Genomic DNA, 72,089 nt, shown 5'->3' on the forward strand with positions numbered 1-72,089 from the left:
GTGCCTGATTGAAGCGTCCCCGTCCCGAAGCTTTGAGGGTGCGTCCGATTGTTGATCCTTTCACGCTTCCTGAATCGCGTTTATACTTCATGCCAAGTGTATTGCGACATCGCACTGTATTCACTAGTATCGAATAAACTCTTCTAAGCAGCCAACTAATGTTTCTCTACTTCACCGATGTGGATAACGAGACACTAACTGTAAGGTATTGAAAAAAGCATGAAAATTGCACTTAACGTTAGCTACGGTTGAAAAGTTATGTCGGTACTAAAGTAGAATGGCATGCATATTGAATGCCAACCTTGAGAGAGAAAATGTTTATTCTGGCAAGAATACCCCCAGTTTAGTAGGTGCTAAAAGATTAGAGATATGATATTCGATTTGAAAATTTACTTCAAATGTTAAGCAATTTTCATATTTATTTAAATACGGCGTTGTTCTTACGTTGCTCCTTTAAGCAATTTATGAATTGCACTTTTGCAGAAAATTCGTCTCAGCCTTCAAAATACTCCCATGTAATATGATAGTTATTATAAGAACCAATTTGTTTCTTCTATTAATACGCCTATCCAATCACAAGCAGCAATAAAAGCTTATGATTTGTACTTTGAAAAGAGCATTTGTCTTCAGCTCAATCTTCTTCTCGTGAAAATTATGTATCTCTGAAAAGGTAAACCTATTTGTTTTCAGTAATGCAACCTTCCCAATCACAAAGCAGCAACAAAAAACCGAAGCAGAATCTAGAAAAAAATTTCTAGCTTTTCATTGCTGTTACCAGACCCCAATGTCAGCTGCTCGATAAGTTGTCACCGCTAAACGCGATGACATACGCCATCATGCGAACTCAATTTCGCAGCATCCCCTCCGAAGAGCGCTTTCTTGCGCTGCTGCCGACGCCAAGCTGATTGTAATTTGCGTACTTTCGTAAGAAGAAGTATAAAGAACGAAGAAGAAGGAAGGAGTCGCTATTATGGGCAAGTTCGAAAGCTAATTCCAGGCATCGAAACTGAACGAAAGGCGGAGCAAAATGCCGATGCCAAGCGATCATAATTCTGTACCATTTGAAGAAGTAAAAGAAGAAGAAGAATCATTCCAGTTCGAGACAGCAAAATAACGTACGGATCGCGTGTTCTTTTTGCTCGCATTTTTTCGAAGCGTTTTTCTCGTTCGTTCGCTGTTTACGTTTTTCGCTTGTCGCGTTGGCGTTATTTTCTCCCTGACCCGTCATATGGAGACTCCGGTGGCTGATTCGGTCGCTGCGAAAAGTGTCATAAGCGCACTGCTCGCTGGAGGCGCGGTTAACCCCTCCAAGCAGCTTTGCAGAGCAACGTTCTCTCCGTTGCCACTTGATGCGATGCCGGCAATCCGCCGGAAAAAGAGAAAGAAGCAGCAATCGCAGGTGCAACCGGAGCGGAAGCTGAGAAGTGCCCGCCCGTGTTTGTCGTGAAGGGCGATCCACCCGGATTTGCGCCCAAAGATTCGCCAGCTGATCGCTAAAGGGCTGAAATGTACTTTTCGGCTCTGCAGCGAGGGCGTGAAAGTGATGCCGGCAAACAAGGACCATCGAGTCAAATCCGTCGGAGTTCCTCGAGGTCCACAAGCATGGAGTACTACAATTTCATGACCACCCCGGCACGAAGCCGCTAAAGGCTTTCGCTGCGAGGACTCCACGACATGAAGGAAGAGGAGCCAAAAGCTGAGCTCGAAAGTTGCGGATTGAAACCTGTGGCTGCAGACAAGATCGCTCGTCACGACAAGACGAGGAGATATCGCGATCAGCGCTTTACCTGGTCCACCTGGAGCACGGCTCCACCACGTGGAAGGACCTTGAAGCTGGTCGATGTTATAAATTACACCGTCGTTGACTGGGAGCGATATCGGCCAGTGAACCGCGACGTCACGCAGTGCACCAACTGCTTTAATTTCGGACATGGCACCAGGAGCTGTCGCATGAAGCTGCGCTGCAACAAATGTGGCGAGCTCCATCCGACCGATGAGTGCGACAAAATGGAGGTTGTTGATCCAAAATGCGCCAACTGTGGCGACAAGCATCGGGCTACAACCAAGGACTGTCCAAAGCGGGCGGCGTTTTGGAAATCAGGAAGAAGGCCTCCACCAGGTCCCTGCCGAAAAAGAACCGAGTTCCTGCTCTCAACGAGGTGAACTTTCCGCCATCCTGGCTCCCCGGCGAGCGATACCAATTCTTCCACCTTTGCAGTCATTAACAAACGGCTGGCGGCTGCTGCAGCATTAGTTCAGCTCCAACACCATCCACCAGCGATTGGCCCCGCTTCCTCCCTGGATTCCGTCGTCAGGATAATGAGCCCCTTCCGGCTGAGGGCGACCCACCGTTCTACACATCGGAGCAGCTAGTTCCGATTTTCCCCCAACTGGCAACGCGACTACGCGGTTGCAAAACTCGCTTCGACCAGATCTTCACATGTGGGCATGTTCGTCATTGAAAATGGCTGCTAGGCTGGGTCTGGTCAATTGGAACGCTTGGTCACCAAAGGGCAAAATCATCGAGCTCAGCGATTTCCTTCAGGAGAAGGGGATTGACACGGCTTTCATCACTGAAACCCATCTGAACCCCGAGGTAAGGGCAACAATTCCGGGTTGTAGGCTGGTGAGGTTCGATCGAAAAAGCTCCAGAGGGGGAGGAGTGGCAATCGCCTTGCGGAGCAACATCGCCTGCCGTCTGCTGCCGAACTTCAAGCTTAAACTCATCGAAGCTGCTGGAGTGGAAGTCACCACTTCTGTCGGAGTCGTCACTCATCGTGGCTTACTGTCCCACACAAGCCAAAGTCGACGATGGCTCGTCAGCTGAGCTACGAAGGGACATAGTCAAGCTCACTCGGCGGCAGGCAGTTCATCATCGCCGGAGACCTGAACGCAAAGCACCAACCGTGGGGAAACACCGTCTCCAACCGGAACGGAGCCGTCTGGTCGAACGACCAACTAGAGGGCCACTACACTATCCTGAGCCCTGACAGCCCGACCCGGTTGACACGGTCCGGGGCCCATGCTACACTCGACGTCTACATCACGAACATGTACGATCACGTTTCCCAGCCGGTCGTCTTCCAAGAACTGAGCTCGGACCACTATCCGGTGGTGGCTGAGGTTGGATCTTCAGTAAATCGACACGAGATAACAAGGCGAAACTACCATCGAGTGAACTGGCAGCGGTTCCAGCAGTGCGTCGACAACTTCGTCGATTACGAGGTGCGTCCGGAGACGCCAGAAAGTATCGACCGCCAGCTGTGCGCCATCGAAGAGGCAATCTCGGTGGCCCGGGAGCAGCATGTCCCGAAGGCTCGACAGGTAAGCAACTCCTTAAACATCGATACATCATTAAAGATTTGATTCGATTGCGGAATGTCACTCGCAGGCAGTTCCAGCGTACAGGACTGTCTGAGCTTAAGGCACGCTGCAATCAAATCACAAAAATTATCAAGGCCAGAATGGTGGACCTCAAAAATAACGACTTCTCGAATAAGATCCGCACTCTCCCAGATTATGCTAAGCCTTTCTGGAAAATGACCAAAATTATAAAATCCAAGCCTCGGTCCATTCCACCTTTGATCCCACTAGACAATAATGGCTTTAAGGATCGCTTGATAACTCCTGCAGAGAAGGTCGCTGAAATAGGTCGTCACTTCGTCAGCTCACACAATCTTGGGCAGAACATCGTCAGTCCACACGAAGCAGCCGTCAACGAGCATGCTAACAACATCCATTTGATTCCCAACGACTTCTCCGGAGGAGTTGGAGATCTCAGCTGGCGAATTGACGGCCTATATCAAATCGTCGAAGAACATGAAGGCCCCAGGCTTCGACAGCATCCTGAATCTCGAGCTCAAACACATGAGTGCTCCGTTCTTTGAGCACCTCTCACTGATCTTTTAATCAGTGTCTCCGGCTCAGCTACTTCCATCGTCCTGGAAGTCAGCGAAAGTCATCCCATCCGGAAGCCTGGGAAGGATCCTTCCTCTCCCAAAAGTTATCGACCCATCAGCCTTCCTCTCAGGGTTATCCAAACTATTCGAAAAAGCGATTCATCAACGGTTACTTGAGTCTGCTGAAAATCTCAACATCTTGCTCGAGGAACAGTTTGGTTTCCGACGCAGTCGATCAACCGTTCACCAACTGACCTGAGTTACCAACGTCCTCAGACGGAACAAATTTGTCTCGAAAACATCCGCCATGGCTGTACTCGATGTCGAGAAGGCATTTGACAATGTATGGCATGATGGCCTGGTGTACAAACTACTACGCTACAATCTTCCCAGCTACCTGGTGAAAATCATCAACAAGTACCTGTCGGCAAGGACATTTCGGGTCTCAATCAGCGGAGCGAGTTCCAATGCGCGCACAACATCGTCGCAGGCGTCCCCAGGGCAGTATCCTCGCCCCTGCTTTTCAATCTGTTCACCTCCGACATGCCAGAACCTCCAGAAGGCGGCATTCTGTCTCTGTTCGCAGATGATACATCCATCGTCTACAACGGTAGAGTGATCAGAGCGCTAGTGGCAAAACTCCAACGAGGCCTGGATGCCCTGACAGAGTACCTCACCAACTGGAAGATCTGTATCAACGCGGCGAAGACCCAGGTCATCATTTCCCCCACTCCAAATCCCCTAAACTTGTTCCACCTGGGGACCGTAAATTCATCCTCGTAGGCACGCCTGTGGAATGGGCCAATGAGGCAGACTACCTTTGGCTTGACCCTCGACAGCAAAGCTTATTTTCAGGCAACAGGTTGACAAAACAGTGACAAAGTGTAACGTTTTGTTGAAACTACTGTACCCTTTGGATCAACCGCCGGTCATCATTGTCGCTGAAAAATAAGCTTGCTGTCTACAAGCAAATCATCCTCCCTGTGATCGAATACGGCATGCCGGTCTGGGACAGCTACGCTAAAACCCACCACCTCAAACTTCAACGGGTCCAAAACAAATTCCTGAGGATGATCCTCAACACCCTCCCAGGACAAGAACATCCGAGGTCCACCGTCTGGCCGCAATAAAACTCTTACATGAACGCTTTGGTGAGTGTAAAGAAAGTTTAGGGTCCGTTGCTTGCATTCGGATCAGGCTCCAATTAGGGCGCTAGTTCCAATTTAGGTTATCAAATTTTTATTGTAAATATTAGTGTACATAGTAGTTAGGTTATCAAATTTTACAAACAAATCAATGCCTCCTAAAGGCTAAATTGCCAAACTAGAAAACTTTTTAAATTCGTCAACTAGAGTATAACTTTGAAAACATAGAACTAAAGCTGAAGGGCCAACTAGCCAAACACTTACCATGTTACATTTTTTAAAAAATACCTGGAAATAAACATGAATTTATTGAAAAAAAAAATTGTAAAAGAAGAAGAAGAAGAAGGAGAAGAAGAGGCCCTTGTTATGTACGAATGCATTGGCATCGAACGAAAGAAAGGCGGAGCAAGCAAGCCGATGCCAATGATACGGCGCTCAAAGGGCGGGGCCTCGAAGTCCATGCAAACGTATTCTGACCAGCCGAAGTCTGATTTTCTCGGAAAATCGGCAGGACAATTACATCGCAGCGTTGACCAGAAATCACCGGCGGTGAAAAGGCTGAGGAGAAACATCATCAAGGGCGTCTCATCAGTAGTAATAAACTACTACTACTTCGGAAACCAGCTGGAAGATCTGTATCAACGCGGCGACGACCCAGGTCATCATTTTCCCCACCCAAATCCCCTAAACTTGTTCCGCCTGGGGACTGTAAAATCACCATCAATGGCACGATTGTGGAATGGGCCAATGAGGCTGACTACCTTGGTTTGACCTCGACAGCAAGCTTATTTTCAGGCAGCAGGTTGACAAAACGGTGACAAAGTGTAACGTCTTGTTGAAACTACTGTACCCTTTGATCAACCGCCGGTCGTCATTGTCCCTGAAAAATAAGCTTGCTGTCTACAAGCAAATCATCCTCCCTGTGATCGAATACGGCATGCCGGTCTGGGAGAGCTGCGCTAAAACCCACCACCTCAAACTTCAACGGGTCCAAAACAAATTCCTGAGGATGATCCTCAACACCCTCCCAGGACAAGAACATCCGAGGTCCACCGTCTGGCCGGAATAAAAACCTTACATGAACGCTTTGTGAGTGTAAAGAAAGTTTAGGGTCCGTTGCTTGCACTGACCAAGAAGCGCTTAGGGCGCTAGTTCCAATCTAGGTTATCAAATTTTTATTGTAAATATTAGTGTACATAGTAGTTAGGTTATCAAATTTTAAAAACACACTAGCGCCTCCCTAAAGGCTGTCATGATACATTATATTTAATTAAGTAAAATAATAATAATAACAATACTAATAATAATTAAAATTGAAGTTGGGGGGCCAAGCTGGCCGATCACTGTACACGTTAAAAATAATTGTTGAACAAAAAATGCTTTAAATAAAGAGAATTTAAAAAAAAAAAAGAAATCACCGGCGGTGAAAAGGCTGAGGAGAAACATCATCAAGGGCGTCTCATCAGTAGTAATAAACTACTACTACTTCTCGGAAATTCGGCAGGACAATTACATCGCAGCGCCGACCAGAAATCACCGGCGATGAAAAGGCTGAGAAGAAGGGCGTCTCATCGAAGGCGTCGAGTATTATAAATAGCCTCATAAACTACATCTTCGTGCGTGTCGAGCTGGCGAAGCCCGCCGTTTCGGAGGGTTCCAAAGTCGTCACCAAGTAAGTCAGCTCCTAATGAATGAACGAGGAAGTAGTTTCGATTTTAAAACGGCCCTTTTCAGGGCCACAGTCTCACTCAAAGAGGAGAGGAATTTTCGTACCGTGCACGCCGGAAATCAAAATTTTGTAATGAATTTCCACTACTGATGCCACTGTCAGCCAATTTAGGATTTGCCGCTGGAACACGATAGAAGTCATCCATCCTAATACATTGTTTTGGAACGTCTCCATGCAAGGAGCGCGTCGGATGCTACAGCCAAAGAACTTTGCCCGTCACCAAGCGATTATGATTTGCATTTTGCAGATTTTTGTCTCGGTTCAACCTTCTCTCGTGTAAAAATATGATTTTGTTTCCAATGACGCGCCTTTCCAATAATAAACAGCAAGTACACCAAATCAGAATCTTGGGAAAATCTCATTTGACGCAACTCAATGATGTGAGACGTCATCATTGTTTAATTCCCGCACTTTTAATAGATAGCAGATTCCAACTTTCTACCGTCGCCAAGCGGTTATGCTGTGCACTTTGAAGAAAATATTTTGGCTCTACCTCTCAATAGTACATTTGACAAGAATCGATTTTGATCCACAATGCGCCTTTCTAATCAATCATAGCAAACAAACGATAGTCCGTATCTTGCGTAAAAAATTCACTTTTCTGCTAAATAGTCACTATTAAGAAAACATTTTCAGTGACGCCACTGGTATGTGGGGGATCGTAATCGCTGCCATTTTTGCAATCAACTCTATCTTCTCATAAAATTTTGGTCCTGAGAAGAACCGATTTTCTTTCCAAAATGCGCCACTAACAGTAACTAAACGATAGTCCGAAGATTGTTGCTTTTAGCGATGGCCTCTCGATGTTCCATTTTCTGCTGAGACTGCTCCTACGGGCGTCATCGTTGTGCCCGCTCTCCGAGAAAATTTAGTTGAACTGAGGATTGGAGTCGAGCCCGTAGGTTGCACGGTTTTGATATCCGTGCTTGCGATGCACATCGCGATTGGTTGGTTTACCGATTTTCAGTGCCTAGTAAAATTCAATTTTTCAATAGTTCAGCACTTTGAATGCATTTTTTCGATAGTTGAGCAAAATCTTAAAGAGTTCGTCGATCGATTAACACCAAAATCTTTAAAATCGGTTGAAAGACGGCTGAGTTATTAGCCCATACTTCCTGACCACTTTTCGTGACGGTCTCAAATTTGAAACTGCAGAATGACCCCCCAATGTTCCGGAAAGACGTAATCCAACGTCAAAAATGCTTACGTAATATGTGTACGACCCCTTACTATAAATTAGGTTAAGTTTAGTTTAAGTAGAAAACATTGTAATTCCTACATGGTTTTATTCAACCAGAGGAAATATCCTAACTGCCAGAGGCAATTGAAATGTATTAATAATAACTAATAGCGTAACATAGCAAATAAGGATGATAGTGATAAGAAAACACGGAACACCTAGTCTAAGAGATGAATGCATGTATTAGATAATTAGCAAATAAAATTAGTTAAAAAAAAATTAATATGATTAATGTAGAGTGTTCCATGAATATATTAAAAAACGGTTTTTATACTAATTTGAGTCACCTTAATGTTTGTCAAATCAATATTTCTTCCGATTTCCTCCTAATAAAATAGAGTGCATTTGGTAGTTGGATGTCTATATTTCCATATGGTTGGTGTGTGATCTGCCACTATTTGCCTCAATTAAAGATATGGACATAGCAAAATTGCATTATATAATATAAAAAAGTCGAATAACTTCTCTAATATACCTCCGAAATATCCACATTTTTTAGAAAACCGTGTGATTTGATGTACTTGTTTACTTTGTAGAACATGTCCATGCCGAAAAACAATAAGAAAAAAAGTTTTCTTCAAAAAACAGGTTTTAGATACGATTTTTTGAAATTTCATCATAACTCGCTACCGTTGAAAGATAGAGAGTAGGTATATTCTACGAAGTTGTTTGTATTTTCAAGCTCTATCACTTTTGTAGTGGCTCAAATTTTTTGAAAGAAAATGAAAAAAAAAATTTTGGATCACCCTAACAGGCGAATTTTTAGGTCACCCTAATCTTCCAAAAGATAGCTTATTTTTTGATAAAATTTTCTTCCGAAGACACCACCTATGTAAAATCAACCGTTTGCACGCAAATAAAAAAACGCACGTTTTTGGATTGCTGCGCCCACTGTGCGTCGGTTTGAAGTTTAGCGGTCCGATAACTGTAAAACTGTTGCAACTATCGAATTGCAGTTAAAAAGCATTGCAGCTAAAAAGCATTGCAGTTAAATGACTTGCAGTTATCAAACGTCTGCTGTAGTTTTTGTTTTTACCATGGTATTAGCACCGACGAAGTATTAGGTAGTCTATAAACTCCATATAGAAATGAACTGCAGATCAACCCACGAACGGAAGGCTATTGGAATATGTTTGCATTTCAAGTAGTTCAAGTTGTTGTCATTAGCTCTGGGCAGTTATTGAAGAATAAACAGGATGTGAAGTTGAAGTTGTCTATTCTTTGGAAATGCAAAATGTGAATAAATTGGAACGTCGAGAACGTGAGGGAGAAAACGGGCTAATATCGCAAAGATCATGTACCATATTAAAATTAGATTAGGGACACTCTTCACGGAATCCAAGTTTCAAAGTGCTCGCGTTTTCGGGGGCACACCAATCGATACGGAGGCGGAGCACAACTGTCATTTTTGTTGATTTAGCTTTGCTGCTTCGCAGTGAAGCGAACTTCCCTTCTTCGATGTATTGTTCAACCTCAAATGTTAATAATCACCGTTCCACGATGTGTTAAGCGTTCTAAGCCGACGGCGCGGCACTGGTCTTTCGGTTTTTCTAGTTCAAACACTCAACTACGGTTAGAATAAAACTTTATTATTTATGTATCACTTGTTTGTACAATTATAAACTTCTTTTACATTTCAGCACTTATTTATTACAATTAACACTTTCATATAATTATAAACTCGAATATTTTCTTTTTTACAAACTTTTACACTATTTCCCGTATGACAATGTCTTTCCCAGAGATACTAACACTTTTTGTTTATCGATACTTATTCTGAGACTCTAACACCGATTTTCGATTTTACCGCGACGGACTATTTAACTGTTCACTTTTATATTTTTCAAGAAGTTAATTAATTTAAACTTAGATCTCGATTCGTGCACTAGTCACGAGTGTCGAGGTGTCTAAGGGACAACCCTAATTCAATTGGAGTGTTCGGTAGGCCGGCTAGGGAAACCTAGAAAGCGCCGAATTCCAATACAAGTGCTGCTGAATATTTGGGACTGACCCTGAGCTTGGAAAAGCGCACGGTATTTATAGTCAATCCTAGTTCTGAATTTCATAATGATTTCATGAATTGCGGTTTTAATTTCAACTTCGTAAATATCCTCAATTTTTAGCTTCCATTCATTACTCAACTTTGCATTATTTATGGATGCTCCCTAAAATTCTCTTGCATGAAATGCTTAATCAGATTATTTGAAAAATCCATTAATTCCGAAACAACTTCCTTTTTATTCAAATTTTTACAATAGCGGGAGAGACGGCTTTGGCAGGTTTTGTTCTATTATTGGCAGGGGGGGTTTTTGTCGACCAAATTTTATGAAATTTGGCCACAATATTCTTTGATATGCAAAGAATGTTCAGGCCAAATTTGAGCATAGTCAATCATAAAAAAACCCCTGCCAATAATAGAACAAAACCTGCCAAAGCCGTCATGCCCCCTAGTTATTTAATTTCTTGTCATAAATTAGCTAATTCAGCCTTAAGGCTCAAGACTCCGTAACTCTGTTTTGAAAATTAATGACGTTATTGCTTGTTAGTATTGGTGAGGCAACTTGTAGAAAAAGTGATGAAAATTTGAGGTGGGTGGAAATGGGGTGGTAAAAGCTTGTCAGCTGCTACATATTGTTGCCAGATGCAACAAAATGTTTATTTTTGAGCATTTATGAAATATGTATTATATGGAAACTTATTTTAAATTTCTTCGTACACCACTGGGCTTTCAACATACAGTGTTGGGGAAAGTACAGTAAAACACTTTGATTCTCCGAATATTTACATTTTATCCGGTAGAATTTCGTGCACTGAGCAGTCGAGCACACTGATACAGTTTCCCAAATAAATGTAAGACGAAATTAAGTCTTTTTTATTCTTCATCCGCAGATTGTTTGTTTGCTGCTGCGTGAGTCTCGTGCCATCCATCCTCACTTTCTTGTGCGCAGTGCAAATAGAACAGAATCGAGTTGAATTAGGCTGTGACACACAGCCTTGAAAAAGTGCTAGCCACAGATACTGATTTATTAGTTCTAATCTGTAAAACGAGTAAGGAATAATGAAATGAATATTTGCCACCAAAACCGGCTATACGTTGAGAAATTATTCTACGAAAACATTGATTGTGGGGGGAGAAAATAGTAAAAGTATGTGCTGTCGTCTGCTTGGTCGTGACTGCTGCAGCCGCAGCGGCTGCCGTAGTTTTTTTTTTGACTGCATGGTAGGATGCATGGTACGGTAAAATTAAATGTCAACCATTCTCCACCCATCCAACAGAAGCCTGCATAATCTTTTCTTTTTTCTGGTTGATTTGATTAATTCGCAAACAAACCGCAATAATTATTTGATCAAATAAATCTGGCAACGATGAAATGATGATTCTTTTCTTGTATATGCATAAAGTTGTTTGCGTGTCGTCTAGCATATTCGATGTATTGTTTTGATATTTCTAAGTTGCTTTGCTGAGATTTTGAGCGCACTATTTCACCTAATGCGGTAGTGAGTTTGGGTGTTCCGAATTTTGCAACATTCACAATACGGCCGTCAAATTTTCTCTAACTTCAAATTTTTAAAGCAGTTTTCGTTGGTTTTTCGACATGAAGTGAAGAAATTGGTGTTCAACATCAAAGCCAAAAGTGAAAGTTAGGTAGTGAATTATGTTTAGTTGTGATAAAATCAAGAAAGCGGCGAGAAAAGAACAAATAAAAACTGAGTGCATGTGTATGTGTGTGTCTCGATCGTTCGGAGTTAGTGTGTGTATAATTAGTATACGAAAATTTGTCTAGAAAAAGCAGTTTTAAGCACTTTTCAGTCAATTAATTGATAATTAATTAGCTAGGTGAGTGAAAAATTCATATGAAAATACCATGAATATACGTTGACAGAGGTAAGTTGGTGAATAGCAGTGAAATATTGAATTTTGGCTAAAATTGCATTAGTATTAGTGCGAATGAGAACAAAATCATCTTCATCATCAAATTGATTACGGTTTATAGAGCCTTAATATTGGACTTTCATACTTTACGAAACTTTGCCCCCTTTTTTGGATGTCCCCTTTGAAACTGTTCCGTCCGGGGGAACGAGCAAGGTGGACTGTAACACTTCGTTATAATGGAGGCTGAGCTAGAAGGTAAGGATCCTTCGCTGGACACTCTGCCTTAGCCGTGGCACTTTACAGCTATCTAAATTTCACCAAAGCTTGGGACTGTGGTACTGGGAATTCAATTAAGCACACATGGATTTTACTTAACTATTATTTATTACCACTAACGAAATGAAAACGCGATAGCAGGAGCACTTCACTGACCATTCATGTCTGAACGTGTTCTGTTCAATGATGCCTTTTCTTCTCTTCTCCGCTGCTCGTCAATGGGAAGAGCGGCAAAATTTGCCACAAGGAAAGTAACAGAATGAGGGGAAGGAAAACGAAACCGATTGAGCAAAATGAAATAGAATGTTGGTGAACCGCATGACTGCTTCCGTGTACGGAACATACACCGCCACGTTGAAATGTCTATTTCAAAATCATATTGCATCGTAGTAGGCCTTGTTGTCTTCAATCGGGAGAATTGACAGTTTATTAATTGGACGGCGAAAAGTAGACTTGTCGGAGAAAACATCAACTGCTCGTACCAGACCATCGGCTCCAGGAAACACCTTGGTTACGACACCTAGCTTCCATTTAGAGGATGCAAATTCCGGTTGTGCATCAGGACAACCATTCCAGGGATAACGTTTGCTTTAAGTTTCTGATTCTTTTTTCGAGGTTGTAAGCTGGTTGTAAGCTGCTCAGGTAGTCACGAGACCAGGCCTTCCAAAAGTGGTTTCGCAAGCTCTGTAGGTGCTGCCACTTATCCAAACGGCTTGATTGAAGATTTTCGTACGAGGGCTCTGGAATTGCGGTGAGTGGACGACCGATGACGTAATGAGCAGGGGTAATTACTTCAAAGTTATCCGGTGCTGATGTCGTAAAAAGCGGACGGGAGTTCAGGATCGCCTCAATTTCCGCTAGAATAGTTACATATTGCTCGAAGTTCAAAAGCGTAATTCCAACTATTCGCTTCAGGTGACTCTTCATACACTTCACAGCAGCTTCCCATATACCTCCAAACTCAGGAGCATCTGCCGGAATAAAATGCCATTCGATTCCTTTGGACAGGCAGAACGATGCAATCTGGTGGGTTTCTTGTTCTTGCTTAAACATCTGATACAGGTGGTTTAACTCTTGGTAGGCACCACGAAAATTGGTGCCGTTATCTGAATGAAGCTGGTGTACAATTCCACGACGACTTATGAACCGCTGAAGCGCTGCGATGAATGCCTTGGCCGACATATCAGAGACTAGCTCAAGATGCACGGCTCGAGTAACCATGCACACAAATACCGCTACATATCCCTTCACAGCGACGACTCTACGAACACCCTGCTTGATTAAAAATGGGCTTGACTCGAAAACACTTCACACAAGATCTGGTCACACTACGAACAGTTGAAGCAGCATTGATTAACCAGAAATTCCGGCGAATCACATGAATTAGACCAGTTGGCCCAATGTGGAGATGTTCTTCATGTAAGGCGCGAATCAACATTCGAACCATCGGGCTTTTACATGGAAGTATGATTTGATGTTTTACACTGTACGGTAGTTGGGAATGCTCCAAGCGGCCTCCCACTCTGAGCACACCGTTTACTATGATCGGACCAAGTGAGCCTATCTTTCGACAATGTTCACCTGCCTCGAATCGCCTGATATCTTCACCAAGCTCTTGGTGCTGGATCACCTTCACTATTACCTCCAAGGCCAAACTAAGCTCTGGCACTGTAAGGATTGGTTTGTTCACACGTTCCTCTGAATTCCTTTTCTTACAGTTGTTGACGAAACGAAGCACCAACGCAATAACACGCTGCAGCTTTCTGAACGAGCTGAATCTCGAAAATACTTCTAACTCTTCTTCTTCGATTGCAGATACCACCGCCGGAGTAACACGGAGTTCGGGAATGTCATCTTCAACAATTTCTTCTAGCAACTTGCTTTCAAATTGCACAACACGTAAAAACTCTGGTCCGTGCCACCACATCTCATTTTGTACTAATTCACTAGGCATTAACCCACGCGACACAATATCGGCCGGATTGAATTCGGATCGCACATACATACAACCACTCGAAATCAATTGTCCTTTCTCGAATTGCCGCGACACGATTACGAACAAACACTTGAAGATGCTCAGGAGATTTTCGCAACCAAGCCAGAACAATTTGACTATCTGACCAGAGCACAACACGATGAAACTGCATATCGATTGACTGCAGAGCCTTGTTCACCAACCGAGACAGCAGGAGTGCTGCGCACAGTTCCAGACGCGGAATGGTCATCACCTTTAAAGGAGCCACCTTTGACTTGCTGCAGAGCAGCTGTAGTTCTGCCGATTCTGCTAGCACGCTACGAATGAAAATGCACGCTCCATAAGCAACCATAGAGGCGTCGGCAAATCCATGCAGTTCGTAGCACACTGCTCCTTCAGTTAGCACACGTCTCGGTATACGCACCTGGTTGGTCACCGCAAGCGAACATTTCAGCTGCATCCATTGTTGGCTAATTTAATCTTCGACGGGATCGTCCCAGCCCACCTTACTGCGCCACAGCTGCTGCATAAGCAGCTTAGCACGAACGATGACGGGTGACAAAAACCCAAGAGGGTCATACAATTTGGCTATTTCGGACAAAATCATTCGTTTCGTGTTGGATCTGCTTTCTGCATCGAGGTTTGGTGATGTGATAGAGAACAGGAAATCATCACATCGTGGGTCCCACAATATACCTAGTACCTTGATGACGGTGTTGATTCCTTGCTCTTCCAGGATCTTGGGACTCTCACGTTCACTGGTTGGGATACACTCAAGTAACTGCTTGGAATTTGAGCACCACTTATGGATCGGGAAATTAGCACTAGCAAGTAAATCCTTCACCTGCTTCTGGCGTTCAACTGCTGCTTCTAATGTGTTATCACCTGACAAAACGTCATCCACGTAAACATCGTTCTTCACAGTGGACGCTCCTAGGGGATACTTAGACTGGCCATCTTCAGATAGTTGGACTAGGCAACGAGTCGCAAGAAATGGAGCGCTCGCTGTGCCATATGTCACAGTATTCAAATTATATACTTTTAACGGCTGCTCGGGGCTTTCTCTCCAAAAAATTCGTTGCAGTGGCTGATGTATCGCAGCAACCACACGCTTAAAATCAATAACACAGAGATGTGTTTGCATCACACAATACGGACCTAATGCGGAACATCCCCTAGATGAGCGATAGTTACACAGCCACAAAAATAGCTCGTGTGGTTTTATTGAAGCTTGGATTTCAATATTTGCAACAGTATTTGGTTTCTCATGAAACAAGGAATCTGTACAAACGTTTACATGTTGAAAAGGACCGTTATCACGACCGTACGAGGCATTTTTGTGCCTGTGTAATACTAATGACACACTGATGGTATTCGTACCATGGTACAAGTTGTACCACAGGTGTGTCGCCTTGTACCATGCTGGTACAACGTGGAAAACCATGGTACAATATGTACTAGGGTATATAACCGTGGTATACCACGGTCCTTGTACCACCAGTGTGTCTTTAGTATAACTGTCGCTCATCTAGGGGATGTTCCGCATTAGGTCCGTTTTGTGTGATGCAAACACATCTCTGTGTTATTGATTTTAAGCGTGCATGATTTGGCGGTACATTTTGCTTATGTCAGCCGTGAAAGCATATGGACTTAACCACGAGCGTCTTCTTTTTTCACGATTCTTCTTCTTTTCGCTCGAAAAAATGACATCCGCTGCGGGCCGATGAACATTTGAGTGAATTCGGAGCTTTTAGTTCACCGGATGTTCACGTTGATGTTCATTTTTTGTAAACTTTGCCCTCAGATGAGGTTTTCTTCTTACTGAAAATCGACGCATGACGTCATCGTGGTTTAGTCCATTTGTGTTTCCGAAATCGCAGTACAATATCAAGAATGTCATTTTGGACCGTGTCACCTACCTTAAGGACGTCGTTCAGAGACAGGCTGCGCTCCGAAGGCTTGGCTGATGCATCGAATACCACTCGACACTTTGTGGAGGAGCTATCGGGACGGATAACAGCATGGTGTGGCAGGTAGCACTTTTGAAAGTTGGGTGGATCCATTCCTTCATCAATTTGCTTGCAGTGACCAAGACGTTCATATTCCCTGATGAACTGCACGTACTGCTCCCGGAGCTCCGGGTTACGACACAAACGATGTTCGAGGAGGTAGAATCTTTCCAAGCGATCGATCTGCAGTCACTCAACTGGGAGGCGTTTTCCTTTAACGGAAGTTGAACAACAAATCGTCCATCATCGTTGCGTTCATGCGTATAGCGGAAATGATTTTCACACTCGATCGCTTCGGATGATATAGGTTCTTGATCAGCGACCTCTTCCACGTCCCAGAAACGTTGAAGAGCGTCGTACACGTTTTCTACTGTAACTGTATGGGAATATGATGGACCTTGCTGGGACATTTCTGCTGCAGCACCAGTGAATACCCAACCGAGATGAGTATCACGCAGCTCCGGTAAATTTTCGGCAAGCTGGTACTGGCTTGACTTGATGATTTTGAAGAATAACTCATTGCCAATCAGCATATCGATATCCTGCGGCACGTTAAAATAAGGATCCGCTAGTTGGAACCCGGGCGGAATGTACCAGTCGGTTACATCGATTTTGGAACTCGGAATTTGACCAGTTACCACTGGAGTGACGATGCATTCTACCTTGATACGGTAGTCACTATACCGTGATCGAAGGTTGACAACGGTTTTCTCCATACTGGTTGTCGTCCGGTTGTTGACGCCGGAAATCTTAACGCTGCCATTCTCTTAGTGATGAGGTTCACCTGTGACCCACAATCTAACAGGATCCGACAACAATGAGGCTTACCTTGGTGATCAAAAACATGCACCACTGCTGTCAATAATAGGACGGTTTTTCTGGTTGGAGTAGCTTGGATGGAATATGACGAGGTCGCGGTTTGAGAACTGCTTGATGTAGTTTCACTGGACGCACTGGTATGATTCTCATTCGGAATTGGCTTCGATGTTGATTCTGGTGAACCGGAGGATTCGGACGGCTTGTTTTCGACTTGGGTTGGATTAAGCCTAGCATCATCGTGAAGCTGAGTATGATGACGTTTGCGACACTTCAAACACTTTCTGTCTGATGGACAATCCTTCAGTCGATGACCTTTTCTCAGGCAATTGAAGCACATGCCCAAGGACCGTACTCTTTCGATGCGCTGGATGACACTCAAACTTTTCAGCTGTTCGCACTGGAAGTTCTTGTGGGCCTCACCGCAGAAATCACACTCTTCACTGGAACCATCACTGTTGCTAGTAAAAGCAGCTAGGCTTTTTGGAATGAATTTCGGATTGGATCTTGACTGCTCACTGGGCTTCATATTGAAGGACGGCACACGGGAGAATGCAATTTGATTTGCTGTTTCACAGTTCTCCAAAATGTTGCACTGTTGCTTGAGGAACATCAACATAGTTTCATACTGCGGAAGCGATCCTCGCACGATGGTTGCTTCCCATTGCCTCCTGGTCACTGGATCCAATGCTGACGCAAGCAAATAAACGACAATTAACTCCGACATACCCAGAAGGTCTTGCTTCAGGTAGCGGAGGCTGTCGACATGTCTTGAACAGTCATCAATCAATTGACGAAGATCACTGAAAGATTCTTTCGTCATTTTCTTGAGAGAAAGTAGTCCTTGGATGTGGGTATTAATGATTATGCGAGGATTTTAAAAACGCTCTGGATGGAGTCAGTATCGTTGGACTTAGCCATCACGTCGAGGAACATCGTTTTGAATTTTGGCCAATTCTCGTACCGGCCGTCGAATGTTGGTATCGGTGCCTTCAGCGGCTGCTGCTGAACGATGATTTGGGGGGTTGCAGGCGTGTATGCTGTATCCATCAGCATCTCCTCGAGGTACGCCGACACTTCGTGGTATTCCCGTTCGAAGTCAGCATATACCTGGTCGTGTTCTTCCATTTTATCATCTGGCAGCAGTTCGGCAAGCTTGTTGTGGAAATTGTTAAATTCTTCGTAGGCAGCATCAACATTTTTGGCGTACACTTTCAGTTTTGATATGTACACGAGGACGTCAGCATCAATCAGAATCTGTTCTATGCATTTTATTTTTTCTTTGGCCTTGGTACGCTGGCGACTCAGGACAGCAATCTTCCGGCTCAGCTCATCCGTCGCATCTGCTGAACACTTCTTTTTGTCTTCACCGTTTTCATTTTCTTCACTCTCTATGCCACCGTGCAGCTTTCCCGAGCGGGTTGCTTTCGGGCTGTGCACAAGCGACATTTTGAAACACTTTCACTTCCAGTAACACCGAATTTACTTCTTCCTATCTTACTTGAGTCTTTTAAGTTCACCAGTAACGCAGTCCACGCACATAGAGTCACTACCGGTTCCTGTTATCCGGCTCGAAGGACCAATGTTCCGTCCGGGGGAACGAGCAAGGTGGACTGTAACACTTCGTTATAATGGAGGCTGAGCTAGAAGGTGAGGATCCTTCGCTGGACACTCTGCCTTAGCCGTGGCACTTTACTGCTATCTATAAATTTCACCAAAGCTTGGGACTGTGGTACTGGGAATTCAATTAAGCACACATGGATTTTACTTAACTATTATTTATTTAAACTAACGAAATGAAAACGCGATAGCAGGAGCACTTCACTGACCATTCATGTCTGAACGTGTTCTGTTCAATGATGCCTTTTCTTCTCTTCTCCGCTGCTCTCCGGAAGAGCGGCAAAATTTGCCACAAGGAAAGTAACAGAATGAGGGGAAGGAAAACGAAACCGATTGAGCAAAATGAAATAGAATGTTCGCGAACCGCATGACTGCTTCCGTGTACGGAACAGAAACTCTCTTGGAAAAATTCTGTTCTCTTTCCACTCTCTAAAACTCTTATTTCGAGCACACATTCAAGTGGCTACTTCAATTTACTAATGTATTAATTCATATATCTTTTGTATAAAATGAGTATCTCTAAGTCCTGCCCCTTTCTTTACACCTAAACTTGACCATTGCTGCCTCACAGAGTAATGTTCAACAAGTCCCAAATGTTTCATTATGCATGATACTTCTAAACCAACGGAGTTGTGAAAACCTTCACTTAAAAATCTGTATTCGAACCCAGCATGGGTTCTTTGTAAAACAGCGCACCATACCACCGAGCTATTAACAGCTACCGCTTGTATTACTCTTTGATTTTAAGTATACTCTCAAAAATCAATCAATCAATTGTTTTCTTCTTTCTTTCAACTGGGCTTTGAATTAAATTCCTTTCCCTAAAGAATCATTACCCCTTCGGGTCGGCTCTTCCTTTTCCGAAACACTCAGACCCCAATATCAATATTTCCTTTCAAGTTTATATTGGTAAGAACAAAATCATGTTCTCTCTGTTTTTCATACTTGGCAACAAACCCCTTTATATCAATACACCTGCATACGTGTATGTAGATTCAATGAAGACTCTTATTGTCTCTATCATTTTGGCTAAGTCAGAGGTTCCCAAACTATGGGTCGCGACCCCCAGGGGGGTCGTGGGCTGTTCAGTGGTGGGTCGCGAAAGACAAATCTTAATTCACAATTGTCTTACTATTTTGTCCCACAAATCTATTTCATATTTTGAGTTAGGATCTAAGTAATGATTTGATGATTAAAAAACAACAAACCTGTCAAGGTCAACGGCCTTTTTTTGTTATACGATATATGGGCAAGTAGAAGGAAGTCCTATATAATCTAAATCTAAACCCCGAACCTAATCCAAAACCAATCCTAATCCAATTCGAATCTAATCTAAATCAAATCCAAATCTTTTTTAAATCCAATCCAAATCTAATTCAAATCTAATTCCAATCATAATCGAAACGAAACCCAATTCAAATCCAATCTTAATAAATTTCAAATCCAACCCAAATTCAATTCAAATCCCATCCAAATCCAAACCACATCCAATCCAAAAAAATTGACGAAATTTGTGACAAATACAATGATGGAATATCAAGCAATTTATTATGATCTGTGCAATCTAACGCGAACTCATTTTTATCTAATTTCACAAAATCAATGCATTTGGTACCTGGTGGGTCGCAAGCAATATGGGATTCTGCTAGGTGGGTCGCATATCTAAAAGTTTGGGAACCTCTGGGCTAAGTTATTATTCCGCGCTCCTCACCCAAACAAATTTTTTCCTTAGTGTCCTATACATATGCGCCAATGCATCATCATCAATGACGATTGCGGCTATGTACCGCTATTGGCGCTTTGATGTTGCATGAAGAAGAAGAAGCAGAAAGATGATAATCGAAAAATTCTCCACGGGAAACCATACGAAGAAGTTTGTAAAACTCTTCTCAAAAATTCTAAAAGCAATTTAATTAAAAACGATAAGCAGTACGGGGTTGGACTTTTCTTATACTGTGTTTTAAGTGTAATATTAGAAAATAAAATTTCGAATAGAAATTTTGTGTTTATTATACAGTAGAAGGAAAGTCCAACCCCGTACTGCTTACTATTTTTAATTAAATTGCTTTTAGAATTTTTGAGAATAGTTTTGAAAACTTCTCCGTATGGTTTACCGTGGAGATTTTTTCGATTATCATCTTTCTGCTTCTTCTTCTTCATGCAACATCAAAGGGCCAATATCGTACACTGTCCAATATGTGAGCATGTTTGAACATGTCAATCCACCGCGCTCCAGTTAAGTAAATCTGACTAAGCTTTTTTTTGACGGTTTCGCCAAACCATGATAAGGGTATGCGATATTTCACATAACTTTTAAATTGATGAAAAGTAAATTAACCCAAAAATTCCTACATGCAACATTTTTAATTTATGTTGATTGCTTAAATTACTTTGCGTTGAGTAATTGAATATATTCGGCCTTGTTTTTACAGTATCTCCCTACCATCAGTATTTAAAATTGTTTTAGGAAGGTGTCGGCACATAAGGCTGTGCATATCCTTCCATCCCATCGAGTTGAACATATATAGTAGATTATGCTCAATTGTTTGCGCCGGAAAATCCGAGTAAATATATCGACCATTTCAATTTAACGGTCAAAAGTAACATGAATTATACTGTCAATAGTGATTTTATGCCACATTGACCCTTAAGGTCTGAGGGAAGGGTTTTCCGTTAAAAAAGCACGTGGCAGCACTCTCTGAGAGAGGAAATTGCCCAATTCAGCCCGCCAGAATGACGCTGTCAGTGTCGCCAAAATTTTTTCATCATTATGCAGTTTACAATTGCTTGAGAATTTGCCGTAAACGGAGAACAAAAGGAATTGGCAACAATGGGGAAGAAATTTATCACTCATGCAGTGGTTCGGCGAGAGAACAGCAGCAGCGCCGACCAATCACGCAATGAGGAAATCTAAATAAACAAACTCCAGCTGGTTTTGGAAAATGAAAACATGAGCCGTTTCTAGAACAACATTAGAAAATATCGTGGGAGGATTTCTGTACAAGGTTTCCACACAAGCTTTGAAAAGTATTTGGGTGATAACAGTGCTGCTAGTGTAAGTAAGACAAATAGGACAAATAAGATAAATAAGACAAATAAGACAAATAAGACAAAAAAGACAAATAAGACAAATAAGACAAATCAGACAAATCAGACAAATAAGACAAATAAGACAAATAAGACAAATAAGACAAATAAAACAAATAAGACCAATAAGACAAATAAGACAAATAAGACAAATAAGACAAATAAAACAAATAAGACAAATAATACAAATAATACAAATAAGACAAATAAGACAAATAAGACAAATAAGACAAATAAGACAAATAAGACAAATAAGACAAATAAGACAAAATAGACAAAAAAGACAAATAAGACAAATAAAACAAATAAGACAAATAATACAAATAAGACAAATAAGACAAATAAGACAAATAAGACAAATAAGACAAATAAGACAAATAAGACAAATAAGACAAATAAGACAAATAAGACAAAAAAGATAAATAAGACAAATAAGACAATAAGACAAATAGACAAATAAGACAAATAAGACAAATTAAACAAATAAGAAAAATAAGACAAACAAGACAAATAAGACAATTAAGACAAATAAGGCAAATAAGACAAATAAGACAAATAAGACAAATAAGACAAATAAAACAAATAAGACAAATAATACAAATAAGACAAATAAGACAAATAAGATAAATAAGACAAATAAGACAAATAAGACAAATAAGACAAATAAGACAAATAAGACAAAAAGACAAATAAGAGAAATAAGACAAATAAGACAAATAAGACAAATAAGACAAATAAGACAAATAAGACAAATAAGACAAATAAGACAAATAAGACAAATAAGACAAATAAGACAAATAAGACAAATAAGACAAATAAGACAAATAAGACAAATAAGACAAATAAGACAAATAAGACAAATAAGACAAATAAGACAAATAAGACAAATAAGACAAATAAGACAAATAAGACAAATAAGACAAATAAGACAAATAAGACAAATAAGACAAATAAGACAAATAAGACAAATAAGACAAATAAGACAAATAAGACAAATAAGACAAATAAGACAAATAAGACAAATAAGACAAATAAGACAAATAAGACAAATAAGACAAATAAGACAATAAAGACAAATAAGACAATAAAGACAACAAATAAGACAAATAAGACAAATAAGACAAATAAGACAAATAAGACAAATAAGACAAATAAGACAAATAAGACAAATAAGACAAATAAGACAAATAAGACAAATAAGACAAATAAGACAAATAAGACAAATAAGACAAATAAGACAAATAAGACAAATAAGACAAATAAGACAAATAAGACAAATAAGACAAATAAGACAAATAAGACAAATAAGACAAATAAGTCAAATAAGACAAATAGGACAAATAAGACAAATAAGACAAATAAGACAAATAAGACAAAAAAGATAAATAAGACAAATAAGACAATAAGACAAATAGACAAATAAGACAAATAAGACAAATTAAACAAATAAGAAAAATAAGACAAACAAGACAAATAAGACAAATAAGACAAATAAGACAAATAAGACAAATAAGACAAATAAGACAAATAATACAAATAAGATAAATAAGACAAATAAGACAAATAAGACAAATAAGACAAATAAGACAAATAAGACAAATAAGACGAATAAGACAAATAAGACTGTAGCGGCTGGAGGCACTGCCTCAGATACAATGGAGCCGTATCAGCCCGGCCAAACGGAGACGTCATCCATGCTGTCATAAAACCTATCGGCAAAGGAGGGAATTAGATACAGCGGATTGTCAAAAGCAACTTCGTGGTGTGCCAAGCGGATGATTTGCAAAATTCCTAAATATTACTTATTCTAAATATTTCAATTCTAAATTGTTACTCTAAACATCTTAATTCTAAAAGTGAATTTATTCTACCTATATAAATACTTAAATTTGGAACTGTAAGTTACATGCAACTTAACATAAATACATAAAGCTAGAGAATAACACTCAACTACATTGCAGGACACAGTTCATAGTGGAACTAAAACTTAGATCTCTGAAGTGTCTTAGAACATTCTTGAGTAAAAGGTACTTATTATATGCCAACATTAGCGACCATATATTACAGATCAATCTATTTTATAGTAGTTAGTGCAGTCTTAGGTGATCTGGTTGAGCAGATTGGAATCAGAGTAGATAGGACACCGAACGTGTAAGTGTTACGAAACAATGAAATTTAACCTAACTAATTGCAAAATATACTTATAGTTTAAAGCGTTCCCTCATACAACCAATCGTGTTTGAGTTGCTGAAAACCCGGTGACCGATCCCAAGTTCTGCTCCCCGATAACACAGCTTTAAAACGTTCGTTATGAATGCGTCGAACAGGTCTAGAACGCCAGAGCCTACCGAACAGGGAGACTGCGTACATTGCTCGCGCCCCAACCCAATACATATGACAATTTTGTACAATGCGACCAATGCAATAGCTGGTGGCATATGCGCTGCGCGGGTGTAACCGCTTCGATAGCCGAGCGACCATGGACTTGTCAAACTTTCTTGCCTTTGAGCGTGGTTACATCGACCAGTACGTCTCGAATCGCTTTACAATTGCAGCAGCTAGAGGAAGAGCGCGCTATCCAACAACGCGAATGGGCAGCCGAGCGGAAATCTTTACAAATGGAAAGAAATGCATTGCAGGAGAAGTACCATCTATTGGAGCAACAGTTAGAGGAAAATAGAGGAAACAAAAGCAATCGTAGCCGAGTGAGTCATCGATCCAATCAGCAACGTGTAATCCAGTGGGTGGAAGACCACATCTCGGAAGGAGCTGTGGGGGGAACATTGCATGGTGCTGAGGAGCTAATGAACAAGCATGGAATTGAAGAGCAGAACGGTGGCACCCAGCTGACAGTTAATTCTGCCTTCATCGCCAACGAGACGACAGTGGTGCCTCATGTTGCAAAGGAAGACAACACGAAGCAACTACCCTTGCTCCCAAGTACCACAGATTATCGGCTGCCAATCGATGTGAATCCACGGCGCATGTTAGGTGCAATTCCTAAGGCTAATCCGAAGAATCAAGTCTCGCCATACATTGGTTTGAGACTAGGAACAGGTAACCCTATGTCCTTAGAACCCCCCGTACAGTCACAAGGTAAGCCACAAAACAACTTTAATTTAAGTAGAAAACCTTCCATCAAGCCAACTGGCAATTATGAAGACGCGCTTGCAAAGCTAGGATCCATTAGTCTAACCCCAAACTCAAACTGCCCAACAAAACGATTTGGCACTGAGCCACTCGTACATGCCCAGAAATCACACGTAGCCTCTTTCCCTACGGTATTCGAGAAAAATAAGAAGGAATGTGTCAATTTTATTGAAACAGATGCTACTAATCCGCCCCTCGCGCCGTGCCTGCACCAGTACACGGATAAAAATTAAAAAGCTAAAAAGATTAAATTCTAATCTAAAACCATATTCGGTCCATCCACTCATTGCTTTGTATAATTCTACGATAAGCCTATGAATGAATACCATAAATTTAATCATTGGAAGGATTATTCCTCTTTTATCTAATAATGATTAAAGTTAATTAATTTAGTCAGTAGATTTTTATCCCAAAAAAAAAAAACATCTGACTTTTCAAAATAAATAGAACGGAATGTTGTTTCAGCAGTGGCTTTTGCCGTCACGCCGGTGAAAATGATTTTCGCCGGGTTCTGCATGGGAATAAAACCGAGATTAAAACCTTGATGAAAACGTAAAAAAGTGAGCTCCTTTAAGTATGGTGGGTTTGAACGAGGGTGATGGTGGTTCGATTTTTCTCAGCCTTATCGCGGGATCATATGGGTGAAACATTGTAATTGTTGGATTGCCAGGGAGAACAACACATATTTTTCCAAGCCGTTTGCCAATGCCGAAAAGATATCATGCAGTCAAGTAAGACAGCAAAACCCGCACAAGAATATGCCGTCTTTTTCGGCTTGAAAAAAAAAACACGTGTCGTTCCCCTTGGGGATTGCTTTGTCGTTTCGGTGTAACTCCAGAACAAGTGCGAGAAATTAGTTTCTGACACGATTTTTCGTAGTCTTATCGCTGACTGCGCAAAGCCGAACTCGGAGCGGACGGAACTGACGTAATCCGATCAATATGGGCTGGAACCACCTGAAAAAAAAAATCTGTAGAAATTTTGCACCGATTCGACCTACCTTGATGAGCGACAAATATATAATGAATATTTTTCTCAAGTCTCAAGAGTAGCAATGCGAGCTTGTTAATCATTTAAAAGTTTATATTTCAGAAAATCATACCAATGCTTAAATAGCAACCCAGGCTAAATTTATTAATAATCCTTGCAACAATTAAAATTTGAAAAAGCATAAAATGGAATAAATATTAAGCTAATAAGCTTTTTTCATTTTATCCGTGTAGTACCTAGTTACCTTCCATCCCCCTTCGCAACTAGCTGCACGGCAAATCATGCCTCGCGATCTACCCCCCTTCTCTGGTGATCCGATAGATTGGCCTATGTTTGTTAGTGCTTTCACGAATACAACCGCCGCGTGTGGATACTCCAATATAGAAAACCTCGCTAGATTACAAAGGTGCCTGAAGGGTGCCGCATATGAAGCAGTTCGCAGTCGACTCTTTCTGCCAGCTGCAGTTCCACAAGTGATAAATACTCTTCAGCTACTGTATGGGAGACCGGAGTTGTTGATAAACGTACTCTTGAAGAAGGTAAGAGCAACACCAGCATCTAAAACGGAAAAACTAGAAACACTCATCGAGTTCGGGATGGCCGTACAGAGCTTATGTGACCACCTGGAAGCAGCGAATCAAGAGCCACATCTTACGAACCCTCATCTGCTTATGGAGTTAGTGGAAAAATTACCAACACATGTGAAAATGGAATGGGCAAGCTACATGCAACAATATCCGTTGGTAAACCTAAAAACTTTTGGTGATTTCATGAACGGGATTGTAATCTCCGCCAGCAAGGTTACCTTATACACTGGTGGAATCAGCAAAGGAAAACCAAACCCGGTATCCGTTAGACCAAGGTCAAGGATGTCAATCAACACGCACAGCAGTCGGTCGGAGTTTACAGAAAACGAAGAAAAATTATGTTGTGTTTGTGGTGGCCGAGGGCATCGTGTTCGAGATTGCGATAGTTTTAAAACGCTCTCGGTGGATGAGCGCTGGAGAACAGCACAAACTTATGAACTGTGTCGCAGTTGCTTACATGCGCATGGCAGAAGAAGCTGTCGGTATTCTGTGCAATGCGGAATCAATGGATGTAAATTTCGACATCATCCGTTGCTCCACTCAAACCGGACCAACCAATCTCCACAAAGATCAATTTCTACACATGATCCGGAAACTGCAGGGAATCATACTCATGGATCATCGAAACAACCACTGCTGTTCAGAATCATTCCGGTGACGCTATACGGGCCTCGAAAGTCTGTGGAGACATTCGCCTTCCTAGACGATGGGTCGCACCTTACACTAATGGATGAGGGACTCGTCAACGAGCTGGGAGTTAGAGGTAGCAACATTCCCCTGTGCTTAACTTGGACAGGAAACGTAACACGAATGGAGGCGAATTCGATGCAGTTGCAGTTAATGATATCCGGTGTCAACGATGGAAAAAGATTAAAGCTTGACGACGTCCGTACGGTCGAAAAGCTCGCTTTGCCTGGACAAACTTTGCAAATAAAAGACCTTACCAGAAAGTGTCACCATCTCCGAAATCTGCCAATCCGAGAGTACGAGAACGCCGTCCCTCGACTACTAATTGGAGTCAACAACTTACACCTTACTGTACCATTAAAGGTGAAAGAGGGGAACATCAACGAACCCATAGCTGTGAAAACGCGCCTTGGTTGGAGTGTATATGGAGGCGGGAACAATCCAGCAGCGACAATCCAACAGTCGTTCAACTTTCACGCATGCGACTGCAACTGTGATCGTGATCTACATGACATGGTGAAGGATTACTTTTCACTGGAGGATATCCCAGTGAAGTTAACCAGTGAATTACTTTCGCCAGAAGACAGGAGAGCTCAACAAATTCTGCAGAAAACTACCGAGAAGATTGGAGACAAGTACGAAACAGGTTTACTGTGGAAGTACGACAACATAGAACTACCGGACAGTTATTTAATGGCTAGACGTAGACTAGAATGTTTAGAACGCCGTATGGAGAGAAACCCCAAATTGAGAGAGAACCTGGAACATCAAATAGAAGAGTATCAACGAAAGTGTTATGCCCATCGAGCCAGCGAGAAAGAGTTGTCGGAATCCGATATGAAGCGTGTCTGGTACCTACCACTGGGGGCAGTGGTGAATCCTAAGAAACCCGATAAGGTACGCCTTGTATGGGATGCCGCTGCCATAGTAGATGGTACATCACTGAATTCGTTGCTGTTAAAAGGACCAGACCAGCTAACATCGCTAACAGCAGTCTTAGCACGATTCCGACAGTTTGATATAGCCGTTTCGGCAGACATCATGGAGATGTTTCATCAAATAAGAATCTCCCAACAAGATCGACAATCACAACGCTTTTTATGGCGATCAGATCCCTCTCGAGAACCAGATGTTTTTGTTATGGACGTCGCAACGTTCGGATCAACGTGTTCGCCGGCGTCGGCGCAGTATATCAAGAACGTAAATGCGGCCAAATTTTCAGAGAAATATCCCGAGGCTGTAACAGAGATCATCGAGAACCACTACGTGGACGATTATTTGTCCAGCTTTGAATCCGAAGCAGAGGCAGTAAGAATTTCCGAGCAAGTGAAGTTGATTCACGACGATGGTGGGCTTTTGCTGCGCCATTGGAAGTCGAATAGTAAATACGTAACCCAATGTCTGGGAAATACTATAGAGTCAAGTGCCGAACATCATCTGTTTGTGGACAAGACGAAAGCATACGAGCGGGTTCTTGGTATGCTGTGGCTTACTGATGAAGATACGCTTAGTTTCTGTACCCAACTGACTGATGAAATTCGCAAGACAATTGAAAGTAACTCACATCCCACGAAAAGGCAAGTTTTGCGTTGCCTAATGAGCTTTTTCGACCCATTCGGACTGTTAAGTTTTCTCCTCGTGCACGATAAAATCTTATTGCAAGACATATGGTGTGCCGGTACCAGGTGGGATCAGGAAATCAGGGAAGAACATAGTGAACAGTGGTTGAAGTGGACGGTTCCATTGCGTCAAGTTTCTGATGTGAGAATCCCTCGGTGTTACTTCCCGAACGTCACTCGTCAGGATTATCGTGATTTACAGTTGCATATCTTCGTCGACGCAAGCGAAGTGGCATACGCTGCCGCAGCGTATTTTCGAATTATCGATACATACGGAGAAGTTCATTGTTCGCTGGTCGCAGCGAAAACTAAAGTCGCTCCTCTAAAGCCATTATCAATACCTCGCCTGGAGCTGCAAGCCGCTGTACTCGGATGTCGATTGCTACGTTTTGTTCTAGAGTCGCATAATGTTAACGTTAAGGAACGATATTTATGGTCAGATTCTTCTACCGTTTTGGCATGGCTGAAGGCAGACCCTCGCAAATATAAACAATATGTGGCTTGTAGGATTGGCGAAATTCTAGCAGTGACGGAACTAAATGAGTGGAGGTGGGTGCCTTCGAAGACAAACCCAGCGGATTTAGCAACGAAGTGGGGAAATGGCCCATCTCTTAACGCAGAAGGAATCTGGTTTACAGGGCCGCTATTTCTACAAAATCCAAAAATGAGTGGCCACAGCCTAGGATGTTACAGAAAACTACGAATGAAGAGATACGCATGTGCAACATTCATTGTGAGAATATTGTAGTTTCATCCTTGATTGACTGGAATAGATTCTCGAAATGGGAACGGATGCACAGGGCCATGGCATTTGTACTAAGGTACATTAATAATTTGAAGCAGCTATGCCATGGTGGTAATAAGTCGAGCGGACACCTGACACATGCTGAACTTATACAGGCCGAAATAATGTTGATCAAGTTGACTCAGAGGGAAGAATGTCCAACTGAGATAACACTCCTTTCCCTCAACCGCGATCGTAAAATAGCAGAGCAGATAACTTTGAGTAAACGAAGCGCTCTATATGGTTTGTCACCATTCATCGATGATGTCGGGCTTCTCCGAATGGATGGGCGGATCGGAGCGGCAAAAAATGTGCGTACGGATACGAAATTCCCAGTTATCCTACCAAGAGATCATCTTACCACTAATTGTGGATGCATACCATAGGAAATTCCAACACGCTAACGCAGAAACTGTTGTGAATGAGATAAGACAACGATATTATGTTCCTCGACTAAGGGCGCTAGTTCGGAAGGTCAGTTTTGGTTGTCCAACATGTAAGCTACAGAAAGCCACTCCTTACGTTCCTCGTATGGCTCCTCTTCCTCCGGCTCGTTTAGCATCGTTCGATAGGCCATTCACATATGTAGGACTGGACTTTTTCGGGCCTTTGATCGTAAAAATTGGACGCACTAAGACTAAAAGGACGCACTAACACTAAAAGGTGGATCGCGCTGTTCACATGCCTTACGATTCGCGCAGTTCATTGTGAGGTAGTACACGACCTTACAACTGAAGCATGCATCAAGTCCATTCGTCGCTTCGTGTGCCGTCGCGGTGCGCCAGCGGAAATTCATTCAGATAACGGCACGAACTTTCTAGGAACCGAAAGAGTTTTGATGAAGCAGATCAAGCAAGGCATCGCTGCCACAGTGACCAGCACTACTACAAAATGGGTTTTCATACCTCCATCGTCACCACATATGGGCGGCGCATGGGAACGCATGGTGCGCTCTGTAAAACAAGCAATGTTGGGGGCGTATAACGCTGATCGAAAATTGGATGACGAATCCTTACTAACGTTTGTTATCGAAGCCGAGAGTATCGTCAACATTCGACCGCTCACCTACTTGCCTCTAGATTCGGAAGAGGGTGAAGCGCTCACTCCAAACCACTTTCTGTTGGGCAGTTCAAGTGGAATCCGACAGCCCGCTATGGAGCGCACCGATGACCCCGCTTCCATCAGGGGTTCTCTCGACATGATTCATCATCAGCTGAATTGTTTTTGGAACAGATGGATAAAAGAGATCCTGCCAACGTTGACGAAGAGGACCAAATGGTTTGATGAAAGAAAACCTATATCTCCTGGAGACGTAGTGCTTATAGTGAATGAAGGAAAGTGAAATGATTAGAGCAGGGGACGAGTGCTCGAAGTAATACCAGGAAGTGATGGCAGGATAAGGCAGGCCATTATAAAAACAGCGAGGGGTCTATTGCGCAGATCAGTAGCAAAGTTGGCAGTCTTGAACATTGAGCAAGCTGGTAAAACTGGAACAAGTGGCCAGTGTTACGCGGGGGAGGATGTAGCGGCTGGAGGCACTGCCTCAGATACAATGGAGCCGTATCAGCCCGGCCAAACGGAGACGTCATCCATGCTGTCATAAAACCTATCGGCAAAGGAGGGAATTAGATACAGCGGATTGTAAAAAGCAACTTCGTGGTGTGCCAAGCGGATGATTTGCAAAATTCCTAAATATTACTTATTCTAAATATTTCAATTCTAAATTGTTACTCTAAACATCTTAATTCTAAAAGTGAATTTATTCTACCTATATAAATACTTAAATTTGGAACTGTAAGTTACATGCAACTTAACATAAATACATAAAGCTAGAGAATAACACTCAACTACATTGCAGGACACAGTTTATCTTCTTCTTCTTATTGGCATTACATCCCCACACTGTCGTCCATTCCACGTCGAGCATCCGTGCGAGACGGTTGTAAGTCCGCGTACGGTCTGCTTCTCATTCGGTTTTTTTTCCTGAAGTACAGGTAGTGGTTTTTTCCGAAAGTGTTTTGAAGCATAGTGCTTGAGTGGAAGTGGTGCTTAGCTGTAGCAGTTAAGTAGCCATTTCGTTGGTTTTGCAACTACGCAAAACTTTGCAGTTTATTCGGCGTCCATCGCAGGCGCAGGCATCATCGTCCCACGCCGACAGTCATCATCCATCGTGCGTCTCCACCAACACAGACGCTGCCGTCCTGTCACCATCCATCCACCCAGTTGCAGTGTTGGGTGCGGCGAGAACACCAACAATAGCGTGGTTCGCTTCGACCGCACCACCGGCGAGTGTCCATCGAGCTAGTGTGTGCTGCCAGAACTGTTAGCCGGCAACACAGCAGTGTGAACGCAAGTATTTAATTGAGCTCCCTCTCATTGTTCCCCTCTCTTCTCCATCTTATTGGAATAGTTTTTTCTTTCTTTTTGACTCGCCTTCCCCTCTGTCCCAAATCATTATTTTGTTTGTGTGTGTGTGTGTGTTTTTTCTGCCCTTGTGATAATTGTTTAGTTTTAAAAGAGATTGTGCCTCGCTGCAGCGGCGCATTTCGTGTCCGCAATGCGCGAAGGCGAAGTTGGCGGGGGTACTTCGTATTCCATGTCAGATGTTTCGTTGCATTCGGGTGTTCCAAACCAAAACGAAATGGACACCAGCAACGCTAAAATTTCCTCTACGAGCCCCCGTCCCAAGGTCTACCCTCACGACTCTAGTGGGCCGTATGTTGTTTTCTTTCGACCCAAAGGCAAACGTTTGAATATCAGCCAGATTAGCAAAGATCTGGAAAAGCGATTTTCGTCTGTCACGACCATTGACATGGTTGGGTCCAGTAAACTCCGTGTCACGGTCAGTGATCGCAAACAGGCCAACGAGATTGTCACCTGTGAGCTTTTTACTCTCGAATATAGGGTGTATTTACCGTCAGCAGTGTGTGAGATCGCGGGGGTGGTGACGGAGGGAAGTATGACTTTTGTGGTTTCACATCGGGATGATCGAGAGTTTCCACCGCTTCCGGGAACATCTAAAATCCCAGATGCCCCATTTTTTGCGATTTACCAGCCAGAAAGAGAGCATACAGAGCGAGCAGAAGAACTCCCGAGCGCTCCAATGTTCACACTTTCTGGCATCGTGGAGCTCATCCTCAACTTCTTTGATGCTTCCGACCCCGTGAAGAACATGGTCAAAACTGTTCTTCCTATTCTGACTCCTCTCCTGAAGCAGCTGGCTTCGAAAATGCCCCCCCTCGAGTCATTTGTATCCTTCGATGGCTAACTTAGTCAATAAGGGTAACATGATTTCGATTCTACAGTGGAACTGTCGAAGTATTCTTCCAAAATTAGATATTTTTAAATTTTTAGTTAACAAATTACAATGCGATGCTTTTGCTTTATGTGAAACATGGCTAACGCCAGATGTGAACCTTCATTTTCCTGATTTCAACGTAATCCGCCGCGATCGAGCAAATCGATATGGAGGGGTGCTTTTAGGGATCAAAAAACAGCACTCCTTCTATAGAGTCGATCTTGCGCCGATGTCTGGCACCGAAGCTGTTGCATGTCAGGTGACTATTCGAGGAAAAGACCTCAGTATCGCCTCGATATATCTTCCTCCAAACACCGCGATATCTCGAAGAGATCTCTCGCACATCTGCTCGGTTATGCCCGAGCCACGGTTGCTCCTGGGAGATTTTAACTCCCACGGAACAGGCTGGGGGGAACTGTACGACGACAACCGTTCATCAATGATATACGACCTCTGCGACGACTTCAATATGTCAATTTTGAATACAGGAGAAGTTACACGAGTGGCTCCTCCAGCAAGAGATAGCCGTCTAGATCTTTCCATTTGTTCGAGCTCATTATCGTTGGACTGTACTTGGAAGGTGGTCCAAGATCCCCATGGTAGTGATCATTTGCCGATCGAAGTTTCGATTTCCAATGGACATAAGCAATCTGCTTCCATCGATCTTTTATATGACCTCACGAAGCACATCGATTGGGGCAATATGCGGACGCCATCAGCGATGGCATACAGTCGATAGAAGCACTTCCCCCGCGGGAAGAGTACAAGTTTCTATCGCAGTTGATTCTTGAAAGCGCTCTTCAGGCACAGCGTCGGCCGGTGCCAGGAGCTTCGGTTCGTAGGAAACCCTACAGTCCGTGGTGGGACATCGAGTGTACGCAACTTTATCGCGAGAAATCCGCCGCGTTCAAAGAATTTCGGAAACACGGGGCGATCGTTCTTCACAAACGATACACCGCGCTCGAAATCCAGTTCAAGAAACTGGTCAAAGTGAAGAAGCGCAGATATTGGCGAACTTTTGTTGAAGGTTTATCGCGCGAGACTTCAATGAAAACTCTGTGGACCGTCGGGAGAAGAATGCGCAACACGTCGTCCGTAAACGAAGATCGTGAAAGCTCGTCGCGGTGGATACTTGACTTCGCAAAGAAAGTTTGTCCGGATTCGGTACCGGTGAGGCAAGAGCTACGTGATGCTTTTGCAGACAGGGATGATATGGATCGTCCCTTTTCGATGATTGAATTCTCACTTGCTCTCCTTTCATGTAACAATTCCGCTCCAGGGATGGATAGAATCAGGTTCAATTTGCTCAAAAACCTCCCAGACGTCGCGAAGAGGCGCTTATTGAACTTGTTCAATCAGCTACTGGAGTGCAACATTGTTCCGGATGATTGGAGGGAAGTGAGGGTGATAGCCATCCAGAAGCCCGGAAAACCCGCGTCGGATTGTAACTCGTATCGCCCCATCGCGATGCTGTCATGTCTTCGGAAGCTGTTGGAGAAGATGATTCTCTTCCGTTTGTTGTCAGATACACAATTTGGTTTCCGCAGGGGCAAGGGAACGAACGACTGTCTTGCGTTGCTTTCTTCAGAAATTCAGCTTACTTTCGCTAAAAAAGAGCAAATGGGCTCAGTGTTTTTGGACATTAAGGGGGCTTTTGATTCAGTTTGCGTCGATGTCTGATCTGTCGATCTGATCTGTCGATCTGACAAACTCCACGAGTGTGGACTTTCACCAATTTTGAACAACTATTTGTACAATTTGTTGTCAGAGAAGCGTATGAGTTTTTCTCATGGTGACTCGGCAACTTCACGAATTAGCTACATGGGTCTCCCCCAGGGCTCATGTTTGAGCCCCCTTCTTTACAATTTTTACGTCAGAGACATTGATGAATGTCTCATGCCAAATTGCTCGTTGAGACAGCTTGCAGATGATTGTGTTGTATCCGTTTCGGGGCCAACATCAGTTGATCTGCAAGGACCGTTGCAAGATACTCTGGACAATTTGTCCACTTGGGCTACGAAGCTGGGTATCGAATTCTCTCCGGAGAAAACTGAGATGGTTGTCTTTTCAAAAAAACATAAGCCGGCAAAGTTCCCGCTCCAACTGATGGGTAAGACAATCACTCATAGCATATCTTCTAAATACCTCGGGGTCTGGTTCGACTCGAAATGTACCTTCAGGAAGCACATTGTGTATCTGACACAAAATGCCAGAAACGGATCAACTTCATGCCATCAATAACCGGAACATGGTGGGGAGCGCATCCCGAAGATCTTATGACGTTGTATAGAACAACCATTTTGTCGGTCCTCGAATACGGTAGTTTCTGCTTCCAGTCCGCGGCTAAAACACACATGCTGAAGCTTCAAAGGATTCAGTACCGCTGTCTCCGTATCGCGTTAGGATGTATGAATTCGACACATACAATGAGCTTGGAAGTACTTGCGGGAGTACTGCCACTAACAGATCGTTTCGCGGAATTATCGCTCCGGTTCCTCATCCGCTGTGAGGTTCTCAATCCATTGGTCATTGATAACTTCGAGAAGCTGCTCGAACAAAACCCTCAATCTCGATTCATGAGTATTTACCACTGGTACATAACGCTGGAGGTAAGCCCTTCTTCGGTAGATACCAATCGTGCTAACTTCTTAGACTCTTACAGTTCCTCTGTTACTTTTGATCTGTCCATGAAGCAGGAGGTTCATGGAATACCAGACTTTCTGTGTGCGGAGGTCATACCTCCATTATTTGCAAGCAAATACGGGCACGCCAGTGAGGAGAGAAGCTTTTTTACAGACGGGTCAAAAATTGATGACTCCACTGGTTTCGGTGTTTTCAACGTTTTTCATAGCGCCTACTTTAAGCTCAAAGAGCCTTGTTCCGTGTATACTGCTGAGCTAGCAGCTATACACTATTCACTCGAGCAAATCGCATCCCTACTTCCTGACCACTTTTCCATCTTCACCGACAGTCTAAGTTCCTTGGAGGCTGTTCGGTCAATGAAACCGGTTAAGCACTCAGCGTATCTTCTAAATGGGATACGGAAAGCTTTGAGTGCCTTATCACAACGGTCTTACACAATCACCATGGCTTGGGTCCCTTCTCATTGCTCGATCCCGGGAAATGAGAAAGCGGACTCTTTGGCTAAGGTGGGCGCTATGGAAGGTGATATTTACGATCGGAAAATCACCTTCGATGAATTTTTCACATTAGTTCGTCAGGAAACCTTGAACAGCTGGCAACAGAAATGGACAAATGGGGAGTTGGGTAGATGGCTGTATTCAATTCGCCCGCAGGTGTCGAAGCGTCCATGGTTCAAAAATTGAATATGGGACGAGACTTCATTCGAACCATGTGTCGTCTAATGTCCAATCACTACACTCTAAATGCACATCTTTTCAGAGTGGGGCTCTCGGAAGGAAATCTCTGTGTTTGCGGCGAGGATTATCAGGACATCGATCATGTCGTGTGGGCGTGCGAGGAGCATCGTGGCCCCAGATCTGCGCTAACTGAACATCTCCGGGTCCGAGGAAAACAACCAAAGCCTATTAGGGAAGTGTTGTCGGGCCTTGATCTCGAGTACATGTCCCTGGTCCACCAATTTTGAAAGTTGCTGATGTAAAACTGTAATTATTGCCTGCCCATTCCCTTGTCTGTCGTACCCCATATCGAATGTCTTCCTCTTGTTGTACATTTCCATGTCTGTTGTTAATCCCTTCCGTATGTCTTCCTCTCGTCGTTGTCTCCCAAAAAGTTTGTTTGTCCTGTTACAGATGTAAAAATGCGAGGAATGTCAACTTTGTGAACATCAGCATCGTAATTACTTAAGCACCCTAAAATCCTTTCCTTTCCTACTGTATTATTGTATTCCCTAACCTCGACTAAACCGCGAGTCTTTCGGTTCCCCAAAACTAACACTATGTATAAGAATCAAGAAATGTATTGTTAAACTTGATTTCGGCTCCGTAACGCTTCACGGCAAATGAGCCTTCCAAATAAACGAAAGATAAAAAAAAAATCCCCACACTGGGACAGAGCCGCCTCGCAGCTTAGTGTTCATTAAGCACTTCCACAGTTATTAACTGCGAGGTTTCTAAGCCAGGTTACCATTTTCGCATTTGTATATCATGAGGCTAACACGATGATACTTTTATGCCCAGGGAAGTCGAGACAATTTCCAATCCGAAAATTGCCTAGACCGATACCGGGAATCGAACCCAGCCACCCTCAGCATGGTCTTGCTTTGTAGCCGCGCGTCTTACCGCACAGGACACAGTTCATAGTGGAACTAAAACTTAGATCTCTGAAGTGTCTTAGAACATTCTTGAGTAAAAGGTACTTATTATATGCCTACATTAGCGACCATATATTACAGATCAATCTATTTTATAGTAGTTAGTTCAGTCTTAGGTGATCTGGTTGAGCAGATTGGAATCAGAGTAGATAGGACACCGAACGTGTAAGTGTTACGAAACAATGAAATTTAACCTAACTAATTGCAAAATATACTTATAGTTTAAAGCGTTCCCTCATACAACCAATCGTGTTTGAGTTGCTGAAAACCCGGTGACCGATCCCAAGTTCTGCTCCCCGATAACAAAGACAAATAAGACAAATAAGACGAATTAAACAAATAAGAAAAATAAGACAAACAAGACAAATAAGACAAATAAGACAAATAAGACAAATAAGACAAATAGGACAAATAAGACAAATAAGACAAATAAGACGAATTAAACAAATAAGAAAAATAAGACAAACAAGACAAATAAGACAAATAAGACAAATAAGACAAATAAGACAAATAAGACAAATAAGACAAATAAGACAAATAAGACAAACAAGACAAACAAGACAAATAAGACAAATAAGAAAAATAAGACAAATAAGACAAATAGACAAATAAGACAAATAAGACAAATTAAACAAATGAGAAAAATAAGACAAACAAGACAAATAAGACAAATAAGACAAATAAGACAAATAAGACAAATAAAACAAATAAGACAAATAATACAAATAAGACAAATAAGATAAATAAGACAAATAGGACAAATTAGACAAATAAGACAAAAAAGACAAAAAAGACAAATAAGACAAATAAGACAAATAAGACAAATAAGACAAATAAGACAAATAAGACAATAAAGACAATAAAGACAAATAAGACAAATACGACAAATAAGACAAATAAGACAAATAAGACAAATAAAACAAATAAGACAAATAATACAAATAAGACAAATAAGACAAATGGGCTGCAAAATGGTGGGTTGACATCAAGGAAGGAGCGCCCAACAGAGCTCTGGTCCCCACAAGTCCCTATCTCACGCTTCCACGGGTCGTCCGATGACAAAAGACCGCCAGCTAAGGGTTGTGTACTTAGCTGGTAGTGCAGCCTGGGCACTGTTGTCCTTCTGACATCAGCTAGAGTGAGAAGGTACGCCTCGAGCGTCTGTTCACCAGGAGGTGCGGCTCAAACAGCGTCTGCCTGGTACCCAGCGGCTGATTAACGAAATGCTGTATCGCGTCAGCTATACCTAAGGTGGCAGCCCCATCATCGCGATGTAGGTAACGCGACCCCGGTAAGGTAGCTTACTGAAGCCTCTCAAATACCACGAAAACGGAGATAGAAGAAAAGAGAACGTTATTTTTGGCAACCGACCCGGCAACGAAATAAGGACTATGATTGGAAACTCGGTACCTGGAATGTCAGGACCCTAAATGAACCTGGACGAGTGAGCCTTCTGGCTCGTGAACTGCAGAAGGTTGGAGTGAACGTGGCTGCTATTCAAGAAGTCCGATGGCCTAGATCCGGAGAACGTGAATTCCGAGCCGTGGACCCCACGACCAATACTGCATTCAAGTATAACATCTATTACAGCGGCGGTGAAAAAGCAGAGCATGGAGTTGGTTTCGTAGTGATGGGCAAGCAGATGAAGCGAGTGATGCGGTGGAAACCCATTAGCGAACGAATCTGTGTGTTGAGGATACGGGGCATATTCTTCAATTACAGCCTAATCAACGTTTACGCACCGACAAACGATAAATCCGACGACGTGAAGGACACGTTTTATGAATGTCTTGATAAAGCCTATGGAGAGTGCCCAAAGCATGACGTGAAAATTGTTATCGGAGACGCTAACGCCCAGGTCGGTAGAGAGGACTTTTTCCGTCCCATAATCGGTAGGGAGGGAGAGCCTTCACCCGCTACCAATGACAACGGCCTACGGCTAGTAAATTTTGCTGCTGCCAGAGGGATGGCCATCAGTAGCACCTACTTTGCACGAAAGAACATCCGAAAGCACACCTGGAGACACCCAAATGGTGAAACTTGCAACCAGATAGACCATGTTCTGGTGGATGGGCGCCATTTCTCGGATGTTATCGATGTGCGGACATTCAGAGGTCCGAACATTGACTCTGATCACTACCTCGTTGTCAGTAAAATTCGATCACGGTTGTCAACTGTATCGAACGAAAGATCACAGCGAACGATGCGTTACAATATCCAGCGATTGTCGGCGGAAGGAGTATCGGCTGAGTACCGCCAGAAGCTCGACGAACGGATAAGTGCAATACACGTTAGCGACAACATCAACGATCTATGGGAGTCGATCCATGGAGCGGTGAGCACAACAGCACGAGAAGTGGTAGGCACTGCACAGAGGCGACCCAGGACGGGTTGGTTCGATGTGAAGTGTCAGAGAGTGACAGACGAGAAGAACGTTGCCAGAAGCCGGATGTTGGTGTCGGGTACACGATCGAATAGAGATCGGTACAAGGAAGCAAGAGCAGCCGAAAAACGAACCCACCGCAGGAAGAAAAAAAATACGAAGAACAAGTTATTAGTGAGGCGCAGGAAAAAATGGAGCAGAACGATATGCGGAGGTTTTATGAGTCTGTCAATGGCGTGCGGAGAAAGACAGCGCCATCTCCCGTCATGTGCAACGACCAACAAGGAAATTTGCTGACAGATAAAACTGAAGTGGCTGCCAGGTGGAAGCAACACTTCGAGACTTTGTTGAATGGAGGAAGTGACGGTGCATCGGTGAACAGAATAAATATTAGCGACGATGGACAAGCTGTGGAGTCACCTACACTAGATGAGGTTAAAAAAGCTGTTAATGAGCTGAAAACAATAAGGCTGCGGGAAGGACCAGCTCCTGGCTGAACTTCTCAAACACGGCACTGAGCAGCTTTATGAAGTTCTGCACCATATTATGTCGAAAATATGGGAAGACGAGGAAATGCCTGCTAGCTGGTTGGACGGCCTCATTTGCCCTCTCTTTAAGAAAGGGCACAGACTGGAGTGCGCCAATTACCGAGGAATAACCCTCCTTAATTCGGCGTACAAAATTATGTCCCGTATTCTGTTCAACAGATTGAGACCGCTTGAAGAGTCCTTCGTCGGCGAATACCAAGCAGGTTTTCGTGAGGGCCGATCAACGACGGATCAAATGTTTACCCTGAGACAAATCCTTGATAAATTCCGGGAGTACAACTTGCAGACACATCATCTGTTTATTGATTTCAAGGCGGCGTACGATTCAGTGAAACGGAATGAATTGCAAATTATGCTTGAACATGGTTTTCCGGCGAAACTGATACGGCTGATTCGTATAACGTTGGACGGATCGAAATCAAGTGTAAGGGTTGCGGATGAAATATCGACGTCATTTGTTACCTTAGATGGATTAAAGCAGGGTGATGCACTCTCGAACCTACTGTTCAATATAGCGCTCGAGGGAGCGATATGGAGAGCTGGTGTGCAAAGAAGCGGTACCATTATCACAAAATCGCATATGCTCCTGGGATTTGCGGACGATATCGATAATATCGGAATTGATCGCCGTGCCGTGGAAGAGGCTTTTGCGCCTTTTAAGAGGGAGACAGCGAGATATGGACTCACGATCAATACCAGCAAAACGAAGTACATGGTCGCTGGCAATCAACGTGGGTTCATTAGTAGTGGTGGTAGCGAAATAGTGCTGGATGGTGAAAAATTTGAAGTGGTAGAAGAATTTGTGTATCTTGGAACATTAGTGACGTGCGATAATGATGTTACCCGCGAGGTGAAAAGGCGTATTGCAGCTGCAAATAGGGCTTATTACGGACTTCGTAACCAGCTTAAGTCCCGTAGTCTGCAAACGAAAACAAAACTCGCGCTGTATACTACTCTGATTCTTCCGGTGGCTTTATACGGCCATGAGACATGGACGTTAAAGGAGGCTGATCGGAGAGCTCTCGGAGTGTTTGAGCGTAAGGTGCTGCGGACAATACTCGGCGGTAAACAGGAGAACGGTATCTGGCGGCGTCGCATGAATCACGAATTGTACCAGGTGTATAAAGGGCTGGTTATTATTAAGCTTATACAACACGGCAAACTACGTTGGGCTGGTCACGTTGTTCGTATGCCGGAAGAACGTCAAGCGAAGATAATATTTAGTAGAGAACCCGGAAGAGGCCGCAGGCTTCGTGGAAGGCCGCGTACACGATGGCTTTTTGCAGTTGAAGAGGACCTGAGGGCGCTCAATGTTCAGGGCGACTGGAAGCGATTGGCCCAGGATCAAGTCCAGTGGAGAAGGATACTCCATTCGGCATAGGTTCATCGAAGAGCTGTAGCCCATCAAGTATCAAGTAAGTAAGACAAATAAGACAAATAAGTCAAAAAAAAAACAAATAAGACAAATAAGACAAATAAGACAAATAAGACAAATAAGACAAATAAGACAAATAAGACAAATAAGACAAATAAGACAAATAAGACAAATAAGACAAATAAGACAAATAAGACAAATAAGACAAATAAGACAAATAAGACAAATAAGACAAATAAGACAAATAAGACAAATAAGACAAATAAGACAAATAAGACAAATAAGACAAATAAGACAAATAAGACAAATAAGACAAATAAGACAAATAAGACAAATAAGACAAATAAGACAAATAAGACAAACAAGACAAATAAGACAAATAAGAAAAATAAGACAAATAAGACAAATAGGACAAATAAGACAAATAAGACAAATAAGACGAATTAAACAAATAAGAAAAATAAGACAAACAAGACAAATAAGACAAATAAGACAAATAAGACAAATAGGACAAATAAGACAAATAAGACAAATAAGACGAATTAAACAAATAAGAAAAATAAGGCAAACAAGACAAATAAGACAAATAAGACAAATAAGACAAATAAGACAAATAAGACAAATAAGACAAATAAGACAAACAAGACAAATAAGACAAATAAGAAAAATAAGACAAATAAGACAAACAAGACAAACAAGACAAATAAGACAAATAAGACAAATAAGACAAATAAGACAAATAAGACAAATTGGACAAATAAGACAAATAAGACAAATAAGACAAATAAGACAAATAAGACAAATAAGACGAATAAGACAAATAAGACAAATGAGACAAATAAGACAAATAAGACAAATAAGACAAATTAAACAAATGGAACAAATAAGATAGATAAGACTAAGAAGAAAAATAATAAGTTCGGAAGTTCCTCCTTCGGAAGTTCCTCCAGGGATTCGTTCGGAAGTTTCTCCAGGAATTGTCTTCGAAATTTCCGCCAGGAATTCATTCAGAAGTTCCTGCAGGAATTCTTTCAGAAGCTCCTCCAGGAATTGCTTCAGAAGTTCCTCGAGGAATTCTTTCAGAATTTTCTCCAGGAATTCCTTCGAAAGTTATTCCAGGAACTCCTTCGGAAGTTTCTCCAGGATTTCCTTCGGAAGTTCCTCCAGGAATTCCTTAGGAAGTTCCTGCAGGAATTCCTTAGGAAGTTCCACCAGGAATTACTTCGAAAGTTCCTCCAGGAAATCCTTCGAAAGTTCCTCCAGGAATTCCTTCGGAAGTTCCTCCAGGAATTCCTTCGGAAGTTCCTCCAGGAATTCCTTTGGAAGTTCCTCCAGGAATTCCTTCGGAAGTTCCTCCAGGAATTCCTTTGGAAGTTCCTCCAGGAATTCCTTCGGAAGTTCCTCCAGGAATTCCTTCGGAAGTTCCTCCAGGAATTCCTTCGGAAGTTCCTCCAGGAATTCCTTCGGAAGTTCCTCCAGGAATTTCTTCGGAAGTTCCTCCAGGAATTCCTTCGGAAGTTCCTCCAGGAATTCCTTCGGAAGTTCCTCCAGGAATTCCTTCGGAAGTTCCTCCAGGAATTCCTTCGAAAGTTCCTCCAGGAATTCCTTCGGAAGTTCCTCCAGGAATTTCTTCGAAGGTTCCTCCTGGAATTTCTTCGAAAGTTTCTCCAGGAATTCCTTCGGAAGTTCTTCCAGGAATTTCTTCGGAAGTTCCTCCAGGAATTCCTTCGGAAGTTCCTCCTGGAATTTCTTCGGAAGTTCCTCCTGGAATTCCTTCGGAAGTTCCTCCAGGGATTCTTTCGAAAGTTCCTCCAGGAATTCCTTCGGAAGTTCCTCCAGGAATTCCTTCGAAAGTTCCTCCTGGAATTCCTTCGGGATTTCCTCCAGGAATTCCTTCTGAAGTTCCTCCAGGAATTTCTTCGGAAATTCCTCCTGGAATTCCCTTAGAAGTTCCTCCAGGAATTCCTTCGGAAGTTCCTCCAGAAATTCTTTCGGAAGTTCCTCCAGGAATTTCTTCGGAAGTTCCTCCAGGAATTCCTTCGGAAGTTTCTCCAGGAATTCCTTCAGAAGTTCCTCCAGAAATTCTTTCGGAAGATCCTCCAGGAGTCCCTACGGGAAGTTACTGCAGAAATTCTATAGGAAGTTTATCCAGAAATTCCTTTGGAAGTTTCTCCAGGAATTCCTTCGGAAGTTCCTCCAGGAATTCCTTCGAAGTTCCTCCAGGAATTTCTTTGGAAGTTCCTCCAGGAATTCCTTCGGAAGTTCTCCGAAAATTCCTCCGGAAGTTCTCCGGAAATTCCTCCGGAAGTTCTCCGGAAATTCCTCCGGAAGTTCCTTCGGGAATTCCTCCGGAAGTTCCTTCGGGAATTCCTCCGGAAGTTCCTTCGGGCATTCCTCCGGAAGTTCCTCCAGGAACTTCTCCGGGAATTTATCTGGAAGTTCTTTTGTGAGTTCCTCCAAGAACTCTTCTGGAAGTTCCTCCAGAAGTTCCTTCGAAAGTTCCTCCACAAGTTCCTTCGGAAGTTCTTCCAGGAGTTCCTTCGGAAGTTCCCCCAGGAGTTCCTTCGGAAGTTCCTCCAAAAGTTCCTTCGGGAATTCCTCTAGGAGTTCCTTCGGGAATTCCTCCGGAAATTCCTTCGGAAGTTTCTCTGGAAGTTCCTTTGGGAATTCGTCCGGAAGTTCTTTCGGGTACTCCTCCGAAAGTTCCCTAGGAAGTTTATCCAGAAATTCCTTCGGAAGTTTCTCCAGGAATTCCTTCGGAAGTTCCTCCAGGAATTCCTTCGGAAGTTCCTCCAGGAATTCCTTCGAAGTTCCTCCAGGAATTTCTTCGGAAGTTCCGCCAGGAATTCCTTCGGAAGTTCTCCGGAAGTTCCTTCGGGAATTCATCCGGAAGTTCCTTCGGGAATTCCTCCGGAAATTCCTTCGGGAATTCCTCCGGAAGTTCCTTCGGGAATTCCTCCGGAAGTTCCTTCGGGAATTCCTCCGGTAGTTCCTTCGGGAATTCCTCCAAAAGTTCCTTCGGGAATTCCTCCGGAAGTTCCTTCGGGAATTCCTCCGGAAGTTCCTTCGGAAATTCCTCCGAAGTTCCTTCAAATTCCTCCAGAAGTTCCTTCTGGAATTCCTCCGAAGTTCCTTCAAATTCCTCCGGAAGTTCCTTCAATTCCTCCGAAGTTCCTTCGAATTCTTCCGGAAGTTCCTTCAATTCCTCCGGAAGTTCCTTCAGAATTCCTCCGGAAGTTCCTTCGGGAATTCCTCCGAAGTTCCTTCAGAATTCCTCCGGAAGTTCCTTCGAATTCCTCCGGAAGTTCCTTCGAATTCCTCCGAAGTTCCTTCGAATTCCTCCGAAGTTCCTTCAGAATTCCTCCGAAGTTCCTTCGAATTCCTCCGGAAGTTCCTTCGAATTCCTCCGGAAGTTCCTTCGAATTCCTCCGGAAGTTCCTCCAGGAAGTCCTCCGGAAGTTCCTCCAGGAAGTACTCCGGAAGTACCTCCAGGAACTCCTCGGAAGTTCCTCCAGGAACTCCTCCAGAAGTTCCTCCAGGAACTCCTCCAGAAGTTCCTCCAGGAACTCCTCCGGGAATTTATCTGGAAGTTCTTCTGTAAGTTCCTTCAAGAATTTTTCTGGAAGTTCCTCCAGAAGTTCCTTCGGAAGTTCCTCCAGAAGTTCCTTCGGAAGTTCTTCCAGGAGTTCCTTCGGAAGTTCCTCCAGGAGTTCCTTCGGAAGTTCCTCCAGAAGTTTCTTCGGGAATTCCTCCGGAAGTTCCTTCGGGAATTCCTCCGGAAGTTCCTTCGGGAATTCCTCCGGAAGTTCCTCCAGGAATTCCTCCGGAAGTTCCTCCAGGAAGTCCTCCGGAAGTTCCTCCAGGAAGTACTCCGGAAGTACCTCCAGGAACTCCTCCAGAAGTTCCTCCAGGAACTCCTCCAGAAGTTCCTCCAGGAACTCCTCCGGGAATTTATCTGGAAGTTCTTCTGTAAGTTCCTCCAAGAATTTTTCTGGAAGTTCCTCCAGAAGTTCCTTCGGAAGTTCCTCCAGAAGTTCCTTCGGAAGTTCTTCCAGGAGTTCCTTCGGAAGTTCCTCCAGGAGTTCCTTCGGAAGTTCCTCCAGAAGTTTCTTCGGGAATTCCTCTAGGAGTTCTTCCGGAAATTCCTTCGGGTATTCCTCCGGAAGTTTCTTCGGGAATTCCTCCGGAATTTCCTTCGGGAATTCATCCGGAAGTTCCTTCGAGAATTCCTCCGGAAGTTCCTTCGGGAATTCCTCCGGAAGTTCCTTCGGGAATTCCTCCGGAAGTTCCTTCAGGAATTCCGTCGGATGTTCTTCCGGACATTCCTCCGTAAGTTCCTTCGGGAATTCCTCCGGAAGTTCCTTAGGGAATTTTTCCAGAAATTCCTCCGAAAGTTCCTCCGGGAATTCCTCCGGAAGTTCCTTCGGGAATTCCTCCAGCAATTACTCCGGGAATTTCTCTGGAAGTTCCTCCAGGAATTCCTCTGTAAGTTCCTCCAAGAATTCCTCTGGAAATTCCTCCGGAAATTCCTCGGGAAGTTCCTCCAGGAATTCCTCTGGAAATTCCTCCGGGAATTACTATGGAAGTTCCTCCGGGAATTCTTCCGAAGGAACTTCCGAAGAAATTCTTGTAGAAACTTCCTAAGGAACTTCTGGAAGAACTTCTGAAGGAACTCCTGGAAGAACTTCCGAAGGAACTCCTGGAAGAACTTCCGGAGGAATTCCTGGAGGAACTTCCGAAGGTATTCCTGGAGGAACTTCCGAAGAAATTCCTGGAGGAACTTCCGAAGGAATTCCTGGAGGAACTTCCGAAGGAATTCCTGGAGGAACTTCCGAAGAAACTCCTGGAAGAACTTCTGAAGGAACTCCTGGAAGAACTTCCGAAGGAACTCCTGAAAGAACTTCCGAAGGAATTCCTGGAGGAACTTCCGAAGGTATTCCTGGAGGAACTTCCGAAGAAATTCCTGGAGGAACTCCCGAAGGAATTCTTGGAGAAACTTCCTAAGGAACTCCTGGAAGAACTTCCGAAGGAATTCCTGGAAGAACTTCCGAAGGAATTCCTGGAAGAACTTCCGAAGGAATTCCTGGAGGAACTTCCGAAGGAATTCCTGGAGGAACTTCCGAAGGAATTCCTGGAGGAACTTCCGAAGGAATTCCTGGAGGAACTTCCGAAGGAATTCCTGGAGGAACTTCCGAAGGAATTCCTGGAGGAACTTCCGAAGGAATTCCTGGAGGAACTTCCGAAGGAATTCCTGGAGGAACTTCCGAAGGAATTCCTGGAGGAACTTCCGAAGGAATTCCTGGAGGAACTTCCGAAGGAATTCCTGGAGGAACTTCCGAAGGAATTCCTGGAGGAACTTCCGAAGGAATTCCTGGAGGAACTTCCGAAGGAATTCCTGGAGGAACTTCCGAAGGAATTCCTGGAGGAACTTCCGAAGAGGAATTCCTGGAGGAACTTCCGAAGGAATTCCTGGAGAAACTTCCGGAGGAATTCCTGGAGGAACTTCCGAAGGAATTCTTGGAGGAACTTCCGAAAGAATTCCGGGAGAAACTTCCGAAGGAATTCCTGGAGGAACTTCCGAAGGAATTCCTGGAGGAGCTTCCGAAGGAATTCCTGGAGGAACTTCCGAAGGAATTCCTGGAGGAACTTCCGAAGGAATTCCTGGAGGAACTTCCGAAGGAATTCTTGGAGGAACTTCCGAAGGAATTCCTGGAGGAACTTCCGAAGGAATTCCTGGAGGAACTTCCGAAGGAATTCCCGGAGGAACTTCCGAAGGAATTCCTGGAGGAACTTCCGAAGGAATTCCTGGAGGAACTTCCGAAGGAATTCCTGGAGGAACTTCCGAAGGAATTCCTGGAGGAATTTCCGAAGGAATTCCTGGAGGAACTTCCGAAGGAATTCCTGGAGGAACTTCCAAAGGAATTCCTGGAGGAACTTCCCAAGGAATTCCTGGAGGAACTTCCGAAGGAATTCCTGGAGGAACTTCCGAAGGAATTCCTGTAGGAACTTCCGAAGGAATTCCTGTAGGAACTTCCGAAGGAATTCCTGTAGGAACTTCCGAAGGAATTCATGTAGGAACTTCCGAAGGAATTCCTGTAGGAACTTCCGAAGGAATTCCTGTAGGAACTTCCGAAGAAATTCCTGGAGCAACTTCCGAAGGAATTCCTGGAGGAACTTCCGAAGGAATTCCTGGAGGAATTCTCGAAGGAATTCCTGTAGGAACTTCCGAAGGAATTCCTGTAGGAACTTCCGAAGGAATTCCTGTAGGAACTTCCGAAGGAATTCCTGTAGGAACTTCCGAAGGAATTCCTGTAGGAACTTCCGAAGGAATTCCTGTAGGAACTTCCGAAGGAATTCCTGGAGGAACTTCCGAAGGAATTCCTGGAGGAACTTCCGAAGGAATTCCTGGAGGAACTTCCGAAGGAATTCCTGGAGGAACTTCCGAAGGAATTCCTGGAGGAACTTCCGAAGGAATTCCTGTAGGAACTTCCGAAGGAATTCCTGGAGGAACTTCCGAAGGAATTCCTGGAGGAACTTCCGAAGGAATTCCTGGAGGAACTTCCGAAGGAATTCTTGGAGGAACTTCCGGAGGAATTCCTGGAGGAACTTCCGGAGGAATTCCTGGAGGAACTTCCGGAGGTATTCCTGGAGGAACTTCCGGAGGAATTTCTGGAGGAACTTCCGAAGGAATTCCTGGAGGAACTTCCGAAGGAATTCCTGGATGAACTTTCGAAGGAATTCCTGGAGGAACTTCCGGAGGAATTCCTGGAGGAACTTCCGGAGGAATTCCTGGAGGAACTTCCGGAGGAATTCCTGGAGGAACTTCCGGAGGAATTCCTGGAGGAACTTCCGGAGGAATTCCTGGAGGAACTTCCGGAGGAATTCCTGGAGGAACTTCCTGAGGAATTCCTGGAGGAACTTCCGGAGGAATTCCTGGAGGAACTTCCGGAGGAATTCCTGGAGGAACTTCCGGAGGAATTCCAGGAGGAACTTCCGGAGGAATTCCAGGAGGAACTTCCGGAGGAATTCCTGGAGGAATTCCTGGAGGAACTTCCGGAGGAATTCCTGGAGGAACTTCCGGAGGAATTCCTGGAGGAACTTCTGGAGGAATTCCTGAAGGAACTCCCTTAGGAACATCTGGAGGACTTTCTGGAGGAATACCGTGAGGGACTTCCGTAGGAATTTGTCTTGTTTACCTTATTTGTCCTATTTGTCTTATTTGCTTTATTTGTCTTATTTGTTTTATTTCTTTTATTTTGCTCATTTGTTCTATTTGACTTATTTGTTTTATTTATTTTCGATTGTTTATCTCATCAAGTTTCTATATTTCATTTCAAATGATATATTTGGTATCTTCGTGTTTGCAAATAGGAATACGCTTTTTTCTAGTGTCACGCTAGATACAAAGTTGACGGACTTTCTACCGCTCTCATCGCTCCTTTCGTGCTGTGCACCACAAGAAAATATGCGGTTGGCTGCTCTCCCGAAATGGTAACTTTTGTATGGAATTTAAAAAACTTGGTTGAAGTAAAAAGAGCTTCCTGCAAAATTTATTGCGGTGACATATACTTTTTATTACATCAAAATGATCGTTGGAAAAATTCAAAACTTTTGTCAGTTTGGTTTTGCGAAATTCGGTTCCTTTGTGCCTTAAATCATCGGAGAGAGGTACTGAGAAGCGAAAATTTCAGTTCTACAATAGTTCAGTATTTAGAGCATAATTCAAATTTGTAGGTCCATGAAATTTTGTAGGAACATTCCTTGATAAATTTCAAAGAGATTGTCAGTTGGGATAAGCGAAATTCGTTCCCAATTCCGAGTTATAGACATTTTAGTACGAAAATAGCACTCTACCGCGAGAGAGCTTCCCTCAGACCTTAATAACGTGCTTGTCGTTCCATTACGTTGGGAAAGGTAATAAACGTTTTTCCTGCGTACAATAATTGCCACTAATAAAATTGAAATATGTTGCTCCATATGTGAATCGCCGGGCGTTGCACTATGGGGCGGCTCCATACAAGTAGGTGGCCGAAAATATTTTCATTTCATTTCTGCAATATTTCACACTTATATCGTAGATTATTGTCTAAAAGATGTGAAATACTTGTTTTGCAGGTCGTTATTACTTCTAAGGTCTCCAAACTCCCTGGAATACAGACCTTTGATCTCTATGGAATATATCCCTTTTATCTACGAATGTCTCATGTACACAGCAGTCTATAGATGTGTATTTTATTGCAGCGCAGACCTGTAGAGTTCAAACTAGAAAATTGTATACTGTTTTTATGTGAATTGAGTTGTACAGATGTTCTAAGTTGTACAAGGACTCCGTCAAATACAGGCCATTGCATCTACATACGTAACAGCCCTAGTAACATTTTGGTTTTATACTGGCTTTATAACACTCTTGAAGAGTAAATTATGGTCTTCAAGAGCGTTATAAAACTTAAAATGTTACTTGGGAGGTTGTCTTTGTAGGATTTTTCAGATTGGTTCAGGCTCTTAACCCGTAAAACAAGTAAAGGGAATACAATATAAAGCTCTATTAAAGCTAAACGAACTCCATGCAATAAAAGCTTCAAGATATATAAGTATACTGCAACAACATTTATTTATTCATTATGTACATGAACATCCTCAACAAAATCATCATTTATTTCTTCAAGATCGATTAAAATATCTGCTATCGTATATTTTTCTGTACTCGAATCTGTTGTATTGCAAGAAGTTTCAGTCACTAAAAAACTTTGAACATCTTCTGGATATTCCAGATTAGATTTATTTTGAAGTCGCTTACCTCGTGAGCTCTAAATACTTCAATGAGTTGCCTATAATTCATGATTCACCAAATAATAAGTACAAACACTTCAGACGATTTACCTTCGCAATCACAGCTCACTATGCACTCAGAGAGACATTCATAAATGTTCTGTTTATTTATTTCACCTAGGTACATACCAATAATTATCGAAAGATGTCCTTAGGTACAGACATTTTTGCTTCTTGTATTCACATATTGGATTTTAATTAATATCAAAATTTTACTTTTTATGAAATAATTTCAAATGAAGCCTAGAGTATTTTCGTAACCCTCAAGAGTATATTGTTTTTTTCATATTTATTTGCTTGATACTTGATAGATAATGAGTTGCCTCCTCTTGGTGAGCCTACGCCAAATGGAGTATCATATAGCTGCATAAGCTATCGTGTACACGGCCTACCACGAAGCCTACGACACTTTTCGTGTTATCTACTATCTCTATTTTAACTGTTATTGATGCTCTTTTGTCATACGCATGGGATTTGTATCCAGCCCATCACAGTCTGCCGTGTATTATGAGAATAATTACATTTAATGTTTCAAAATTACTTTTTTTCGAAAAAGTTATCGGAATCGCAGATTTGCAGCCATAAGCGGCTGGAATTTGTTTTAATGCCTTCTGGGAGGTCCAAAGAAAGTCGTAGTGGTAGTCGCTAAGCGAAACTTTGAGAAACTTTTTTTGTATGGAACTTTTTGTATGAAAAAACACATTTTTTTCTTCTGGTCATTTTCGGATGTTTCACTACCTATTTTCCCATAACTAACCCGTTCTTCGCAAGTCCATGAAATAAGCTTTCAGAAACTTTTTAAAGAGTTAGAAAAGAGCTACTGTAGCCGAAGATATTGACAGTTGAATAATGCATTGATTTTTCAAGAACTAAAAAGTGTCTGGCTCTAATGCCTATATCTTGATAACCATATGGCTTAGAGTGCTGATATGCTGGGGTTTAATGCTCCAAAGCATTAGCATTTAGTAGGTCAACTTGAATTACGAATCAGAGAAAGTCGATTTTTTTATTTTCGGCCACCTGATTCCCCATAGTGCGTTGGTCCCTCACCAGTGGCAATGCTTTTGCCCTCTTATATGTATATTATTTCGTATGCACGATCGTTTATTTTACTTTGTTTTGGATCAGCTGATCGCAAGAAAATGGGTCAGCTGAGTCTGTCTCAAAGTTTTACGCTTTCTTCTATGTTTGGTTTAAAGATTCCTACGATATATCCCGTGATCTGATATGAGGAGTGATGAAGGATCTCAAGGCCGTTCATCTCCTCCCACACAAACGAGGTGAAGGTTCATTAAGAAAATGATCCTTCGCTTGTTAGGGTAGGCCAAAAACATATATATTTTTCAATTATATAATCATTCAATGGTCCGTTGTTTATCAATCATTAACTATTATCTGACATATCCGAATTTTACTTTCGGTGGAGTTTAGGATCTGTCTCAATTGGATAATTAAACTGAAATTAAACTTAAAAGTGACATTTCAATAATTATCAAATAACCCTGCTCGCAGAGCAAGATTACTTTTGACAGATATCGAATCATTTTCCATCGATGTCCTATTGGAATTGCTGGGTAGCACCAGCCATTCTTATAACGGGGTGATTTTTTAATTTTCGAACTGCCACTTTTAAGTTTAATTCTCCAAATGAGACAGAACCTTAGTGTTAGAATCTCTTGATGTTTATTCGTTCTGTATGTGTTTTTATAAATTCTTTTAATAATAATTTCTTACAAAGTTTACTTTTGGATCTTTGATATGGTTCAGCTAACATTTTTTTTTGTTATTCTTCAACGCTTCTCTTGACCAAGATTTAAATACATTGATACGTTTCTGAGTTAATATATATAATTATTCCATAGTAATTTTCATGGTCCCTATTATTCTTCTAATTTATCATAACCATCTCTTTTTTTTCTTGTAATCTTTTAATGCTATATAATTGTATGCGTTTGGCAATTTTTTCAAATATTTTGCCCTAATTCGTACTCTTTGTGTTATTTCAAAATTATTTTTTTCCCGTATCTTAGTGTTATATCAACTTATTTTATTATTAAAAAAAACTTTTTTTTGTTTGTTTGTTTTCTGACCATACTGCATCTATTACGTGTTCTTCTAATCTATCAAATCACCCTGCTATATGCCTTTTTTTTTCTTTCGTCTTGTGACCATTTTATTTCATCTGATCTTTTAAGTATTCTCATATTTGCACATAAACTTTCTCGAGAGTTTCTTACCTGATGATGCCTTCTCGAATCACCTCGCCTTTACTTGGTGTTGCTCTTGCGTCCTCGTAATCATTAGTGTTGTTGATCACTTGGTTGGTTACAAATCTCGAGTGCAGGATGTGTTCCTAGTCTGCTGTTTGATTATTCCGTATCGTCTTGTGCTTTCTGATGCCTTACTTGTTTCGCCTCTTAAGCTGCTCCTCTCGTGTGGGTTCCTTTGTACTGCCGTCTAAATTTGTAATCTTCGATGAAATTGTTTTGGCCAAGCCATGATGATGTTTTGGTAAATGATGTCTATTGTTTGTTGTGTGCAAAAATTGCTGTTGTACCGGCCACTTGTATAAATCTGACGTGATATCTCCAGCGGAGTAGAAGTAGCTCTGCTCTAGTTGTATTTCAATGATTTTCTGCATGTAACATTGTAATAGTTTGACGTTATTACAGTGCCTTTTTCAATAGTTTTAAGCTGCTTCTTGTAATCTTGCCTAGCCGCAACTCACGGTAGGAATTTATCACGGGGATAATTATGCTGAGACTGGGTCGCTTATGCTGTCAGTCGGTTACACTCTCGCAGTCATACCAATTCATCCGAGAGGGAACAGAAAGGGAAAATCACCAGAAACTACGTTACGCTGGAAAAGGGAAACCACAGTTCTCAAATGCTGAGTGCTCAAAAGCCACACGTGTCGACCCTTCAGAAAGTGTCCAACCAGGATGAGGCCTGGAACTCCTTTCTGAGCACGGAAAACGGAAACAAATTGAAATTAGGTGTAAACTACTCAACTGTTAGGGAACACTGCATAAAAACTTAACCACCAACTATAATCGTTTTACAACTATTTATTCACCTAAACTGGCCTATTAGTGACGTCACTTTAAAATTAGGTTTGTGGTACTTGCGGTTTACAATTTTTCGGGATGTTTTGTGCGCTTGTTGGTTGGTAGAGGTGGTACGGGAACTGGTGGTGTGCGGGCTTCGATGGCGGATTTCCAGGGCGGTTGAGGGGTGACCGAATTCACGCCGGAACATGAACCGGTCTCGGTTTCTCGGTTTCGTTGGCGTCAGGCAATGGCGGTTCGTAGCTGGGTTCGGATTGACTAGACCGAATTTACGCCGTAACATAAACCGGTCTGTCTCCTCGATGAACCTTGGTGGAACGTTGGGGCTGGATGGGGTTTCTGTCCGTTTTGGGGATATTCCCGATCGGAATGTGTTGACGGATTCCAATCCTTCAGCCTTTATGACGTTGTTCCGGGGGGTTCTGGGAAAGATCGGCTTGCCAGGCAAGCACTCGCAAAAAACACAAAAAGGCCCGTTGGACGGACCTGCCAAAGCAGATTAGCACATAATCACACATAATTTTGCCCATCCCGCCAGTACCACACTACATCCACAAACTTCCTTAAAACTAACATATTGGCATTTACCTTTTTGTGAGGCTAATTGGGTTTAAACAATGCTTCTTCACTCTTCTTGTGGCTTATTATATTCTATTATAATAGAAACAATGAAACAATTAGAACAATATAACATACACTTTTGTTCAACAACTAACCGTACTACTTCGAACTGTGATAATAGTTTTTAAGATCTACTACTATCGTAACTTTTAAGTTTTAACCTACAATGACACCAAAAAAGTTTAATAATTTACACCATTTAATATTGAACAATTAACACTAACTTTAACTTTAGGATCACGTCGCGCACTTCTATTTCCTTTGATGGACACGGACAGAAAGAACGACATCGATTTAGGCCAAGCATATAAAACCTATGAATTTGAGAAACGGACACGAACATTTACTAATTTATGGTTTAACGGTCCTCTCTGGGTTACCTTTTTAATTTGCTTTGCGTACTTTCTTGCAAACAAGTACACGTTCAAACCGCTGCAAACAAACAATATGACAGTTGGATGACAGACATAACAGCATAAACGTGTGAGTTCTTTTGACAAGGACAGGGTCGGACTACTAAACAGAAAAACTCACGAAGGATTAACAGGAAAACAAGGAATATTTGCTTGTGGTGGAGCTACAAGCTGTATTTTGTGACCAACGGTTACATTACCCCACACTCCTTCTTTTTAAAATGAATGAAATTCATTTTAAAAGTAGGCAATGGAGACACTACACACGTACTATACGATGTTTCCATTTCAATTTGATATTATTTACTTTAAGAAAATAATTAAATTGTTAGAAAATCTTTATTGGCAACACTGTTTACTCACTGAGTTACTCTTTCCAATGAGAGAGAAAGTGAGTGGTCATTTACCAACACATACAAATTCCATCTGTCAAATCACAACATAAACTGTAAACATCTAAACTGAAAACGTGAAATCAAAAAGTGATAAGAACGCAACAAAATAGTGAAATTATAGTGAATTTTCGTGTATTTATGTACCGGCGACGAGTGAATTGGATCGAGAAAAGAATGCTGTCAGTTCCCGGTATGTTCGAGGTGGACTTACGCGCGATAGTCACTGCAGTTCCTTGCAACATTGGTCGGTGTTGTTTACATTGATCGGCGATGGATACTGCATTCGAATCGTACCGAAAAGCTTTGGATTAAACTATGGGAGGTAAGTAATGTGTGACTACGACGGAATTCGATGATTGTGTGACTTATTGTGTTTATTTACATTCGCAAGGTGCACCGGATTACGAATGTTTCCATGGATTTTTCCTATTTTCTGCTGCTACATCGCGACATGAGAAGGCTAAGTATTCGGTATTTTGATTGATCATATTAGTAACTATTTTCGTTTCTTTTAGGTTTCGTCTGGTTTGAGGTCGGCCGCCGAAAATATTCCGAGCGACTTCCCTTGGTCGTCGGCTACCTCGTACGAGGAGGTTCCTACGCGGGCAATTACCGTGCACGGAAGATACATCGGACCGAATTTTGCGTTGTAAGCATCGATCGCGGACGATTGCTTAAAATTACGTTTGAAGACTTTTTGCCCAATGACGTATGAAGGAGAGCTACTTTTATACCGCAAATTGTAGATTTTTGCATTTTTTTCATAATTTTTCCTGAGATTTTTGTAAACCGTATTATGAATTAAACGATCGATTTCTAACTTCCTTCCTACCCGTTCCTCTTCTGAGACCTCTTCCTCATCCTTATCCATCCTGTGCTCATCCCTTTCCCTACAATTTCGTGACCAAAGAGAATCCTGTAAGGGCTGAAGCCGGTTGCACCGTGAGGAGAATTATTCAGCGCGTATTCTATTTCCGACACCCTTGTATCCCACATCTTTTGGTCCGAACGAACGTAGGTTCGAATGCAAGCGTTTATAGTTCGGTTGAGTCTTTCGACTGGATTCGATTGGCTATGATGCCGCGAATTCTTCCAGTGTTTTATGCCATATTTGTCGAAGAGTGTTTTGAAATCTTTAGATATGAAAGTAGTAGCGTTATCACTGATCAGATATTCAGGCACGGAATACCGTCTGAACCAGTTTTGTTCAAGTATCTGACATACTTGTGGTGCTGATATCTTCCGCAGAGGTACCAGAAGACAGTATTTTGAAAAGACATCCATTATTACTAACAGGTGTGCGTTGCCACTCTTGCTTCTAGGCAAGGACTGGATGAAATCCAGGGCAACTAGCTGAAATGGTTTGGTAGTAATCCTCTGCCGCCCCATTTGTGGATGTTGTGACCTATTAGGTGGTTTGCTTTGCTTGCAAATCGTACATTTTAGTACATGAGACCGAACATCGTTGGAAAGCCGTGGCCAATAATATTTTTTCTTGACCATCGCGATTGTTTTGTCAACACCTAAGTGTAGGGCATCATCGTGCTCTTCGACTAAAACTTTTTCACGCATGTTCGGTGGAATGCACACCTTCCACTCGAAACGATAGTCAAGAAGATCATTCGGTGAAGCAACGAACTTTTTGAGAATCCCTTTGTCGATTCGAAAGTCTTTGAATCTCTCAGGTTCAGATTGAACCTTTTGGATCATGCTGCTGTACCAATCTTGATTTGTCGTTGAGGTAGAGAGCTCCTCCACGGACCTTGATAAGGCATCAGGCACGACGTTGTCAACGCCTCGGCGGTGCTTGATGACCATATCATGTCTTTGGAGCTCTATACTCCAACGGCAAAGTCGAGATGAGGTACGCCAGCTGCTTCGGAGAATGTAAGTGAGGGCTGACGCGTCAGTGTAGACCGTAAATTTTGACCCTTCGATGTAACACCGAAACTTTTCAATGGAGTTCAACACTGCTAAGGCCTCCTTTTCGGTAGCGAAATAGCGCTGTTGTGCTCCACTTAGTTTTTGGGAGAAATATGAAATGGGTTTATCAATTCCATCGTGGCATTGCGTTAGCACGCCTGCGATCGCTGTGTCACTGGCGTCGCAGTGAATTGTAAAGGCTTTACTAAAGTCGGGGTTCGTTAGGATTGGGGCGCTAATTAATAGCTCCTTAGTTTTAATAAACGCCTTTTCAGCGGACTCATTCCAGCGTACCGATTTCGGCTTGTCTTTGAGGAGATCAGTCAGAGGACGTACAAACTCACTATAGGCGGCCACAAACCGTCTATAGTAATTGCACATCCCCAGAAAGCGTCTCAAAGATCGAAGCGAAGTGGGACGTTCAAAATTTACTATCGCTTCAACCCGACTGGGATTCGGGCGAAGTCCATTTGTGCTCAAAATGTATCCTAAATAGGGGACTTCGGAGACACAAAATTTAGACTTCTCGATATTTATAGAGAGGTTGGCCTGCCCAAGGCGTCTTGCCACTTCTCTTAGTAGGTTCAAGTGTTCTTCGAAGGTATCGCTTATGATAATTATATCATCTAGATAGATGAAGACTTTAGGTTCTAGTTCGCCTCCGCCTAGAACACGGTCCATAAGTCGGGACAAAGTCGCCGGACTATTGACTAATCCGAATGGCATTCTCGTGAAGTGGAAAAGTCCACGACCGAGTACCGAAAACGCGGTATATTTCTTCGACTTGGGATGCAATGGGATCTGGAGAAATGCTTTTGAGAGGTCGATGGTAGAGATGTACTTACATGGACCTAATCGACTTAGAATACGGTCAGCATGTGGCAACGGATACGAGTCTCGTATCGTTCGCTCGTTTAGCTGCCGAGCATCAAGACATAGTCGGACCGAATCGTCAGGCTTGTCGACTGGTACCAACCTGAGAGCCCAATCGCTATACGATCGCTCAATAATTCCTGCTTCTAACATTCTATCAAGTTCTTTGTTAATTTGCTCTTGTCTTTTAGGCGATGTTGGAAATGGGTTTATACGAACAGCTGGTTTTTTTCTGACATCCTCGGCTATTTCTATCCGATGGCAGATGAGAGAAGTGGTGTCTAGCCTGCCTTCTTCAGCAATTTTAAACTGAGCCTTCACCTCTTCCAGTTGGCTTTGCTGGTCGGGGGTCAACTCCAGAGCCGGTGTATGTATTTCAAGTTCCTCAACCGAAGTTGGCAAAATAGAAGGGACGATTTGGAATGCTTTCCAGAAATCTAAACCTAAGATGAGTTTCTGTTTCAAATTGGGTACTACTAAAGTCTCAACGAGTTTGATTGTGCCGTTAAACGATATCGGGAGGTTGACACATCCCTTTACGCTTAGTTTTTGGCCACTAGCCGTAACTAGCTCGACATTGGTGGGTAATAGCTTTAATTGGCAAAGTTTGATGAGGTGTTGAGCATCAGCACCGAGTATGCTTCGGTGGGCACCACTATCCAACAAACCAGTGATTGGTAAGTCGAATACGGTGACTTGTACAAATGGACGATCATCATTCTGAAGATTAATGAATAATTCATCCACTTCTTCAGATGTTCGCTCGTATTCGACATCGGTGAATGGTTGGCAACCAAGAATGGGAAGAATATTGGGAACAGTACTTTGGAAATGGGGATTTGATGCTTTCTTCTGACGGACCCACCCCTTTTGGCCGTCTAATGCGCGTTTTTTGCGCAAAAAGGACAGTTTTCAGTGTCGAACTTCATGAAGCCGCACTTCCAACAGAACTTGTGCTTCGGACCTTGGCATTCTTTTGCATGATGGCCCGAAAGCCTGCAATTGAAGCAAATGTCGGCTTTTGGCATTCTGTACTTTTCAAGTAGAATCTGTAATCCCTTCGAGTGGTCGTTTGGTTTGGGTGTATTTGATACGGTTTTCGCGGGCTCTTTTCTATTCGTTTTCGCGTGTTCATCGTCCGAGTTTTCGGGTTTCGAACGATAAAATTGACGAGATTTGAATTTCTTGTTTGGGTCGTCCGCGTGAGGATTTTGCCTGGGTTTTCTGCCGAAGCTCACCTCATTAATTTGCGCGCGGTTTCGCGAAGGGCCTGGTTCCTGTCCGTTCGAATTAAATTTGAACCAGAACGTCGCGTCCAGTTGACGACCGAATTTCTTTAGATCCGCGAGGTTGTCTATATTAGACGCGATCGCGTGAGCCTTATAGTCAGCGCGTAGATTTCGGAAAACTATTTCGAATTTCTTTTTCTCCGTAATGGGACGAGTCAGGGAGTTGAAAATTCTCTGCATTTCTGCAAGGAATTCTGAAAAGCGTTCTTTCGGTCCCTGTTTGCGTGAGATTGCGCGGATTTCATTCACGTGATCGTGGTCCGGGCTGAGAAATTCGCGTTTTAATTCCGACACGAGCTCTTTCCACGTAGTGAAGTCATCATTTTCGATACCTGTCATGTACCAGACTTTCGCCTGATCCTTGAACAAGTATATCGCGGAACGAAACAGTTCTTTTTCCGATACTTCCTCGGACTTCGCGAAGAACTGAACTTCTTTTATGAATCGCATTAGGTTTTGACCGTTGTCTTTTCCGTCGTATTTCAGATTCCATTCTGAAACAGGTTTACGCTTATGAGTAAACCGACGATGATGTCGTCTTCGCGGCGGAGGTATTGAACTGTCCGACGATTGGTTCGAGTGTTCACCCTCTGTACTCGATACCGATTCCGACGTTTCGCGTTCTTCTAACCGATGTTTATTCGACTTTTGCCGTAACGAAAATTTTCGGATCATTTTCTCTTGATCCCTCTCAGACCCGCTTGGCCTGAGAGACCGTCCTACGGAACGTTCCGAGGAAATTTGGCGATTATTCGGAACGCGGAGTGCTAAATCAAGCAACGATTGCTCATCTATGGGTTTTCGTAACGATTTTAATGCACGGCGACTAGAAGAGGATACAGAATCTACTACGTTGGTACCCCCTGCTGCTTCATCTAACAATCCCTGATCTGATGGCAAAGATTTTGACTTTCCACCCAGAGACTGTGACGCATTCCCTGCGTCGGAAATTGACGCCTGCAGATTCAAATTGGAAAGGGTCTGAGCTATTTGGTGGATAACCTGATTTTTAATCAATTCATTTGGAACAATAGAACTAAAGTGAATATTCATCATCTCGCGAATTCCGCTCGTAAGCTTATCAAGATCCTGGAGATCTTCCTCCTTCTCTGCAATTTCCTGCACTCTTCTAGCTCTCGCGAAATAGTGAACCAAGCGCGTTTTTAAACTCTCACGAATTCCTTCAAACCGAGTTTTATGTTCGAGAAAGTTCCGAATCTGTTCCAGATTTTGATCAATTTCTTTGATTTCTGAATCGACCGATGAATAGCATCTAATAAAATCTATGTCTGTTTCGGTTCTTATCCCTTTCTTCCTTCAACCTATCGCGTAATCTTCTTTGAATCGCCGAACGAGATTCCGATTCTTGAAACTGAACCGCTCTTATTGTTAATTCATGTTCAATCTCAGAGCGTTCTAAGTGATGAATGAGAAGGTTACTATACAGGTGTGAAAACTCCAAATCCATTTTCAGAATTTGGACTAGTATAGTACTAGAGTAACCTTTTGTATAATAACAATTGCAAAATTTGAAAAACTAGGTGTGCTACTATCGCGCAATAAACGATGCAAATTTGAAAAACTAGGGTAATTAATATCGTTTGGAGAACGATTGAAATTGGAAAAACTAGATTTTTTTTCTTCCCCTCCGCGGGTTTGAAATTGCGAAACGATCGTGTAACACGTTGTCGTGTGGAATTTGTTGAGCGCCAAAATATAGCCTAGCCGCAACTCACGGTAGGAATTTATCACGGGGATAATTATGCTGAGACTGGGTCGCTTATGCTGTCAGTCGGTTACACTCTCGCAGTCATACCAATTCATCCGAGAGGGAACAGAAAGGGAAAATCACCAGAAACTACGTTACGCTGGAAAAGGGAAACCACAGTTCTCAAATGCTGAGTGCTCAAAAGCCACACGTGTCGACCCTTCAGAAAGTGTCCAACCAGGATGAGGCCTGGAACTCCTTTCTGAGCACGGAAAACGGAAACAAATTGAAATTAGGTGTAAACTACTCAACTGTTAGGGAACACTGCATAAAAACTTAACCACCAACTATAATCGTTTTACAACTATTTATTCACCTAAACTGGCCTATTAGTGACGTCACTTTAAAATTAGGTTTGTGGTACTTGCGGTTTACAATTTTTCGGGATGTTTTGTGCGCTTGTTGGTTGGTAGAGGTGGTACGGGAACTGGTGGTGTGCGGGCTTCGATGGCGGATTTCAAGGGCGGTTGAGGGGTGACCGAATTCACGCCGGAACATGAACCGGTCTCGGTTTCTCGGTTTCGTTGGCGTCAGGCAATGGCGGTTCGTAGCTGGGTTCGGATTGACTAGACCGAATTTACGCCGTAATATAAACCGGTCTGTCTCCTCGATGAACCTTGGTGGAACGTTGGGGCTGGATGGGGTTTCTGTCCGTTTTGGGGATATTCCCGATCGGAATGTGTTGACGGATTCCAATCCTTCAGCCTTTATGACGTTGTTCCGGGGGGTTCTGGGAAAGATCGGCTTGCCAGGCAAGCACTCGCAAAAAACACAAAAAGGCCCGTTGGACGGACCTGCCAAAGCAGATTAGCACATAATCACACATAATTTTGCCCATCCCGCCAGTACCACACTACATCCACAAACTTCCTTAAAACTAACATATTGGCATTTACCTTTTCGTGAGGCTAATTGGGTTTAAACAATGCTTCTTCACTCTTCTTGTGGCTTATTATATTATATTATAATAGAAACAATGAAACAATTAGAACAATATAACATACACTTTTGTTCAACAACTAACCGTACTACTTCGAACTGTGATAATAGTTTTTAAGATCTACTACTATCGTAACTTTTAAGTTTTAACCTACAATGACACCAAAAAAGTTTAATAATTTACACCATTTAATATTGAACAATTAACACTAACTTTAACTTTAGGATCACGTCGCGCACTTCTATTTCCTTTGATGGACACGGACAGAAAGAACGACATCGATTTAGGCCAAGCATATAAAACCTATGAATTTGAGAAACGGACACGAACATTTACTAATTTATGGTTTAACGGTCCTCTCTGGGTTACCTTTTTAATTTGCTTTGCGTACTTTCTTGCAAACAAGTACACGTTCAAACCGCTGCAAACAAACAATATGACAGTTGGATGACAGACATAACAGCATAAACGTGTGAGTTCTTTTGACAAGGACAGGGTCGGACTACTAAACAGAAAAAACTCACGAAGGATTAACAGGAAAACAAGGAATATTTGCTTGTGGTGGAGCTACAAGCTGTATTTTGTGACCAACGGTTACATCTCCAAACTCCCTGGAATACAGACCTTTGATCTCTATGGAATATATCCCTTTTATCTACGAATGTCTCATGTACACAGCAGTCTATAGATGTGTATTTTATTGCAGCGCAGACCTGTAGAGTTCAAACTAGAAAATTGTATACTGTTTTTATGTGAATTGAGTTGTACAGATGTTCTAAGTTGTACAAGGACTCCGTCAAATACAGGCCATTGCATCTACATACGTAACAGCCCTAGTAACATTTTGGTTTTACGATGGCTTTATAACACTCTTGAAGAGTAAATTATGGTCTTCGAGAGCGTTATAAAACTTAAAATGTTACTTGGGAGGTTGTCTTTGTAGGATTTTTCAGATTGGTTCAGGCTCTTAACCCGTAAAACAAGTAAAGGGAATACAATATAAAGCTCTATTAAAGCTAAACGAACTCCATGCAATAAAAGCTTCAAGATATATAAGTATACTGCAACAACATTTATTTATTCATTATGTACATGAACATCCTCAACAAAATCATCATTTATTTCTTCAAGATCGATTAAAATATCTGCTATCGTATATTTTTCTGTACTCGAATCTGTTGTATTGCAAGAAGTTTCAGTCACTAAAAAACTTTGAACATCTTCTGGATATTCCAGATTAGATTTATTTTGAAGTCGCTTACCTCGTGAGCTCTAAATACTTCAATGAGTTGCCTATAATTCATGATTCACCAAATAATAAGTACAAACACTTCAGACGATTTACCTTCGCAATCACAGCTCACTATGCACTCAGAGAGACATTCATAAATGTTCTGTTTATTTATTTCACCTAGGAACATACCAATAATTATCGAAAGATGTCCTTAGGTACAGACATTTTTGCTTCTTGTATTCACATATTGGATTTTAATTAATATCAAAATTTTACTTTTTATGAAATAATTTCAAATGAAGCCTAGAGTATTTTCGTAACCCTCAAGAGTATATTGTTTTTTTTTTCATATTTATTTGCTTGATACTTGATAGATAATGAGTTGCCTCCTCTTGGTGAGCCTACGCCAAATGGAGTATCATATAGCTGCATAAGCTATCGTGTACACGGCCTACCACGAAGCCTACGACACTTTTCGTGTTATCTACTATCTCTATTTTAACTGTTATTGATGTTCTTTTGTCATACGCATGGGATTTGTATCCAGCCCATCACAGTCTGCCGTGTATTATGAGAATAATTACATTTAATGTTTCAAAATTACTTTTTCGAAAAGTTATCGGAATCGCAGATTTGCAGCCATAAGCGGCTGGAATTTGTTTTAATGCCTTCTGGGAGGTCCAAAGAAAGTCGTAGTGGTAGTCGCTAAGCGAAACTTTGAGAAACTTTTTTTGTATGGAACTTTTTGTATGAAAAAACACATTTTTTTCTTCTGGTCATTTTCGGATGTTTCACTACCTATTTTCCCATAACTAACCCGTTCTTCGCAAGTCCATGAAATAAGCTTTCAGAAACTTTTTAAAGAGTTAGAAAAGAGCTACTGTAGCCGAAGATATTGACAGTTGAATAATGCATTGATTTTTCAAGAACTAAAAAGTGTCTGGCTCTAATGCCTATATCTTGATAACCATATGGCTTAGAGTGCTGATATGCTGGGGTTTAATGCTCCAAAGCATTAGCATTTAGTAGGTCAACTTGAATTACGAATCAGAGAAAGTCGATTTTTTTATTTTCGGCCACCTGATTCCCCATAGTGCGTTGGTCCCTCACCAGTGGCAATGCTTTTGCCCTCTTATATGTATATTATTTCGTATGCACGATCGTTTATTTTACTTTGTTTTGGATCAGCTGATCGCAAGAAAATGGGTCAGCTGAGTCTGTCTCAAAGTTTTACGCTTTCTTCTATGTTTGGTTTAAAGATTCCTACGATATATCCCGTGATCTGATATGAGGAGTGATGAAGGATCTCAAGGCCGTTCATCTCCTCCCACATTAAACGAGGTGAAGGTTCATTAAGAAAATGATCCTTCGCTTGTTAGGGTAGGCCAAAAACATATATATTTTTCAATTATATAATCATTCAATGGTCCGTTGTTTATCAATCATTAACTATTATCTGACATATCCGAATTTTACTTTCGGTGGAGTTTAGGATCTGTCTCAATTGGATAATTAAACTGAAATTAAACTTAAAAGTGACATTTCAATAATTATCAAATAACCCTGCTCGCAGAGCAAGATTACTTTTGACAGATATCGAATCATTTTCCATCGATGTCCTATTGGAATTGCTGGGTAGCACCAGCCATTCTTATAACGGGGTGATTTTTTAATTTTCGAACTGCCACTTTTAAGTTTAATTCTCCAAATGAGACAGAACCTTAGTGTTAGAATCTCTTGATGTTATTCGTTCTGTATGTGTTTTTATAAATTCTTTTAATAATAATTTCTTACAAAGTTTACTTTTGGATCTTTGATATGGTTCAGCTAACATTTTTTTTGTTATTCTTCAACGCTTCTCTTGACCAAGATTTAAATACATTGATACGTTTCTGAGTTAATATATATAATTATTCCATAGTAATTTTCATGGTCCCTATTATTCTTCTAATTTATCATAACCATCTCTTTTTTTTCTTGTAATCTTTTAATGCTATATAATTGTATGCGTTTGGCAATTTTTTCAAATATTTTGCCCTAATTCGTACTCTTTGTGTTATTTCAAAATTATTTTTTTCCCGTATCTTAGTGTTATATCAACTTATTTTATTATTGAAAAAAACTTTTTTTTGTTTGTTTGTTTTCTGACCATACTGCATCTATTACGTGTTCTTCTAATCTATCAAATCACCCTGCTATATGCCTTTTTTTTTCTTTCGTCTTGTGACCATTTTATTTCATCTGATCTTTTAAGTATTCTCATATTTGCACATAAACTTTCTCGAGAGTTTCTTACCTGATGATGCCTTCTCGAATCACCTCGCCTTTACTTGGTGTTGCTCTTGCGTCCTCGTAATCATTAGTGTTGTTGATCACTTGGTTGGTTACAAATCTCGAGTGCAGGATGTGTTCCTAGTCTGCTGTTTGATTATTCCGTATCGTCTTGTGCTTTCTGATGCCTTACTTGTTTCGCCTCTTAAGCTGCTCCTCTCGTGTGGGTTCTTTTGTACTGCCGTCTAAATTTGTAATCTTCGATGAAATTGTTTTGGCCAAGCCATGATGATGTTTTGGTAAATGATGTCTATTGTTTGTTGTGTGCAAAAATTGCTGTTGTACCGGCCACTTGTATAAATCTGACGTGATATCTCCAGCGGAGTAGAAGTAGCTCTGCTCTAGTTGTATTTCAATGATTTTCTGCATGTAACATTGTAATAGTTTGACGTTATTACAGTGCCTTTTTCAATAGTTTTAAGCTGCTTCCGTTCAGATAAGTTACTAGTTAGCAAGTCGTGATGAATTGACGTGTGTCACACTGCTTAAATGTATGGATTCTTAGATGTTGTACCGTTATCATGATGTTCGCATTGTTTGTGTTTGATTCGAAGTCTTTGTTGTTGCTTTTTGAATTTCGCTGTGTATTGGCTTCAGCTTGTGGAAATTTTGATTACTTGATAAGTTGCCTTTGTATTAGACCCGCCTCCGCTGTAGTTTTAGGACCTCTGCTTTGAATTGACTTTTTGGGGCCGTCTGGTTAAATTGATGAACACTGTTGAATTGTTGATTGTTCTAAAATTTCGTTGTTTTTATCTTTGTGAGGCGACTTGTATCTGCTCGTTCCGTCATTATTGTGTTACTTTAACTCTTCCAAAATCATCTCCAGGGTTGAATTAAAATCTCTTCTTGCACTTTCGGTTGTGTATGATGATGCTCCTGAATATGTCCTTGCTTTCAGCTTTGTATAATGTCTTGTCATTCACTTATCTCCAATCGCCTTGTTGAATCCGCCTTTTGTTTTCGTATGATGCACATCCGTCGCCTGTTATTTGTCACTTTAATTCGCATTGTTGATTTCGTATGATGTATTTAACACTTTCACTTCCTGGTTGAGTTCGCCTTCATTGATAACCTCCGAATGTTTCGTCTTCCGTCTCCTGATCCCCCACACTCTCGATCTTCAACCCACCGTATGACCCGTCGTTCCGGTGATACCAATTAACTATGGTATGTATATCGTGAGCCGTTGATGTCTTCCTTCTCTGCCGATGTCGTCTGTTCGTCTTCAATAGATGCTATCTCGACCGTCTCTCGAGTAAGTTGTGCATATTTAAATTTTCTCAAATTATTGTGAATAGTTCACTATACTATAATTTTTATTAGACTTTGCAAATATAAGGACCTGCTCCTACAGTCTTTGTTACTTTTAACTTACTTTAGATATTCGATTCGGTATTAATTCCTTGCTACCTTTTTACATGCTTAAGTTATTATATTTATCACATTTTATTATGAACCTTACTTACTATTATTATCATTTTTTTCGATTATTTTGTTTTCCCAGTATTATTCCCATTAAATTTATCTTTGTGTTGTAGCAATGAATTTTTTCCTGCAAAATACTTGTTGCTACGTCTATCGTGTTATACTTACTTCTTTAGTATTTAGGGCGGTTTTGGTTGAGAAATTGCTACAACCTCTCCCCCCTCATCGATCATGGCTCTAGGCGTGCTTCTGAAATGATAGTAGTAGTAAAATTCGTCTTTATTTGATCATTTTCTGTTCTACAATTATTATTTTTCTACATGTACAGTGCTCGGCCGGCTTGGCCCTCCAACTTCAATTTTAAATTTTTATGTTTACATTGTTATTTAAGTGTTAATATGATATATCATGATGGCCTTTAGGAGGCGCTGGTGTGTTTTTTAAAATTTGATAACCTAACTACTATGTACACTAATATTTACAATAAAAATTTGATAACCTAGGTTGGAACTAGCGCCCTAATTGGAGCCTGATCCGAATGCAAGCAACGGACCCTAAACTTTTCTTTACACTCACCAAAGCGTTCATGTAAGGTTTTTATTCCCGCCAGACGGTGGACCTCGTATGTTCTTGTCCTTGGAGGGTGTTGAGGATCATCCTCAGGAATTTGTTTTGGACCCGTTGAAGTTTGAGGTGGTGGGTTTTAGCGCAGCTCTCCCAGACCGGCATGCCATATTCGATCACAGGAGGATGATTTGCTTGTAGACAGCAAGCTTATTTTTCAGGGACAATGACGACCGGCGGTTGATCAAAGGGTACAGTAGTTTCAACAAGACGTTACACTTTGTCACCGTTTTGTCAACCTGTTGCCTGAAAATAAGCTTGCTGTCGAGGGTCAAGCCAAGGTAGCCGGCCTCATTGGCCCATTCCACGGTCGTGCCATTGAGGATGATTTTACAGTCCCCAGGCGGAACAAGTTTAGGGATTTGGAGTGGGGAAAATGATGACCTGGGTCTTCGCCGCGTTGATACAGATCTTCCAGCTGGTGAGGTACTCTGTCAGGGCATCCAGGCCTCGTTGGAGTTTTGCCACTAGCGCTCTGATCACTCTACCGTTGTAGACGATGGATGTGTCATCTGCGAACAGAGACAGAATGCCGCCTTCTGGAGGTTCTGGCATGTCGGAGGTGAACCGATTGAAAAGCAGGGGCCGAGGATACTGCCCTGGGGAACGCCTGCGACGATGTTGTGCGCATTGGAACTCGCTCCGCTGATTGAGACCCGGAATGTCCTTGTCGACAGGTAATTGTTGATGATTTTCACCAGGTAGCTGGGAAGATTGTAGCGTTGTAGTTTGTACACCAGGCCATCATGCCATACATTGTCAAATGCCTTCTCGACATCGAGTAAGGCCATGGCGGATGTTTTCGAGACAAACTTGTTCCGTCTGAGGACGTTGGTAACTCAGGTCAGTTGGTGTACAGTTGACCGACCGCGTCGGAAACCAAACTGTTCCTCGAGCAAGATGTTGAGATTTTCGGCAGACTCAAGTAACCGATGATGAATAGCTTTTTCGAATAGCTTGGATAACCCTGAGAGAAGGCTGATGGGTCGATAACTTTTGGGGAGGAAGGATCCTTCCCAGGCTTCCGGATGGGGATGACTTTCGCTGACTTCCAGGACGATGGGAAGTAGCTAAGCCGGAGACACTGATTAAAGATCAGCGAGAGGTGCTCAAAGAACGGAGCACTCATGTGTTTGAGCTCGAGATTCAGGATGCTGTCGAAGCCTGGGGCCTTCATGTTCTTCGACGATTTGATATAGGCCGTCAATTCGTCAGCTGAGATCTCCAACTCCTCCGAGAAGTCGTTGGGAATCAAATGGATGTTGTTAGCATGCTCGTTGACGGCTGCTTCGTGTGGACTGACGATGTTCTGCCCAAGATTGTGTGAGCTGACGAAGTGACGACCTATTTCAGCGACCTTCTCTGCAGGAGTTATCAAGCGATCCTTAGAGCCATTATTGTCTAGTGGGATCAAAGGTGGAATGGGCCGAGGCTTGGATTTTAGAATTTTGGTCATTTTCCAGAACGGCTTAGCATAATCTGGGAGAGTGCGGATCTTATTCGAGAAGTCGTTATTTTTGAGGTCCACCATTCTGGCCTTGATAATTTTGTGATTCGATTGCAGCGTGCCTTAAGCTCAGGCAGTCCAGTACGCTGAAACTGCCTGCGAGTGACATTCCGCAATCGAATCAAATCTTTGGTGAGTGTATCGATGTTTAAGGAGTTGCTTACCTGCCGAGCCGTCGGTACGTGTTGCTCTCGGGCCGCCGTGATCGCCTCCTCGATAGCGCACAGCTGGCGGTCGATACTTTCCGGCGTCTCCGGACGCACCTCGTAGTCGACGGTGTTATCGACGCACTGCTGGAAACGCTGCCAGTTCACTCGGTGGTAGTTCCGCCGTAACTGCTGGTGCCGATTGACCGAGGAGCCCAGTTCAGCCACCACCGGATAGTGATCCGAACTGAGCTCCTGGTATACAACCGGCTGCGAGACGTGGTCACTCAGGTTTGTTACGTAGAGGTCGAGCGTTGCGTGGGCACCGGACCGACTCAGCCGAGTGGGGAATCCGGGCTCAGGATCGTGTAGTGGCCTTCCTCCATGTCGTTGCTCCAGATGGTGCCGTTTCGATTGCCGCGACTGTTGCCCCAGGCTTGATGTTTGGCATTCAAGTCGCCGGCAATGATATACTGGCCTTGCCTCCGCGTCAGCTTGACGATGTCCCTCCGAAGGGCAGCCGATGATCCATCGCCGGCTTTGGCTTGCGTTGGACAGTACGCCGCGATGAGCGCGATTGTGCCGACCGAAGTGGTGATTTCGACACCGATGGCCTCGATGACACTGAGCTGGAAGCTTGGAAGCAGACGACAGTTGATGTTGTAGCGAAGAGCGATGGCCACACCACCTCCCCTGGTTGGCCGGTCGAGTCGCACGATGCGGAAGTCCGGGATGTTGATGTTCACCTCCGGTTTTAGGTGCGTTTCGGTGATGAACGCCACGTCTATTTCCTTCTCCTCAAGGAAATCCTTCAGCTCGATTGTTTTGCTCTTTAGCGAGCAAGCGTTCCAGTTGACCAGGCCCACCCTAGCAGCCATTTTCAATGATGAACATGCCAAGTGTGAAGACCTGGTCGAATCGGGTTTTGCAGCCGTGCAGTCGAGTGGCGAGCTGCGCGAAGATCGGCATCAGTTGCTCCGGAGTGTACAGCGGGGCAGATTCTTCCGGTGGGACGGCTTCGTTCTCCGACTGCCGACGGAACCCAGGAGGAGGAAGCGGGGGCCATTCGCTGGTGGATGGTGCCGACGATGCTGGAGCTTGGACCGATGCAGCTGCCGCTGCCAGTCGCTTGTGCGGCTGTAGCGGTGGGAGTATTGGAACCACACGACGGGGAGCCGGGATAGCTGGAAAGTTCACCTCGTTGATTACAGGAACACGGTTCTTCTTCGGCATGGTCCTGGTGGAAGCCTTCTTCCGGATTTCCAGGAACTCGGCTCGCTTTGGGCAGCCCTTTGTGGTGGCCCGATGTTTGTCGCCACAGTTGGCGCACTTGGGATCGGCCACCTCCATTTTGTCGCACTCGTCAGTCGGATGGGGTTCGCCACACTTGTTGCAGCGCGGCTTCATGCGGCAGTTCCTGGTGCCGTGCCCGAAATTGAAGCAGTTGGTGCATTGCGTGACATCGCGGTGCACTGGCCGATATCGCTCCCAGTCAACGACGGTGTAATTTATAACGCCAACCAGCTTCAGGTTCTTCCAGGTAGTGGAGCCGTGCTCCAGATGGATCAGGTAAAGCTGGTCGCGATATTTCCTCGCCTTGTCGTGACGAGCAATCTTGTGGACGGCTACTGGCTTCAGTCCGCAACTTTCAAGCTCTGCTTGGAGCTCTTCCTCCTTCATGTCGTGAAGTCCTCGCAGCAAAGCCTTGAGCGGCTTCGTGCCGGGATGGTCATGAGTGTAGTACTCATACTTGTGGACCTCGAGGAACTCCACGACGGATTGATGATGGTCCCTGTTGGCCGGCATCACTTTCACGCCCTCGCTGCAGAGCCGAAAAGTACATTTCAGCCCCTTAGCGATCAGCTGGCGAATTTTTGGGCGTAAATCCGGCGGATCGCCCTTCACAAACACGGGCGGGCACTTCTCCTTCCGCTCCGGTTGCACCTGCGGCAGCTGCGATTGCTGCTTCTTCCTCTTTTCGGCGGATTGGTGGCATCATCAAGCGGCAACGGCGAGAACACGTTGCTCTGCAAAAGTAGCTTGGAGAGTTACCCGCGCCTCCAAGAGCAGTGCGCTTAGGCACCTTTCCCGCGACCGAATCGGCCACCTAGTCTCCCATGACGGGTCCGGGAGAAAATAACGCCAACGCGACAAGCGAAAACGTAAACAGCGAAAGAACGAGAAAAAACACTTCGAAAAAATGCGCGAGCAAAAAACACGTCCGTACGTGTTGCTGTGGTTCTGAAATGATACTCAATCCTTGCGATTAATTCATAGTATTTATAAACATTTTAAAATAAAAAACAAATGAAAATGTATTAGTTGTACTATAAACATATGTATATTAGTATGCAAAATTATAAGTTCCTAACTCAATTTGTTATGATTTAGTAAATTATCCTATGGTTATTTTTATTTATTTGATTATTGCATAATAAAGCAATAATTACCAATTACCTTTAATTGAATTAATGTTTCCATTTTTTCGTATTAGATGTCTGAAATACTTACCATTTTCAAAGTCCATGATATTTTTAGAGTAATCAAAGATAATAATGCCGTTCTGTTTCATGCTAAGGCTTTGATGGGTGTCCATTCAAGGTTTTTGTGCAACTGTAACATTACTTCTATAATTCATGATTCACCAAATAATAAGTACAAACACTTCAGACGATTTACCTTCGCAATCACAGCTCACTATGCACTCAGAGAGACATTCATAAATGTTCTGTTTATTTATTTCACCTAGGTACATACCAATAATTATCGAAAGATGTCCTTAGGTACAGACATTTTTGCTTCTTGTATTCACATATTGGATTTTAATTAATATCAAAATTTTACTTTTTATGAAATAATTTCAAATGAAGCCTAGAGTATTTTCGTAACCCTCAAGAGTATATTGTTTTTTTCATATTTATTTGCTTGATACTTGATAGATAATGAGTTGCCTCCTCTTGGTGAGCCTACGCCAAATGGAGTATCATATAGCTGCATAAGCTATCGTGTACACGGCCTACCACGAAGCCTACGACACTTTTCGTGTTATCTACTATCTCTATTTTAACTGTTATTGATGCTCTTTTGTCATACGCATGGGATTTGTATCCAGCCCATCACAGTCTGCCGTGTATTATGAGAATAATTACATTTAATGTTTCAAAATTACTTTTTTCGAAAAGTTATCGGAATCGCAGATTTGCAGCCATAAGCGGATGGAATTTGTTTTAATGCCTTCTGGGAGGTCCAATGAAAGTCCTAGTGGCAGTCGCCAATAGAAACTTTGAGAAACTTTTTTGTATGGAACTTTTGTAT

General features: G+C 42.6%; 1 protein-coding gene and 1 long non-coding RNA gene across 2 annotated transcripts; both read right to left on the minus strand.

The window, feature by feature from the left end:
* Positions 1-12,721: 12,721 nt before the first annotated feature.
* Positions 12,722-13,345, minus strand: LOC134222060 (uncharacterized). The gene has a single exon (XM_062701210.1). It carries the CDS (start codon positions 13,343-13,345, stop codon positions 12,722-12,724), a length of 624 nt encoding a protein of 207 aa, XP_062557194.1.
* Positions 13,346-53,036: 39,691 nt separating this feature from the next.
* On the minus strand, positions 53,037-54,379 carry LOC134223744 (uncharacterized). The gene is made up of 4 exons (XR_009982701.1): positions 54,128-54,379; positions 53,999-54,064; positions 53,871-53,933; positions 53,037-53,768 (listed from the first exon to the last, which is right to left on the minus strand). It is a non-coding gene; the product is annotated as an uncharacterized LOC134223744 (long non-coding RNA).
* Between the last annotated feature and the right edge of the window lie 17,710 nt (positions 54,380-72,089).

Source organism: Armigeres subalbatus, chromosome 3 (assembly GCF_024139115.2).
Source record: "Armigeres subalbatus isolate Guangzhou_Male chromosome 3, GZ_Asu_2, whole genome shotgun sequence".
Taxonomy (NCBI): Eukaryota; Metazoa; Arthropoda; class Insecta; order Diptera; family Culicidae; genus Armigeres; species Armigeres subalbatus.

Coding starts and splice junctions, on each gene's coding strand:
- LOC134222060 (XM_062701210.1), bottom strand. CDS start 13,345: ATGTCGGCCAAGGCATTCATCGCAGCGCTTCAGCGGTTCATAAGTCGT.